Raw genomic sequence first — 72,089 nt, forward strand, 5'->3', positions numbered from 1 at the left:
TGACGTCCAGCAATTTACAAGTGGCTCTCCAGAAACGGGAAGTGAACTGTACTCCTCGATCCGACACGATGTGACGAGGCAGGCCATGAAGACGGAAGATGTGGCGGATAAAGTCTTTAGCCAGCTCGGGTGCAGACGGAAGACCTGGCAGAGGAATGAAGTGAGCCATCTTGGAAAAGCGGTCAGCGACCACCCAAATGACCGTACAACCGGCAGAGACGGGCAGATCGGTTATGAAGTCCATTGCTATATGCTGCCAGGGGGCAGCAGGTACTGGCAGAGGTAGGAGGCGGCCGGCTGGCAGGTGTCTCGGAACTTTGTTGCGGGCGCAGGACGCACAGGCAGAAACAAAGTCTATTACATCCTTGTGCAGGTTAGGCCACCAGTAGTGCCGGGTAATAAGCTGGAGGGTCTTTTTCTGACCGGCGTGGCCAGCTAGTTTAGACGAATGACCCCAGTGTAGGATCTTCTCCCGATCAGGTACTGGTACGAACGTCTTACCAGGAGGAAGACGATTTAGACTCACGGGAGCCACCTGCATTACTCTGGCGGGATCGATGATGTGTTTCGGGTCCTCCTCGAGATCAGACACCAGAAAGGAACGAGACAAGGCGTCCGCCTTGACGTTTTTGTCAGCCGGGCGAAAATGAAGGACAAAATCAAAACGAGCAAAAAACAAGGACCACCGGGCTTGGCGCGGGTTAAGTCTCTGGGCATGCTGGAGGTAAGCCAAGTTCTTGTGGTCAGTGTAAATTATTACCGGGTGAAGAGCCCCCTCGAGCAGGTAACGCCACTCCTCCAATGCCAGTTTGATGGCCAATAACTCTCGGTCTCCTATGGAATAGTTGCGCTCAGAGGAGGAGAAGAGTTTTGAGAAGAAGCCACACGTTACCATCCTCCCGTAAGATGATTTTTGAGTAAGTACCGCTCCGGCTCCAGAGGAGGAGGCGTCAACTTCCAGGAAGAACTGCTTGTTGCCATCTGGGCGATGCAGCACCGGGGCGGAAGAGAAGGCCTGTTTAAGGGAAAGAAAGGCCTCCTCAGCTTCGGGTGGCCACTCTTTGGGATTAGTACCTTTACGGGTGAGCGCAGAAATTGGGGCCGTCCGGGAAGAGAAGTGCGGTATGAAGAGGCGGTAGTAGTTGGCGAAGCCCAGGAATCGCTGAATGGCCTTCAACCCCTCCGGTCGGGGCCATTTCTCGATGGCAGACAGTTTCTCAGGATCCATTTGTAGGCCGGTCTGAGAGATAATGTAGCCCAGAAACGGAAGCGAGGTCTGCTCAAAGAGGCACTTCTCAAATTTAGCGTAGAGATGGTTCTGCCTGAGCCTGAGCAGGACCTGACGAACGTCCCTCCGGTGAGTCTGGAGATCCGGAGAGAAGACCAAGATGTCGTCCAGGTACACCACTACGCAGGAGTAGAGAAGGTCCCGGAAGATGTCATTGACCAACTCTTGAAAGACGGCAGGAGCGTTACTGAGACCAAAGGGCATAACCAGGTATTCATAGTGGCCGTCCCGGGTGTTGAATGCCGTCTTCCATTCATCCCCCTGACGAATACGAACCAGGTTGTACGCCCCACGAAGGTCCAGTTTGGTGAAGATCCTAGCCCCCCTCAGACGATCAAATAATTCTGGAATGAGCGGAAGGGGGTACTTATTCTTCACCGTGATCTGGTTTAGGCCTCTATAGTCTATACAGGGACGGAGAGAGCCGTCCTTCTTTTTGACGAAAAAGAAGCCTGCTCCCGCCGGGGAGGTAGATTTCCGGATGAATCCTCTGGCCAGATTCTCCTCAATATATTCGGACATAGACCGGGTCTCAGCAGCGGATAAAGGATAAATACGCCCACGGGGAGGAGTAGTACCGGGTAGCAGATCGATGGGACAGTCGTATGGTCTATGTGGTGGTAATGTCTCTGCCTCCTTTTTGTTAAAGACATCTGCATAAGACCAGTAAGGAATCGGAAGTCCAGGTAGATTAGCTGGGGTAGGAGAGGGACGGACGGGATGGACGGGAACCAGGCAGGTTTTATGACAGTCTTGTCCCCAGCGAAGGACCTCTCCGGTTTGCCAGTCTAGCACGGGTGCATGTCTCTGGAGCCAGGGCAGACCTAGCAAGAGGGCGTGAGAGAGTCCAGGCAGAACATGAAAGGAGATACTTTCAGAATGCAGCATTCCCACCTGCAGGGTAATGGATTCGGTGATGAGTTGAATGGGGCGAGGTAAGAGGCCCCCATCCACGGCAGCGACAGACAAGGGTACAGCCAGAGGTTTGGTGGGGATGCGGTATTTCTCAACCAGGGACTGCGAAATAAGGTTCCCGGCTGCTCCAGAGTCAAGTTGGGCTAGTTCGAAATAACGGTTCTCTCCGTAGATGATCGAAACAGACAACAGCAGGGATGGAGAGGATTTATTCTTGTCTAGGTGTACCTCTCTGAGCGAACCTAGACACAGGCGTTTCCCGACCTCTCCGGACAGGCACGGATCCGATGCTCCTTACTGCCACAGTAGAAGCAGCTCCCCTCGGCACGGCGTGAGTCCTGACGGGTTTTGACCATCTTGGTCTGGTCGACCTGCATAGGCTCAGGAGAGTGTACCTGGGGAGAGACGGAGGGAATGACGGGTTTCTGGAAAGTAGGAGCTAAATGTGGAATCCTTCTCTCACGGATGACCTCTTTGGCACGCTCCTGGAACCGTAGGTCAATCCGGGTGGCAAGGGTTATTAGATCATCGAGAGAGGTAGGAATGTCCCGACCAGCAAGTTCATCTTTAATACGACCGGACAGACCCTCCCAGAAGACGGATACCAGAGCGTCGTTATCCCAGGCCAGCTCCGAGGCAAGGGTGCGGAACCGTATGGCATATTGGCCCACGGTGAGACCCTCCTGACGGAGGCGTAGCAGAGAGGATGCGGATGAGGTCTTCCGTCCGGGTTCGTCGAAGACTTTCCGGAAAGCCGAGAGAAAAGCAGGCAAGTTGGACACCAGGGGGTCTCCTCTCTCCCATAGAGGATTTAGCCAGGCCAGGGCCTCCCCGGTGAGATGGGACATGATAAAGGCAATTTTGGCCCGGTCGGAATTAAACTGATGGGACAAAAGTTCAAAGTGCAGGGTGCACTGATTTATGAAGCCCCGAGCCTGGGCGGAGTCGCCTCCGAAGCGAGGAGGTGCAGACAGCCGGGGACCGGGATAGGTTACCATGGTATTAGTGGGTAGCGGAGCTGCCGGGTTGCGAGTCATGGTACTGGCAGTGGTTGCAGGTGGTGCAGTCAGAGTGTCCAGGCGAGTATTGACATTCCGCAGGTGACCCAGGATGGACTCCTGTTGGGACCTTTGACGGGACAGTTCATGACACAGGTCCGTGAGCGAGGGAGCTTGGGTGCCACCGGGTTCCATGGCCCGAGCAAACTGTAACGGGTCCGGGAGGCGGAACCTCTGAGCTACTATACAAGGGGGCGGCCCTTGTAAGGGAGCGGGTGGCAGTCTCTGAATGAGCGGACAGGGAGATACGGCAAGTGATCAGGGCAGTCTCTGGGTAAGGGGTAGGTACGACCTGTGATGGCAGAGCCTCCGGGTAGGCTAGCAGGCAGATGGTAGATGAGTGCTCCCAGGTGAGCAAGCGAGAGTCTCTGGAATAGCAGGTGGTCACGGCACGTGACGGCGGAGCCTCCGGGCTGGCAGGCAGGCAGGTAACGGAGAAGCGCTCCCAGGTGAGCGGGCAAGAGTCTCTGGAATAGCTGGTGGTCACAGCACGTGACAACGGAGCCTCCGGGCTGGCAAGCAGGCAGGTAACGGAGATGCGCTCCCAGGTGAGCGGGCAAGAGTCTCTGAGATAGCTGGTAGTCACAGCACGTGACAACGGAGCCTCCGGGCTGGCAAGCAGGCAGGTAACGGAGAAGCGCTCCCAGGTGAGCGGGCAAGCTGGTCCTTAGACAGACTGACCGGAGTAGTAAGGCAGACCGTCGGACCTCAGGCAAGCAGGCAGGTAGCTGGTATGCGCTCCCAGGTGAGCGGGCAGGCTGGTCCTTAGACAGACTGACAGGAGTAGTAAGGCAGACCGTCGGACCTCAGACTGGCAGACAGGTAACAAGTATTCAGGCAGGAATCAGGCAGGTAACTGGCAGGAATCAGGCAGGTAACTGGCAGGTAACTGGCAGGTAACTGGCAAAAGGGACCTGAGGGCTGAAGCACAGGTGAGACACAGGTGCAAACAACATTGCTCGGGCACCTCCATTTTGGAGGAGGTGCCTTTTATATGATGAAGTCCACCGGCCATTGGCCGGGGACTCTTTAGGGCGGCGCGCGCGGCCCCTTTAAGAGGAGGGGAGCGCGCGCGCGCCCTAAGCACAAGGGCCGGGAAGGAGCGCGCGCTGACAGGAGAGCGGGGAGAGGACGCCGGGCACGGAGCAGAGCGGTGAGGGGAGCAGCGTCCCTGCCTAGCAGAGGGCAGGGACGCCAGCACTACACCCAGGAACATACTTCATCTACTTCTGATAGGAATATGGGTATAACTATTGTTCTGTATGGGGATTATGGGTGAAATATCACAAATACACATGCCCAGGAACATACTTCATCTACTTCTGATAGGAATATGGGTATAACTATTGTTATGTATGGGGATTATGGCTAAAATATCACAAATACACATGCCCAGAAACATACTTCATCTACTTCTGATAGGAATATGTCTAGAACTATTGTTCTGTATGGGGATTATGGGTGAAATATCAAAAATACTCATGCCCAGGAACATACTTCATCTACTTCTGATAGGAATATGTGTATAACTATTGTTCTGTATGGGGATTATGGGTGAAATATCACAAATACACATGCCCAGGAACATACTTCATCTACTTCTGATAGGAATATGGGTATAACTATTGTTATGTATGGGGATTATGGCTAAAATATCACAAATACACATGCCCAGGAACATACTTCATCTACTTCTGATAGGAATATGTCTAGAACTATTGTTCTGTATGGGGACTATGGGTGAAATATCACAAATACTCATGCCCAGGAACATACTTCATCTACTTCTGATAGGAATATGTGTATAACTATTGTTCTGTATGGGGATTATGGGTGAAATATCACAAATACACATGCCCAGGAACATACTTCATCTACTTCTGATAGGAATATGGGTATAACTATTGTTATGTATGGGGATTATGGCTAAAATATCACAAATACACATGCCCAGGAACATACTTCATCTACTTCTGATAGGAACATGGGTGTAATTATTGTTCTGTATGGGGATTATGGCTAAAATATCACAAATACACATGCCCAGGAACATACTTCATCTACTTCTGATAGGAATATGTCTATAACTATTGTTCTGTATGGGGATTATGGGTGAAATATCACAAATACACATGCCCAGGAATATACTTCATCTACTTCTGATAGGAATATGTGTATAACTATAGTTCTGTATGGGGATTATGGGTGAAATATCACAAATACAAATGCCCAGGAACATACTTCATCTACTTCTGATAGGAATATGGGTATAACTATTGTTCTGTATGGGGATTATGGGTGAAATATCACAAATACACATGCCAAGGAACATACTTCATCTACTTCTCATAGGAATATGGGTATAACTATTGTTATGTATGGGGATTATGGCTAAAATATCACAAATACACATGCCCAGGAACATACTTCATCTACTTCTGATAGGAATATGTCTATAACTATTGTTCTGTTTGGGGATTATGGGTGTAATATCACAAATACACATGCCCAGGAACATACTTCATCTACTTCTGATAGGAATATGTCTATAACTATTGTTCTGTATGGGGATTATGGCTAAAATATCACAAATACACATACCCAGGAACATACTTAATCTACTTCTCATAGGAATATGTGTATAACTATTGTTCTGTATGGGGATTATGGGTGAAATATCACAAATACACATGCCCAGGAACATACTTCATCTACTTCTGATAGGAATATGGGTATAACTATTGTTCTGTATGGGGATTATGGGTGAAATATCACAAATACAAATGCCCAGGAACATACTTCATCTACTTCTGATAGGAATATGTCTAGAACTATTGTTCTGTATGGGGATTATGGGTGAAATATCACAAATACAAATGCCCAGGAACATACTTCATCTACTTCTGATAGAAATATGGGTATAACTATTGTTCTGTATGGGGATTATGGGTGAAATATCACAAATACACATGCCAAGGAACATACTTCATCTACTTCTCATAGGAATATGGGTATAACTATTGTTCTGTATGGGATTATGGCTAAAATATCACAAATACACATGCCCAGGAACATGCTTCATCTACTTCTGATAGGAATATGGGTATAACTATTGTTCTGTATGGGGATTATGGGTGAAATATCACAAATACTCATGCCCAGGAACATACTTCATCTACTTCTGATAGGAATATGTGTATAACTATTGTTCTGTATGGGGATTATGGGTGAAATATCACAAATACACATGCCCAGGAACATACTTCATCTACTTCTGATAGGAATATGGGTATAACTATTGTTATGTATGGGGATTATGGCTAAAATATCACAAATACACATGCCCAGGAACATACTTCATCTACTTCTGATAGGAATATGTCTAGAACTATTGTTCTGTATGGGGACTATGGGTGAAATATCACAAATACTCATGCCCAGGAACATACTTCATCTACTTCTGATAGGAATATGTGTATAACTATTGTTCTGTATGGGGATTATGGGTGAAATATCACAAATACACATGCCCAGGAACATACTTCATCTACTTCTGATAGGAATATGGGTATAACTATTGTTATGTATGGGGATTATGGCTAAAATATCACAAATACACATGCCCAGGAACATACTTCATCTACTTCTGATAGGAACATGGGTGTAATTATTGTTCTGTATGGGGATTATGGCTAAAATATCACAAATACACATGCCCAGGAACATACTTCATCTACTTCTGATAGGAATATGTCTATAACTATTGTTCTGTATGGGGATTATGGGTGAAATATCACAAATACACATGCCCAGGAATATACTTCATCTACTTCTGATAGGAATATGTGTATAACTATAGTTCTGTATGGGGATTATGGGTGAAATATCACAAATACAAATGCCCAGGAACATACTTCATCTACTTCTGATAGGAATATGGGTATAACTATTGTTCTGTATGGGGATTATGGGTGAAATATCACAAATACACATGCCAAGGAACATACTTCATCTACTTCTCATAGGAATATGGGTATAACTATTGTTATGTATGGGGATTATGGCTAAAATATCACAAATACACATGCCCAGGAACATACTTCATCTACTTCTGATAGGAATATGTCTATAACTATTGTTCTGTTTGGGGATTATGGGTGTAATATCACAAATACACATGCCCAGGAACATACTTCATCTACTTCTGATAGGAATATGTCTATAACTATTGTTCTGTATGGGGATTATGGCTAAAATATCACAAATACACATACCCAGGAACATACTTAATCTACTTCTCATAGGAATATGTGTATAACTATTGTTCTGTATGGGGATTATGGGTGAAATATCACAAATACACATGCCCAGGAACATACTTCATCTACTTCTGATAGGAATATGGGTATAACTATTGTTCTGTATGGGGATTATGGGTGAAATATCACAAATACAAATGCCCAGGAACATACTTCATCTACTTCTGATAGGAATATGTCTAGAACTATTGTTCTGTATGGGGATTATGGGTGAAATATCACAAATACAAATGCCCAGGAACATACTTCATCTACTTCTGATAGAAATATGGGTATAACTATTGTTCTGTATGGGGATTATGGGTGAAATATCACAAATACACATGCCAAGGAACATACTTCATCTACTTCTCATAGGAATATGGGTATAACTATTGTTCTGTATGGGATTATGGCTAAAATATCACAAATACACATGCCCAGGAACATGCTTCATCTACTTCTGATAGGAATATGGGTATAACTATTGTTCTGTATGGGGATTATGGGTGAAATACCACAAATACACATGCCCAGGAACATACTTCATCTACTTCTGATAGGAATATGGGTATAACTATTGTTCTGTATGGGGATTATGGCTAAAATATCACAAATACACATGCCCAGGAACATACTTCATCTACTTCTGATAGGAATATGTCTAGAACTATTGTTCTGTATGGGGATTATGGGTGAAATATCACAAATACTCATGCCCAGGAACATACTTCATCTACTTCTGATAGGAATATGTGTATAACTATTGTTCTGTATGGGGATTATGGGTGAAATATCACAAATACACATGCCCAGGAACATACTTCATCTACTTCTGATAGGAATATGGGTATAACTATTGTTATGTATGGGGATTATGGCTAAAATATCACAAATACACATGCCCAGGAACATACTTCATCTACTTCTCATAGGAATATGGGTATAACTATTGTTATGTATGGGGATTATGGCTAAAATATCACAAATACACATGCCCAGGAACATGCTTCATCTACTTCTGATAGGAATATGGGTATAACTATTGTTCTGTATGGGATTATGGCTAAAATATCACAAATACACATGCCCAGGAACATACTTCATCTACTTCTCATAGGAATATGGGTATAACTATTGTTCTGTATGGGGATTATGGGTGAAATATCACAAATACACATGCCCAGGAACATACTTCATCTACTTCTGATAGGAATATGGGTATAATTATTGTTCTGTATGGGGATTATGGCTAAAATATAACAAATACACATGCCCAGGAACATATTTCATCTACTTCTCATAGGAATATGGGTATAACTATTGTTCTGTATGGGGATTATGGCTACAATATCACAAATACACATGTCCAGGAACATACTTCATCTACTTCTGATAGGAATATGGGTATAACTATTGTTCTGTATGGGGATTATGGGTGAAATATCACAAATACACATGCCCAGGAACATACTTCATCTACTTCTGATAGGAATATGGGTATAACTATTGTTCTGTATGGGGATTATGGCTAAAATATCACAAATACACATGCCCAGGAAAATACTTCATCTACTTCTCATAGGAATATGGGTATAACTATTGTTCTGTATTGGGGATTATGGGTGAAATATCACAAATACACATGCCCAGGAACATACTTCATCTACTTCTGATAGGAATATGGGTATAACTATTGTTCTGTATGGGGATTATGGGTGAAATATCACAAATACACATGCCCAGGAACATACTTCATCTACTTCTGATAGGAAGATGGGTATAACTATTGTTCTGTATGGGGATTATGGGTGAAATATCACAAATACACATGCCCAGGAACATACTTCATCTACTTCTGATAGGAATATGGGTATAATTATTGTTCTGTATGGGGATTATGGCTAAAATATAACAAATACACATGCCCAGGAACATATTTCATCTACTTCTCATAGGAATATGGGTATAACTATTCTGTATGGGGATTATGGGTGAAATATCACAAATACACATGCCCAGGAACATACTTCATCTACTTCTGATAGGAATATGTGTATAACTAGTGTTCTGTATGGGGATTATGGCTAAAATATCACAAATACACATGCCCAGGAACATACTTCATCTACTTCTGATAGGAATATGGGTATAACTATTGTTCTGTATGGGGATTATGGCTAAAATATCACAAATACACATGCCCAGGAACATACTTCATCTACTTCTGATAGGAATATGGGTATAACTATTGTTCTGTATGGGGATTATGGGTGAAATATCACAAATACACATGCCCAGGAACATACTTCATCTACTTCTGATAGGAATATGGGTATAACTATTGTTCTGTATGGGGATTATGGGTGAAATATCACAAATACACATGCCCAGGAACATACTTCATCTACTTCTCATAGGAATATGTGTATAACTATTGTTCTGTATGGGGATTATGGCTAAAATATTCCAAATACACATGCCCAGGAACATACTTCATCTACTTCTGATATGAATATGGGTATAACTATTGTTCTGTATGGGGATTATGGCTAAAATATCACAAATACACATGCCCAGGAACATACTTCATCTACTTCTGATAGGAATATGGGTATAACTATTGTTCTGTATGGGGATTATGGGTGAAATATCACAAATACACATGCCCAGGAACATACTACATCTACTTCTGATAGGAATATGGGTATAACTATTGTTCTGTATGGGGATTATGGGTGAAATATCACAAATACACATGCCCAGGAATATACTTCATCTACTTCTGATAGGAATATGGGTATAACTATTGTTCTGTATGGGGATTATGGGTGAAATATCACAAATACACATGCCCAGGAACATACTACATCTACTTCTGATAGGAATATGGGTATAACTATTGTTCTGTATGGGGATTATGGCTAAAATATCACAAATACACATGCCCAGGAACATACTTCATCTACTTCTGATAGGAATATGTCTATTACTATTGTTCTGTATGGGGATTATGGGTGAAATATCACAAATACACATGCCCAGGAGCATACTTCATCTACTTCTGATAGGAATATGTTTATAACTATTGTTCTGTATGGGGATTATGGGTGAAATATCACAAATACACATGCCCAGGAACATACTTCATCTATTTCTTATAGGAATATGGGTATAACTATTGTTCTGTATGGGGATTATGGCTACAATATCACAAATACACATGCCCAGGAACATACTTCATCTACTTCTGATAGGAATATGGGTATAACTATTGTTCTGTATGGGGATTATGGGTGAAATATCACAAATACAAATGCCCAGGAACATACTTCATCTACTTCTCATAGGAATATGGGTATAATTATTGTTCTGTATGGGGATTATGGCAAAAATATCACAAATACACATGCCCAGGAACATGCTTCATCTACTTCTGATAGGAATATGGGTATAAGTATTGTTCTGTATGGGGATTATGGGTGAAATATCACAAATACACATGCCCAGGAACATACTTCATCTACTTCTGATAGGAATATGGGTATAACTATTGTTCTGTATGGGGATTATGGGTGAAATATCACAAATACACATGCCCAGGAACATACTTCATCTACTTCTGATAGGAATATGGGTATAACTATTGTTCTGTATGGGGATTATGGCTAAAATATCACAAATACACATGCCCAGGAAAATACTTCATCTACTTCTCATAGGAATATGGGTATAACTATTGTTCTGTATGGGGATTATGGGTGAAATATCACAAATAAACATGCCCAGGAACATACTTCATCTACTTCTGATAGGAATATGGGTATAACTATTGTTCTGTATGGGGATTATGGGTGAAATATCACAAATACACATGCCCAGGAACATACTTCATCTACTTCTGATAGGAATATGGGTATAACTATTGTTCTGTATGGGGATTATGGGTGAAATATCACAAATACACATGCCCAGGAACATACTTCATCTACTTCTGATAGGAATATGGGTATAATTATTGTTCTGTATGGGGATTATGGCTAAAATATAACAAATACACATGCCCAGGAACATATTTCATCTACTTCTCATAGGAATATGGGTATAACTATTGTTCTGTATGGGGATTATGGGTGAAATATCACAAATACACATGCCCAGGAACATACTTCATCTACTTCTGATAGGAATATGTGTATAACTATTGTTCTGTATGGGGATTATGGCTAAAATATCACAAATACACATGCCCAGGAACATACTTCATCTACTTCTGATAGGAATATGGGTATAACTATTGTTCTGTATGGGGATTATGGGTGAAATATCACAAATACACATGCCCAGGAACATACTTCATCTACTTCTGATAGGAATATGGGTTTAACTATTGTTCTGTATGGGGATTATGGGTGAAATATCACAAATACACATGCCCAGGAACATACTTCATCTACTTCTGATAGGAATATGGGTATAACTATTGTTCTGTATGGGGATTATGGCTAAAATATCACAAATACACATGCCCAGGAACATACTTCATCTACTTCTGATAGGAATATGGGTATAACTATTGTTCTGTATGGGGATTATGGGTGAAATATCACAAATACACATGCCTAGGAACATACTTCATCTACTTCTCATAGGAATATGTGTATAACTATTGTTCTGTATGGGGATTATGGCTAAAATATTCCAAATACACATGCCCAGGAACATACTTCATCTACTTCTGATAGGAATATGGGTATAACTATTGTTCTGTATGGGGATTATGGCTAAAATATCACAAATACACATGCCCAGGAACATACTTCATCTACTTCTGATAGGAATATGGGTATAACTATTGTTCTGTATGGGGATTATGGGTGAAATATCACAAATACACATGCCCAGGAACATACTACATCTACTTCTGATAGGAATATGGGTATAACTATTGTTCTGTATGGGGATTATGGGTGAAATATCACAAATACACATGCCCAGGAATATACTTCATCTACTTCTGATAGGAATATGGGTATAACTATTGTTCTGTATGGGGATTATGGGTGAAATATCACAAATACACATGCCCAGGAACATACTACATCTACTTCTGATAGGAATATGGGTATAACTATTGTTCTGTATGGGGATTATGGCTAAAATATCACAAATACACATGCCCAGGAACATACTTCATCTACTTCTGATAGGAATATGTCTATTACTATTGTTCTGTATGGGGATTATGGGTGAAATATCACAAATACACATGCCCAGGAGCATACTTCATCTACTTCTGATAGGAATATGTTTATAACTATTGTTCTGTATGGGGATTATGGGTGAAATATCACAAATACACATGCCCAGGAACATACTTCATCTATTTCTTATAGGAATATGGGTATAACTATTGTTCTGTATGGGGATTATGGCTACAATATCACAAATACACATGCCCAGGAACATACTTCATCTACTTCTGATAGCAATATGGTTATAACTATTGTTCTGTATGGGGATTATGGGTGAAATATCACAAATACAAATGCCCAGGAACATACTTCATCTACTTCTCATAGGAATATGGGTATAATTATTGTTCTGTATGGGGATTATGGCAAAAATATCACAAATACACATGCCCAGGAACATGCTTCATCTACTTCTGATAGGAATATGGGTATAAGTATTGTTCTGTATGGGGATTATGGGTGAAATATCACAAATACACATGCCCAGGAACATACTTCATCTACTTCTGATAGGAATATGGGTATAACTATTGTTCTGTATGGGGATTATGGGTGAAATATCACAAATACACATGCCCAGGAACATACTTCATCTACTTCTGATAGGAATATGGGTATAACTATTGTTCTGTATGGGATTATGGGTGAAATATCACAAATACACATGCCCAGGAACATACTTCTTCTACTTCTGATAGGAATATGGGTATAACTATTGTTCTGTATTGGGATTATGGGTGAAATATCACAAATACAAATGCCCAGGAACATACTTCATCTACTTCTCATAGGAATATGGGTGTAACTATTGTTCTGTATGGGGATTATGGCTAAAATATCACAAATACACATGCCCAGGAACATACTTCATCTACTTCTGATAGGAATATGGGTATAACTATTGTTCTGTATGGGGATTATGGGTGAAATATCACAAATACACATGCCCAGGAACATACTTCATCTACTTCTGATAGGAATATGGGTATAACTATTGTTCTGTATGGGGATTATGGGTGAAATATCACAAATACACATGCCCAGGAACATACTTCATCTACTTCTGATAGGAATATGGGTATAACTATTGTTCTGTATGGGGATTATTACTAAAATATCACAAATACACATGCCCAGGAACATACTTCATCTACTTCTGATAGGAGTATGTGTATAACTATTGTTCTGTATGGGGATTATGGGTGAAATATCACAAATACACATGCCCAGGAATATACTTCATCTACTTCCGATATGAATATGTGTATAACTATTGTTCTGTATGGGGATTATGGGTGAAATATCACAAATACACATGCCCAGGAACATACTTCATCTACTTCTGATAGGAATATGTGTATAACTATTGTACTGTATGGAGATTATGGGTGAAATATCACAAATACACATGCCCAGGAACATAGTTCATCTACTTCTGATAGGAATATGGGTATAACTATTGTTATGTATGGGGATTATGGCTAAAATATCACAAATACACATGCCCAGGAACATACTTCATCTACTTCTGATAGGAATATGGGTATAACTATTGTTCTGTATGGGGATTATGGGTGAAATATCACAAATACACATGCCCAGGAACATACTTCATCTACTTCTGATAGGAATATGTGTATAACTATTGTTCTGTATGGGGATTATTACTAAAACATCACAAATACACATGCCCAGGAACATACTTCATCTACTTCTGATAGGAATATGTGTATAACTATTGTTCTGTATGGGGATTATGGGTGAAATATCACAAATACACATTCCCAGGAATATACTTCATCTACTTCCGATATGAATATGTGTATAACTATTGTTCTGTATGGGGATTATGGGTGAAATATCACAAATACACATGCCCAGGAACATACTTCATCTACTTCTGATAGGAATATGGGTATAACTATTGTTCTGTATGGGGATTATGGCTAAAATATTCCAAATACACATGCCCAGGAACATACTTCATCTACTTCTGATAGGAATATGGGTATAACTATTGTTCTGTATGGGGATTATGGCTAAAATATCACAAATACACATGCCCAGGAACATACTTCATCTACTTCTGATAGGAATATGGGTATAACTATTGTTCTGTATGGGGATTATGGGTGAAATATCACAAATACACATGCCCAGGAACATACTACATCTACTTCTGATAGGAATATGGGTATAACTATTGTTCTGTATGGGGATTATGGGTGAAATATCACAAATACACATGCCCAGGAATATACTTCATCTACTTCTGATAGGAATATGGGTATAACTATTGTTCTGTATGGGGATTATGGGTGAAATATCACAAATACACATGCCCAGGAACATACTACATCTACTTCTGATAGGAATATGGGTATAACTATTGTTCTGTATGGGGATTATGGCTAAAATATCACAAATACACATGCCCAGGAACATACTTCATCTACTTCTGATAGGAATATGTCTATTACTATTGTTCTGTATGGGGATTATGGGTGAAATATCACAAATACACATGCCCAGGAGCATACTTCATCTACTTCTGATAGGAATATGTTTATAACTATTGTTCTGTATGGGGATTATGGGTGAAATATCACAAATACACATGCCCAGGAACATACTTCATCTATTTCTTATAGGAATATGGGTATAACTATTGTTCTGTATGGGGATTATGGCTACAATATCACAAATACACATGCCCAGGAACATACTTCATCTACTTCTGATAGCAATATGGTTATAACTATTGTTCTGTATGGGGATTATGGGTGAAATATCACAAATACAAATGCCCAGGAACATACTTCATCTACTTCTCATAGGAATATGGGTATAATTATTGTTCTGTATGGGGATTATGGCAAAAATATCACAAATACACATGCCCAGGAACATGCTTCATCTACTTCTGATAGGAATATGGGTATAAGTATTGTTCTGTATGGGGATTATGGGTGAAATATCACAAATACACATGCCCAGGAACATACTTCATCTACTTCTGATAGGAATATGGGTATAACTATTGTTCTGTATGGGGATTATGGGTGAAATATCACAAATACACATGCCCAGGAACATACTTCATCTACTTCTGATAGGAATATGGGTATAACTATTGTTCTGTATGGGATTATGGGTGAAATATCACAAATACACATGCCCAGGAACATACTTCTTCTACTTCTGATAGGAATATGGGTATAACTATTGTTCTGTATTGGGATTATGGGTGAAATATCACAAATACAAATGCCCAGGAACATACTTCATCTACTTCTCATAGGAATATGGGTGTAACTATTGTTCTGTATGGGGATTATGGCTAAAATATCACAAATACACATGCCCAGGAACATACTTCATCTACTTCGGATAGGAATATGGGTATAACTATTGTTCTGTATGGGGATTATGGGTGAAATATCACAAATACACATGCCCAGGAACATACTTCATCTACTTCTGATAGGAATATGGGTATAACTATTGTTCTGTATGGGGATTATGGGTGAAATATCACAAATACACATGCCCAGGAACATACTTCATCTACTTCTGATAGGAATATGGGTATAACTATTGTTCTGTATGGGGATTATTACTAAAATATCACAAATACACATGCCCAGGAACATACTTCATCTACTTCTGATAGGAATATGTGTATAACTATTGTTCTGTATGGGGATTATGGGTGAAATATCACAAATACACATGCCCAGGAACATACTTCATCTACTTCTGATAGGAATATGTGTATAACTATTGTACTGTATGGAGATTATGGGTGAAATATCACAAATACACATGCCCAGGAACATAGTTCATCTACTTCTGATAGGAATATGGGTATAACTATTGTTATGTATGGGGATTATGGCTAAAATATCACAAATACACATGCCCAGGAACATACTTCATCTACTTCTGATAGGAATATGGGTATAACTATTGTTCTGTATGGGGATTATGGGTGAAATATCACAAATACACATGCCCAGGAACATAGTTCATCTACTTCTGATAGGAATATGTGTATAACTATTGTTCTGTATGGGGATTATGGGTGAAATATCACAAATACACATGCCCAGGAATATACTTCATCTACTTCCGATATGAATATGTGTATAACTATTGTTCTGTATGGGGATTATGGGTGAAATATCACAAATACACATGCCCAGGAACATACTTCATCTACTTCTGATAGGAATATGTGTATAACTATTGTACTGTATGGAGATTATGGGTGAAATATCACAAATACACATGCCCAGGAACATACTTCATCTACTTCTGATAGGAATATGGGTATAACTATTGTTCTGTATGGGGATTATGGGTGAAATATCACAAATACACATGCCCAGGAACATACTTCATCTACTTCTGATAGGAATATGGGTATAACTATTGTTCTGTATGGGAATTATGGGTGAAATATCACAAATACACATGCCCAGGAATATACTTCATCTACTTCTGATAGGAATATGGGTATAACTATTGTTCTGTATGGGGATTATGGCTAAAATATCACAAATACACATGCCCAGGAACATACTTCATCTACTTCTGATAGGAATATGGGTATAACTATTGTTCTGTATGGGGATTATGTCTAAAATTTCACAAATACACATGCCCAGGAACATACTTCATCTACTTCTGATAGGAATATGGGTATAACTATTGTTCTGTATGGGGATTATGGTTGAAATATCACAAATACAAATGCCCAGGAACATACTTCATCTACTTCTGATAGGAATATTGGTATAACTATTGTTATGTATGGGGATTATGGCTAAAATATCACATATACACATGCCCAGGAACATACTTCATCTACTTCTGATAGGAATATGTCTATAACTATTGTTCTGTATTGGGATTATGGGTGAAATATCACAAATACACATGCCCAGGAACATACTTCATCTATTTCTGATAGGAATATGTGTATAACTATTGTTATGTATGGGGATTATGGGTGAAATATCACAAATACACATGCCCAGGAATATACTTCATCTACTTCTGATAGGAATATGTGTATAACTATAGTTCTGTATTGGGATTATGGGTGAAATATCACAAATACACATGCCAAGGAACATACTTCATCTACTTCTCATAGGAATATGGGTATAACTATTGTTATGTATGGGAATTATGGCTAAAATATCACAAATACACAAGCCCAGGAACATGATTCATCTACTTCTGATAGGAATATGGGTATAACTATTGTTCTGTATGGGGATTATGGCTAAAATATCACAAATACACATGCCCAGGAACATACTTCATCTACTTCTGATAGGAATATGGGTATAACTATTGTTCTGTATGGGGATTATGGCTACAATATCACAAATACACATGCCCAGGAACATACTTCATCTACTTCTGATAGGAATATGGGTATAACTATTGTTCTGTATGGAGATTATGGCTAAAATATCACAAATACACATGCCCAGGAACATACTTCATCTACTTCTGATAGGAATATGGGTATAACTATTGTTCTGTATGGGGATTATGGCTAAAATATCACAAATACACATGCCCAGGAACATACATCATCTACTTCTGATAGGAATATGGGTATAACTATTGTTCTGTATGGGGATTATGGGTGAAATATCACAAATACACATGCCCAGGAACATACTTCATCTACTTCTGATAGGAATATGGGTATAACTATTGTTCTGTATGGGGATTATGGGTGAAATATCACAAATACACATGCCCAGGAACATACTTCATCTACTTCTGATAGGAATATGGGTTTAACTATTGTTCTGTATGGGGACTTTGGGTGAAATATCACAAATACACATGCCCAGGAACATACTTCATCTACTTCTGATAGGAATATGTGTATAACTATTGTTCTGTATGGGGATTATGGGTGAAATATCACAAATACACATGCCCAGGAACATACTTCATCTACTTCTGATAGGAATATGTGTATAACTATTGTTCTGTATGGGGATTATGGGTGAAATATCACAAATACACATGCCCAGGAACATACTTCATCTACTTCTGATAGGAATATGGGTATAACTATTGTTATGTATGGGGATTATGGCTAAAATCACAAATACACATGCCCAGGAACATACTTCATCTACTTCTGATAGGAATATGGGTGTAACTATTGTTCTGTATGGGGATTATGGCTAAAATATCACAAATACACATGCCCAGGAACATACTTCATCTACTTCTGATAAGAATATGTCTATAACTATTGTTCTGTATGATTATTATGTGTGAAATATCACAAATACACATGCCCAGGAACATACTTCATCTATTTCTGATAGGAATATGTGTATAACTATTGTTCTGTATGGGAATTATGGCTAAAATATCACAAATACACATGCCCAGGAACATACTTCATCTACTTCTGATAGGAATATGTCTATAACTATTGTTCTGTATGGGGATTATGAGTGAAATATCACAAATACACATGCCCAGGAACATGATTCATCTACTTCTGATAGGAATATGTGTATAACTATTGTTCTGTATGGGGATTATGGGTGAAATATCACAAACACACATGCCCAGGAACATACTTCATCTACTTGTGATAGGAATATCGGTATAACTATTGTTCTGTATGGGGATTATGGGTGAAATATCACAAATACACATGCCAAGGAACATACTTCATCTACTTCTCATAGGAATATGGGTATAACTATTGTTATGTATGGAGATTATGGCTAAAATATCACAAATACACATGCCCAGGAACATGATTCATCTACTTCTGATAGGAATATGGGTATAACTATTGTTCTGTATGGGGATTATGGCTAAAATATCAAAAATACACATTCCCAGCAACATACTTCATCTACTTCTGATAGGAATATGTGTATAACTATTGTTCTGTATGGGGATTATGGCTAAAATATCACAAATACACATGCCCAGGAACATACTTTATCTACTTCTGATAGGAATATGTGTATAACTATTGTTCTGTATGGGGATTATGGGTGAAATATCACAAATACACATGCCCAGGAACATACTTCATCTACTTCTGATACGAATATGGGTATAACTATTGTTCTGTATGGGGATTATGGGTGAAATATCACAAATACACATGCCCAGGAACATACTTCATCTACTTCTGATAGGAATATGGGTATAACTATTGTTCTGTATGGGGACTTTGGGTGAAATATCACAAATACACATGCCCAAGAACATACTTCATCTACTTCTGATAGGAATATGTCTATAACTATTGTTCTGTATGGGGATTATGGGTGAAATATCACAAATACACATGCCCAGGAACATACTTCATCTACTTCTCATAGGAATATGGGTATAACTATTGTTCTGTATGGGGATTATGGCTAAAATATCACAAATACACATGCCCAGGAACATACTTCATCTACTTCTGATAGGAATATGGGTATAACTATTGTTCTGTATGGGGATTATGGCTAAAATATCACAAATACACATGCCCAGGAACATACTTCATCTATTTCTGATAGGAATATGGGTATAATTATTGTTCTGTATGGAGATTATGGGTGAAATATCACAAATACACATGCCCAAGAACATACTTAATCTACTTCTGATAGGAATATGGGTATAACTATTGTTATGTATGGGGATTATGGCTAAAATATCACAAATACACATGCCCAGGAACATACTTCATCTACTTCTGATAGGAATATGTCTATAACTATTGTTCTGTATGGGGATTATGGGTGAAATATCACAAATACACATGCCCAGGAATATACTTCATCTACTTCTGATATGAATATGTGTATAACTACTGTTCTGTATGGGGATTATGGGTGAAATATCACAAATACACATGCCCAGGAACATATTTCATCTACTTCTGATAGAAATATGGGTATAACTATTGTTATGTATGGGGATTATGGGTGAAATATCACAAATACACATGCCCAGGAACATACTTCATCTACTTCTGATAGGAATATGGGTATAATTATTTTTCTGTATGGGGATTATGGCAAAAATATAACAAATGCACATGCCCAGGAACATATTTCATCTACTTCTCATAGGAATATGGGTATAACTATTGTTCTGTATGGGAATTATGGCTACAATATCACAAATACACATGCCCAGGAACATACTTCATCTACTTCTGATAGGAATATGGGTATAACTATTGTTCTGTATGGGGATTATGGCTAAAATATAACAAATACACATGCCCAGGAACATACTTAATCTACTTCTGATAGGAATATGTGTATAACTATTGTTCTGTATGGGTATTATGGCTAAAATATCACAAATACACATGCCCAGGAACATACTTCATCTACTTCTGATAGGAATATGTGTATAACTATTGTACTGTATGGAGATTATGGGTGAAATATCACAAATACACATGCCCAGGAACATAGTTCATCTACTTCTGATAGGAATATGGGTATAACTATTGTTATGTATGGGGATTATGGCTAAAATATCACAAATACACATGCCCAGGAACATACTTCATCTACTTCTGATAGGAATATGGGTATAACTATTGTTCTGTATGGGGATTATGGGTGAAATATCACAAATACACATGCCCAGGAACATACTTCATCTACTTCTGATAGGAATATGTGTATAACTATTGTTCTGTATGGGGATTATTACTAAAATATCACAAATACACATGCCCAGGAACATACTTCATCTACTTCTGATAGGAATATGTGTATAACTATTGTTCTGTATGGGGATTATGGGTGAAATATCACAAATACACATGCCCAGGAATATACTTCATCTACTTCCGATATGAATATGTGTATAACTATTGTTCTGTATGGGGATTATGGGTGAAATATCACAAATACACATGCCCAGGAACATACTTCATCTACTTCTGATAGGAATATGTGTATAACTATTGTACTGTATGGAGATTATGGGTGAAATATCACAAATACACATGCCCAGGAACATACTTCATCTACTTCTGATAGGAATATGGGTATAACTATTGTTCTGTATGGGGATTATGGGTGAAATATCACAAATACACATGCCCAGGAACATACTTCATCTACTTCTGATAGGAATATGGGTATAACTATTGTTCTGTATGGGGATTATGGGTGAAATATCACAAATACACATGCCCAGGAATATACTTCATCTACTTCTGATAGGAATATGGGTATAACTATTGTTCTGTATGGGGATTATGGCTAAAATATCACAAATACACATGCCCAGGAACATACTTCATCTACTTCTGATAGGAATATGGGTATAACTATTGTTCTGTATGGGGATTATGTCTAAAATTTCACAAATACACATGCCCAGGAACATACTTCATCTACTTCTGATAGGAATATGGGTATAACTATTGTTCTGTATGGGGATTATGGCTAAAATATCACAAATACACATGCCCAGGAACATACTTCATCTACTTCTGATAGGAATATGGGTATAACTATTGTTCTGTATGGGGATTATGGCTAAAATATCACAAATACACATGCCCAGGAACATACTTCATCTACTTCTGATAGGAATATGTCTATAACTATTGTTCTGTATGGGGATTATGAGTGAAATATCACAAATACACATGCCCAGGAACATGATTCATCTACTTCTGATAGGAATATGTGTATAACTATTGTTCTGTATGGGGATTATGGGTGAAATATCACAAATACACATGCCCAGGAACATACTTCATCTACTTCTGATAGGAATATCGGTATAACTATTGTTCTGTATGGGGATTATGGGTGAAATATCACAAATACACATGCCAAGGAACATACTTCATCTACTTCTCATAGGAATATGGGTATAACTATTGTTATGTATGGAGATTATGGCTAAAATATCACAAATACACAAGCCCAGGAACATGATTCATCTACTTCTGATAGGAATATGGGTATAACTATTGTTCTGTATGGGGATTATGGCTAAAATATCACAAATACACATGCCCAGGAACATACTTCATCTACTTCTGATAGGAATATGGGTATAACTATTGTTCTGTATGGGGATTATGGGTGAAATATAACAAATACACTTGCCCAGGAACATACTTCATCTACTTCTGATAGGAATATGGGTACAACTATTGTTCTGTATGGGGATTATGGGTGAAATATCACAAATACACATGCCCAGGAACATACTTCATCTACTTCTCATACGAATATGGGTATAACTATTGTTCTTTATGGGGATTATGGCTAAAATATCACAAATACACATGCCCAGGAACATACTTCATCTACTTCTGATAGGAATATGGGTATAACTATTGTTCTGTATGGGGATTATGTCTAAAATTTCACAAATACACATGCCCAGGAACATACTTCATCTACTTCTGATAGGAATATGGGTATAACTATTGTTCTGTATGGGGATTATGGCTAAAATATCACAAATACACATGCCCAGGAACATACTTAATCTACTTCTGATAGGAATATGGGTATAACTATTGTTCTCTATGGGGATTATGGCTAAAATATCACAAATACACATGCCCAGGAACATACTTCATCTACTTCTGATAGGAATATGGGTATAACTATTGTTCTGTATGGGGATTATGGGTGAAATATCACAAATACACATGCCCAGGAACATACTTCATCTACTTCTGATAGGAATATGGGTATAACTATTGTTCTGTATGGGGATTATGGGTGAAATATCACAAATACACATGCCCAGGAACATACTTCATCTACTTCTGATAGGAATATGGGTTTAACTATTGTTCTGTATGGGGACTTTGGGTGAAATATCACAAATACACAAGCCCAGGAACATACTTCATCTACTTCTGATAGGAATATGTGTATAACTATTGTTCTGTATGGGGATTATGGGTGAAATATCACAAATACACATGCACAGGAACATACTTCATCTACTTCTGATAGGAATATGTGTATAACTATTGTTCTGTATGGGGATTATGGGTGAAATATCACAAATACACATGCCCAGGAACATACTTCATCTACTTCTGATAGGAATATGGATATAACTATTGTTCTGTATGGGGATTATGGGTGAAATATCACAAATACACATGCCCAGGAACATACTTCATCTACTTCTGATAGGAATATGGGTATAACTATTGTTATGTATGGGGATTATGGCTAAAATCACAAATACACATGCCCAGGAACATACTTCCTCTACTTCTGATAGGAATATGGGTGTAACTATTGTTCTGTATGGGGATTATGGCTAAAATATCACAAATACACATGCCCAGGAACATACTTCATCTACTTCTGATAGGAATATGTCTATAACTATTGTTCTGTATGATTATTATGTGTGAAATATCACAAATACACATGCCCAGGAACATACTTCATCTATTTCTGATAGGAATATGTGTATAACTATTGTTCTGTATGGGAATTATGGCTAAAATATCACAAATGCACATGCCCAGGAACATACTTCATCTACTTCTGATAGGAATATGTCTATAACTATTGTTCTGTATGGGGATTATGAGTGAAATATCACAAATACACATGCCCAGGAACATGATTCATCTACTTCTGATAGGAATATGTGTATAACTATTGTTCTGTATGGGGATTATGGGTGAAATATCACAAATACACATGCCCAGGAACATACTTCATCTACTTCTGATAGGAATATCGGTATAACTATTGTTCTGTATGGGGATTATGGGTGAAATATCACAAATACATATGCCAAGGAACATACTTCATCTACTTCTCATAGGAATATGGGTATAACTATTGTTATGTATGGAGATTATGGCTAAAATATCACAAATACACAAGCCCAGGAACATGATTCATCTACTTCTGATAGGAATATGGGTATAACTATTGTTCTGTATGGGGATTATGGCTAAAATATCACAAATACACATGCCCAGGAACATACTTCATCTACTTCTGATAGGAATATGTGTATAACTATTGTTCTGTATGGGGATTATGGCTAAAATATCACAAATACACATGCCCAGGAACATACTTCATCTACTTCTGATAGGAATATGTGTATAACTATTGTTCTGTATGGGGATTATGGGTGAAATATCACAAATACACATGCCCAGGAACATACTTCATCTACTTCTGATAGGAATATGGGTATAACTATTGTTCTGTATGGGGATTATGGGTGAAATATCACAAATACACATGCCCAGGAACATACTTCATCTACTTCTGATAGGAATATGGGTATAACTATTGTTCTGTATGGGGACTTTGGGTGAAATATCACAAATACACATGCCCAAGAACATACTTCATCTACTTCTGATAGGAATATGTCTATAACTATTGTTCTGTATGGGGATTATGGGTGAAATATCACAAATACACATGCCCAGGAACATACTTCATCTACTTCTCATAGGAATATGGGTATAACTATTGTTCTGTATGGGGATTATGGCTAAAATATCACAAATACACATGCCCAGGAACATACTTCACCTACTTCTGATAGGAATATGGGTATAACTATTGTTCTGTATGGGGATTATGGCTAAAATATCACAAATACACATGCCCAGGAACATACTTCATCTATTTCTGATAGGAATATGGGTATAATTATTGTTCTGTATGGAGATTATGGGTGAAATATCACAAATACACATGCCCAGGAACATACTTAATCTACTTCTGATAGGAATATGGGTATAACTATTGTTATGTATGGGGATTATGGCTAAAATATCACAAATACACATGCCCAGGAACATACTTCATCTACTTCTGATAGGAATATGTCTATAACTATTGTTCTGTATGGGGATTAGGGGTGAAATATCACAAATACACATGCCCAGGAATATACTTCATCTACTTCTGATATGAATATGTGTATAACTATTGTTCTGTATGGGGATTATGGGTGAAATATCACAAATACACATGCCCAGGAACATATTTCATCTACTTCTGATAGGAATATGGGTATAACTATAGTTATGTATGGGGATTATGGGTGAAATATCACAAATACACATGCCCAGGAACATACTTCATCTACTTCTGATAGGAATATGGGTATAATTATTGTTCTGTATGGGGATTATGGCAAAAATATAACAAATGCACATGCCCAGGAACATATTTCATCTACTTCTCATAGGAATATGGGTATAACTATTGTTCTGTATGGGGATTATGGCAAAAATATAACAAATGCACATGCCCAGGAACATATTTCATCTACTTCTCATAGGAATATGGGTATAACTATTGTTCTGTATGGGGATTATGGCTACAATATCACAAATACACATGCCCAGGAACATACTTAATCTACTTCTGATAGGAATATGTGTATAACTATTGTTCTGTATGGGTATTATGGCTAAAATATCACAAATACACATGCCCAGGAACATACTTCATCTACTTCTGATAGGAATATGGGTATAACTATTGTTCTGTATGGGGATTATGGGTGAAATATCACAAATACAAATGCCCAGGAACATACTTCATCTACTTCTGATAGGAATATGTGTATAACTATGGTTCTGTATGGGGATTATGGGTGAAATATCACAAATACACATGCCCAGGAATATACTTCATCTACTTCTGATAGGAATATGGGTATAACTATTGTTCTATATGGGAATTATGGCTAAAATATCACAAATACACATGCCCAGGAACATACTTCATCTACTTCTGATAGGAATATGGGTATAACTATGGTTCTGTATGGGGATTATGTCTAAAATATCACAAATACACATGCCCAGGAATATACTTCATCTACTTCTGATAGGAATATGGGTATAACTATTGTTCTGTATGGGGATTATGGGTGAAATATCACAAATACACATGCCCAGGAACATACTTCATCTACTTCTGATAGGAATATGGGTATAACTATTGTTCTGTATGGGGATTATGGCTAAAATATCACAAATACACATGCCCAGGAACATACTTAATCTACTTCTGATAGGAATATGGGTATAACTATTGTTCTGTATGGGGATTATGGCTAAAATATCACAAATACACATGCCCAGGAACATACTTCATCTACTTCTGATAGGAATATGGGTATAACTATTGTTCTGTATGGGGATTATGGGTGAAATATCACAAATACACATGCCCAGGAACATACTTCATCTACTTCTGATAGGAATATGGGTATAACTATTGTTCTGTATGGGGATTATGGGTGAAATATCACAAATACACATGCCCAGGAACATACTTCATCTACTTCTGATAGGAATATGGGTTTAACTATTGTTCTGTATGGGGACTTTGGGTGAAATATCACAAATACACATGCCCAGGAACATACTTCATCTACTTCTGATAGGAATATGTGTATAACTATTGTTCTGTATGGGGATTATGGGTGAAATATCACAAATACACATGCCCAGGAACATACTTCATCTACTTCTGATAGGAATATGTGTATAACTTTTGTTCTGTATGGGGATTATGGGTGAAATATCACAAATACACATGCCCAGGAACATACTTCATCTACTTCTGATAGGAATATGGATATAACTATTGTTCTGTATGGGGATTATGGGTGAAATATCACAAATACACATGCCCAGGAACATACTTCATCTACTTCTGATAGGAATATGGGTATAACTATTGTTATGTATGGGGATTATGGCTAAAATCACAAATACACATGCCCAGGAACATACTTCATCTACTTCTGATAGGAATATGGGTGTAACTATTGTTCTGTATGGGGATTATGGCTAAAATATCACAAATACACATGCCCAGGAACATACTTCATCTACTTCTGATAGGAATATGTCTATAACTATTGTTCTGTATGATTATTATGTGTGAAATATCACAAATACACATGCCCAGGAACATACTTCATCTATTTCTGATAGGAATATGTGTATAACTATTGTTCTGTATGGGAATTATGGCTAAAATATCACAAATGCACATGCCCAGGAACATACTTCATCTACTTCTGATAGGAATATGTCTATAACTATTGTTCTGTATGGGGATTATGAGTGAAATATCACAAATACACATGCCCAGGAACATGATTCATCTACTTCTGATAGGAATATGTGTATAACTATTGTTCTGTATGGGGATTATGGGTGAAATATCACAAATACACATGCCCAGGAACATACTTCATCTACTTCTGATAGGAATATCGGTATAACTATTGTTCTGTATGGGGATTATGGGTGAAATATCACAAATACATATGCCAAGGAACATACTTCATCTACTTCTCATAGGAATATGGGTATAACTATTGTTATGTATGGAGATTATGGCTAAAATATCACAAATACACAAGCCCAGGAACATGATTCATCTACTTCTGATAGGAATATGGGTATAACTATTGTTCTGTATGGGGATTATGGCTAAAATATCACAAATACACATGCCCAGGAACATACTTCATCTACTTCTGATAGGAATATGTGTATAACTATTGTTCTGTATGGGGATTATGGCTAAAATATCACAAATACACATGCCCAGGAACATACTTTATCTACTTCTGATAGGAATATGTGTATAACTATTGTTCTGTATGGGGATTATGGGTGAAATATCACAAATACACATGCCCAGGAACATACTTCATCTACTTCTGATAGGAATATGGGTATAACTATTGTTCTGTATGGGGATTATGGGTGAAATATCACAAATACACATGCCCAGGAACATACTTCATCTACTTCTGATAGGAATATGGGTATAACTATTGTTCTGTATGGGGACTTTGGGTGAAATATCACAAATACACATGCCCAAGAACATACTTCATCTACTTCTGATAGGAATATGTCTATAACTATTGTTCTGTATGGGGATTATGGGTGAAATATCACAAATACACATGCCCAGGAACATACTTCATCTACTTCTCATAGGAATATGGGTATAACTATTGTTCTGTATGGGGATTATGGCTAAAATATCACAAATACACATGCCCAGGAACATACTTCATCTACTTCTGATAGGAATATGGGTATAACTATTGTTCTGTATGGGGATTATGGCTAAAATATCACAAATACACATGCCCAGGAACATACTTCATCTATTTCTGATAGGAATATGGGTATAATTATTGTTCTGTATGGAGATAATGGGTGAAATATCACAAATACACATGCCCAGGAACATACTTAATCTACTTCTGATAGGAATATGGGTATAACTATTGTTATGTATGGGGATTATGGCTAAAATATCATAAATACACATGCCCAGGAACATACTTCATCTACTTCTGATAGGAATATGTCTATAACTATTGTTCTGTATGGGGATTAGGGGTGAAATATCACAAATACACATGCCCAGGAATATACTTCATCTACTTCTGATATGAATATGTGTATAACTATTGTTCTGTATGGGGATTATGGGTGAAATATCACAAATACACATGCCCAGGAACATATTTCATCTACTTCTGATAGGAATATGGGTATAACTATTGTTATGTATGGGGATTATGGGTGAAATATCACAAATACACATGCCCAGGAACATACTTCATCTACTTCTGATAGGAATATGGGTATAATTATTGTTCTGTATGGGGATTATGGCAAAAATATAACAAATGCACATGCCCAGGAACATATTTCATCTACTTCTCATAGGAATATGGGTATAACTATTGTTCTGTATGGGGATTATGGCTACAATATCACAAATACACATGCCCAGGAACATACTTCATCTACTTCTGATAGGAATATGGGTATAACTATTGTTCTGTATGGGGATTATGGCTAAAATATAACAAATACACATGCCCAGGAACATACTTAATCTACTTCTGATAGGAATATGTGTATAACTATTGTTCTGTATGGGTATTATGGCTAAAATATCACAAATACACATGCCCAGGAACATACTTAATCTACTTCTGATAGGAATATGGGTATAACTATTGTTCTCTATGGGGATTATGGCTAAAATATCACAAATACACATGCCCAGGAACATACTTCATCTACTTCTGATAGGAATATGGGTATAACTATTGTTCTGTATGGGGATTATGGGTGAAATATCACAAATACACATGCCCAGGAACATACTTCATCTACTTCTGATAGGAATATGGGTATAACTATTGTTCTGTATGGGGATTATGGGTGAAATATCACAAATACACATGCCCAGGAACATACTTCATCTACTTCTGATAGGAATATGGGTTTAACTATTGTTCTGTATGGGGACTTTGGGTGAAATATCACAAATACACAAGCCCAGGAACATACTTCATCTACTTCTGATAGGAATATGTGTATAACTATTGTTCTGTATGGGGATTATGGGTGAAATATCACAAATACACATGCACAGGAACATACTTCATCTACTTCTGATAGGAATATGTGTATAACTATTGTTCTGTATGGGGATTATGGGTGAAATATCACAAATACACATGCCCAGGAACATACTTCATCTACTTCTGATAGGAATATGGATATAACTATTGTTCTGTATGGGGATTATGGGTGAAATATCACAAATACACATGCCCAGGAACATACTTCATCTACTTCTGATAGGAATATGGGTATAACTATTGTTATGTATGGGGATTATGGCTAAAATCACAAATACACATGCCCAGGAACATACTTCCTCTACTTCTGATAGGAATATGGGTGTAACTATTGTTCTGTATGGGGATTATGGCTAAAATATCACAAATACACATGCCCAGGAACATACTTCATCTACTTCTGATAGGAATATGTCTATAACTATTGTTCTGTATGATTATTATGTGTGAAATATCACAAATACACATGCCCAGGAACATACTTCATCTATTTCTGATAGGAATATGTGTATAACTATTGTTCTGTATGGGAATTATGGCTAAAATATCACAAATGCACATGCCCAGGAACATACTTCATCTACTTCTGATAGGAATATGTCTATAACTATTGTTCTGTATGGGGATTATGAGTGAAATATCACAAATACACATGCCCAGGAACATGATTCATCTACTTCTGATAGGAATATGTGTATAACTATTGTTCTGTATGGGGATTATGGGTGAAATATCACAAATACACATGCCCAGGAACATACTTCATCTACTTCTGATAGGAATATCGGTATAACTATTGTTCTGTATGGGGATTATGGGTGAAATATCACAAATACATATGCCAAGGAACATACTTCATCTACTTCTCATAGGAATATGGGTATAACTATTGTTATGTATGGAGATTATGGCTAAAATATCACAAATACACAAGCCCAGGAACATGATTCATCTACTTCTGATAGGAATATGGGTATAACTATTGTTCTGTATGGGGATTATGGCTAAAATATCACAAATACACATGCCCAGGAACATACTTCATCTACTTCTGATAGGAATATGTGTATAACTATTGTTCTGTATGGGGATTTTGGCTAAAATATCACAAATACACATGCCCAGGAACATACTTTATCTACTTCTGATAGGAATATGTGTATAACTATTGTTCTGTATGGGGATTATGGGTGAAATATCACAAATACACATGCCCAGGAACATACTTCATCTACTTCTGATAGGAATATGGGTATAACTATTGTTCTGTATGGGGATTATGGGTGAAATATCACAAATACACATGCCCAGGAACATACTTCATCTACTTCTGATAGGAATATGGGTATAACTATTGTTCTGTATGGGGACTTTGGGTGAAATATCACAAATACACATGCCCAAGAACATACTTCATCTACTTCTGATAGGAATATGTCTATAACTATTGTTCTGTATGGGGATTATGGGTGAAATATCACAAATACACATGCCCAGGAACATACTTCATCTACTTCTCATAGGAATATGGGTATAACTATTGTTCTGTATGGGGATTATGGCTAAAATATCACAAATACACATGCCCAGGAACATACTTCACCTACTTCTGATAGGAATATGGGTATAACTATTGTTCTGTATGGGGATTATGGCTAAAATATCACAAATACACATGCCCAGGAACATACTTCATCTATTTCTGATAGGAATATGGGTATAATTATTGTTCTGTATGGAGATTATGGGTGAAATATCACAAATACACATGCCCAGGAACATACTTAATCTACTTCTGATAGGAATATGGGTATAACTATTGTTATGTATGGGGATTATGGCTAAAATATCACAAATACACATGCCCAGGAACATACTTCATCTACTTCTGATAGGAATATGTCTATAACTATTGTTCTGTATGGGGATTAGGGGTGAAATATCACAAATACACATGCCCAGGAATATACTTCATCTACTTCTGATATGAATATGTGTATAACTATTGTTCTGTATGGGGATTATGGGTGAAATATCACAAATACACATGCCCAGGAACATATTTCATCTACTTCTGATAGGAATATGGGTATAACTATAGTTATGTATGGGGATTATGGGTGAAATATCACAAATACACATGCCCAGGAACATACTTCATCTACTTCTGATAGGAATATGGGTATAATTATTGTTCTGTATGGGGATTATGGCAAAAATATAACAAATGCACATGCCCAGGAACATATTTCATCTACTTCTCATAGGAATATGGGTATAACTATTGTTCTGTATGGGGATTATGGCAAAAATATAACAAATGCACATGCCCAGGAACATATTTCATCTACTTCTCATAGGAATATGGGTATAACTATTGTTCTGTATGGGGATTATGGCTACAATATCACAAATACACATGCCCAGGAACATACTTAATCTACTTCTGATAGGAATATGTGTATAACTATTGTTCTGTATGGGTATTATGGCTAAAATATCACAAATACACATGCCCAGGAACATACTTCATCTACTTCTGATAGGAATATGGGTATAACTATTGTTCTGTATGGGGATTATGGGTGAAATATCACAAATACAAATGCCCAGGAACATACTTCATCTACTTCTGATAGGAATATGTGTATAACTATGGTTCTGTATGGGGATTATGGGTGAAATATCACAAATACACATGCCCAGGAATATACTTCATCTACTTCTGATAGGAATATGGGTATAACTATTGTTCTATATGGGAATTATGGCTAAAATATCACAAATACACATGCCCAGGAACATACTTCATCTACTTCTGATAGGAATATGGGTATAACTATGGTTCTGTATGGGGATTATGTCTAAAATATCACAAATACACATGCCCAGGAATATACTTCATCTACTTCTGATAGGAATATGGGTATAACTATTGTTCTGTATGGGGATTATGGGTGAAATATCACAAATACACATGCCCAGGAACATACTTCATCTACTTCTGATAGGAATATGGGTATAACTATTGTTCTGTATGGGGATTATGGCTAAAATATCACAAATACACATGCCCAGGAACATACTTAATCTACTTCTGATAGGAATATGGGTATAACTATTGTTCTGTATGGGGATTATGGCTAAAATATCACAAATACACATGCCCAGGAACATACTTCATCTACTTCTGATAGGAATATGGGTATAACTATTGTTCTGTATGGGGATTATGGGTGAAATATCACAAATACACATGCCCAGGAACATACTTCATCTACTTCTGATAGGAATATGGGTATAACTATTGTTCTGTATGGGGATTATGGGTGAAATATCACAAATACACATGCCCAGGAACATACTTCATCTACTTCTGATAGGAATATGGGTTTAACTATTGTTCTGTATGGGGACTTTGGGTGAAATATCACAAGTACACATGCCCAGGAACATACTTCATCTACTTCTGATAGGAATATGTGTATAACTATTGTTCTGTATGGGGATTATGGGTGAAATATCACAAATACACATGCCCAGGAACATACTTCATCTACTTCTGATAGGAATATGTGTATAACTTTTGTTCTGTATGGGGATTATGGGTGAAATATCACAAATACACATGCCCAGGAACATACTTCATCTACTTCTGATAGGAATATGGATATAACTATTGTTCTGTATGGGGATTATGGGTGAAATATCACAAATACACATGCCCAGGAACATACTTCATCTACTTCTGATAGGAATATGGGTATAACTATTGTTATGTATGGGGATTATGGCTAAAATCACAAATACACATGCCCAGGAACATACTTCATCTACTTCTGATAGGAATATGGGTGTAACTATTGTTCTGTATGGGGATTATGGCTAAAATATCACAAATACACATGCCCAGGAACATACTTCATCTACTTCTGATAGGAATATGTCTATAACTATTGTTCTGTATGATTATTATGTGTGAAATATCACAAATACACATGCCCAGGAACATACTTCATCTATTTCTGATAGGAATATGTGTATAACTATTGTTCTGTATGGGAATTATGGCTAAAATATCACAAATGCACATGCCCAGGAACATACTTCATCTACTTCTGATAGGAATATGTCTATAACTATTGTTCTGTATGGGGATTATGAGTGAAATATCACAAATACACATGCCCAGGAACATGATTCATCTACTTCTGATAGGAATATGTGTATAACTATTGTTCTGTATGGGGATTATGGGTGAAATATCACAAATACACATGCCCAGGAACATACTTCATCTACTTCTGATAGGAATATCGGTATAACTATTGTTCTGTATGGGGATTATGGGTGAAATATCACAAATACATATGCCAAGGAACATACTTCATCTACTTCTCATAGGAATATGGGTATAACTATTGTTATGTATGGAGATTATGGCTAAAATATCACAAATACACAAGCCCAGGAACATGATTCATCTACTTCTGATAGGAATATGGGTATAACTATTGTTCTGTATGGGGATTATGGCTAAAATATCACAAATACACATGCCCAGGAACATACTTCATCTACTTCTGATAGGAATATGTGTATAACTATTGTTCTGTATGGGGATTATGGCTAAAATATCACAAATACACATGCCCAGGAACATACTTTATCTACTTCTGATAGGAATATGTGTATAACTATTGTTCTGTATGGGGATTATGGGTGAAATATCACAAATACACATGCCCAGGAACATACTTCATCTACTTCTGATAGGAATATGGGTATAACTATTGTTCTGTATGGGGATTATGGGTGAAATATCACAAATACACATGCCCAGGAACATACTTCATCTACTTCTGATAGGAATATGGGTATAACTATTGTTCTGTATGGGGACTTTGGGTGAAATATCACAAATACACATGCCCAAGAACATACTTCATCTACTTCTGATAGGAATATGTCTATAACTATTGTTCTGTATGGGGATTATGGGTGAAATATCACAAATACACATGCCCAGGAACATACTTCATCTACTTCTCATAGGAATATGGGTATAACTATTGTTCTGTATGGGGATTATGGCTAAAATATCACAAATACACATGCCCAGGAACATACTTCATCTACTTCTGATAGGAATATGGGTATAACTATTGTTCTGTATGGGGATTATGGCTAAAATATCACAAATACACATGCCCAGGAACATACTTCATCTATTTCTGATAGGAATATGGGTATAATTATTGTTCTGTATGGAGATAATGGGTGAAATATCACAAATACACATGCCCAGGAACATACTTAATCTACTTCTGATAGGAATATGGGTATAACTATTGTTATGTATGGGGATTATGGCTAAAATATCATAAATACACATGCCCAGGAACATACTTCATCTACTTCTGATAGGAATATGTCTATAACTATTGTTCTGTATGGGGATTAGGGGTGAAATATCACAAATACACATGCCCAGGAATATACTTCATCTACTTCTGATATGAATATGTGTATAACTATTGTTCTGTATGGGGATTATGGGTGAAATATCACAAATACACATGCCCAGGAACATATTTCATCTACTTCTGATAGGAATATGGGTATAACTATTGTTATGTATGGGGATTATGGGTGAAATATCACAAATACACATGCCCAGGAACATACTTCATCTACTTCTGATAGGAATATGGGTATAATTATTGTTCTGTATGGGGATTATGGCAAAAATATAACAAATGCACATGCCCAGGAACATATTTCATCTACTTCTCATAGGAATATGGGTATAACTATTGTTCTGTATGGGGATTATGGCTACAATATCACAAATACACATGCCCAGGAACATACTTCATCTACTTCTGATAGGAATATGGGTATAACTATTGTTCTGTATGGGGATTATGGCTAAAATATAACAAATACACATGCCCAGGAACATACTTAATCTACTTCTGATAGGAATATGTGTATAACTATTGTTCTGTATGGGTATTATGGCTAAAATATCACAAATACACATGCCCAGGAACATACTTCATCTACTTCTGATAGGAATATGGGTATAACTATTGTTCTCTATGGGGATTATGGGTGAAATATCACAAATACAAATGCCCAGGAACATACTTCATCTACTTCTGATAGGAATATGTGTATAACTATGGTTCTGTATGGGGATTATGGGTGAAATATCACAAATACACATGCCCAGGAATATACTTCATCTACTTCTGATAGGAATATGGGTATAACTATTGTTCTCTATGGGAATTATGGCTAAAATATCACAAATACACATGCCCAGGAACATACTTCATCTACTTCTGATAGGAATATGGGTATAACTATGGTTCTGTATGGGGATTATGTCTAAAATATCACAAATACACATGCCCAGGAATATACTTCATCTACTTCTGATAGGAATATGGGTATAACTATTGTTCTGTATGGGGATTATGGGTGAAATATCACAAATACACATGCCCAGGAACATACTTCATCTACTTCTGATAGGAATATGGGTATAACTATTGTTCTGTATGGGGATTATGGGTGAAATATCACAAATACAAATGCCCAGGAACATACTTCATCTACTTCTCATAGAAATATGGGTATAATTATTGTTCTGTATGGGGTTTATGGCTAAAATATCACAAATACACATGCCCAGGAACATACTTCATCTACTTCTGATCGGAATATGAGTATAACTATTGTTCTGTATGGGGATTATGGGTGAAATATCACAAATACACACGCCCAGGAACATACTTCATCTACTTCTGATAGGAATATGTGTATAACTATTGTTATGTTTGGGGATTATGGGTGAAATATCACAAATACACATGCCCAGGAACATACTTCATCTACTTCTGATAGGAATATGGGTATAACTATTGTTATGTATGGGGATTATGGCTAAAATATCACAAATACACGTGCCCAGAAACATACTTCATCTACTTCTGATAGGAATATGGGTGTAACTATTGTTCTGTATGGGGATTATGGCTAAAATATCACAAATACACATGCCCAGGAACATACTTCATCTACTTCTCATAGGAATATGCGTATAACAATTGTTCTGTATGGGGATTATGGGTGAAATATCACAAATACATATGCCCAGGAACATACTTCATCTACTTCTTTTAGGAATATGGGTAAAACTATTGTTCTGTATGGGGATTATGGGTGAAATATCACAAATACACATGCCCAAGAACATACTTCATCTACTTCTGATAGGAATATGGGTATAACGATTGTACTGTATGGGGATTATGGCTAAAATATCACAAATACACATGCCCAGGAACATACTTCATCTACTTCTGATAGGAATATGGGTGTAACTATTGTTCTGTATGGGGATTATGGCTAAAATATCACAAATACACATGCCCAGGAACATACTTCATCTACTTCTGATAGGAATATGTCTATAACTATTGTTCTGTATGATTATTATGTGTGAAATATCACAAATACACATGCCCAGGAACATACTTCATCTATTTCTGATAGGAATATGTGTATAACTATTGTTCTGTATGGGAATTATGGCTAAAATATCACAAATCCACATGCCCAGGAACATACTTCATCTTCTTCTGATAGGAATATGGGTATAACTATTGTTCTTTATGGGGATTATGGCTAAAATATCACAAATACACATGTCCAGGAATATACTTCATCTACTTCTGATAGGAATATGTGTATAACTATTGTTCTTTATGGGGATTATGGCTAAAATATCACAAATGCACATGCCCAGGAACATACTTCATCTACTTCTGATAGGAATATGTCTATAACTATTGTTCTGTATGAGGATTATGGGTGAAATATCAAAAATACATATGCCCAGGAACATACTTCATCTACTTCTGATAGGAATATGTCTATAACTATTGTTCTGTATGGGGATTATGAGTGAAATATCACAAATACACATGCCCAGGAACATGATTCATCTACTTCTGATAGGAATATGTGTATAACTATTGTTCTGTATGGGGATTATGGGTGAAATATCACAAATACACATGCCCAGGAACATACTTCATCTACTTCTGATAGGAATATCGGTATAACTATTGTTCTGTATGGGGATTATGGGTGAAATATCACAAATACATATGCCAAGGAACATACTTCATCTACTTCTCATAGGAATATGGGTATAACTATTGTTATGTATGGAGATTATGGCTAAAATATCACAAATACACAAGCCCAGGAACATGATTCATCTACTTCTGATAGGAATATGGGTATAACTATTGTTCTGTATGGGGATTATGGCTAAAATATCACAAATACACATGCCCAGGAACATACTTCATCTACTTCTGATAGGAATATGTGTATAACTATTGTTCTGTATGGGGATTATGGCTAAAATATCACAAATACACATGCCCAGGAACATACTTTATCTACTTCTGATAGGAATATGTGTATAACTATTGTTCTGTATGGGGATTATGGGTGAAATATCACAAATACACATGCCCAGGAACATACTTCATCTACTTCTGATAGGAATATGGGTATAACTATTGTTCTGTATGGGGATTATGGGTGAAATATCACAAATACACATGCCCAGGAACATACTTCATCTACTTCTGATAGGAATATGGGTATAACTATTGTTCTGTATGGGGACTTTGGGTGAAATATCACAAATACACATGCCCAAGAACATACTTCATCTACTTCTGATAGGAATATGTCTATAACTATTGTTCTGTATGGGGATTATGGGTGAAATATCACAAATACACATGCCCAGGAACATACTTCATCTACTTCTCATAGGAATATGGGTATAACTATTGTTCTGTATGGGGATTATGGCTAAAATATCACAAATACACATGCCCAGGAACATACTTCATCTACTTCTGATAGGAATATGGGTATAACTATTGTTCTGTATGGGGATTATGGCTAAAATATCACAAATACACATGCCCAGGAACATACTTCATCTATTTCTGATAGGAATATGGGTATAATTATTGTTCTGTATGGAGATTATGGGTGAAATATCACAAATACACATGCCCAGGAACATACTTAATCTACTTCTGATAGGAATATGGGTATAACTATTGTTATGTATGGGGATTATGGCTAAAATATCACAAATACACATGCCCAGGAACATACTTCATCTACTTCTGATAGGAATATGTCTATAACTATTGTTCTGTATGGGGATTAGGGGTGAAATATCACAAATACACATGCCCAGGAATATACTTCATCTACTTCTGATATGAATATGTGTATAACTATTGTTCTGTATGGGGATTATGGGTGAAATATCACAAATACACATGCCCAGGAACATATTTCATCTACTTCTGATAGGAATATGGGTATAACTATTGTTATGTATGGGGATTATGGGTGAAATATCACAAATACACATGCCCAGGAACATACTTCATCTACTTCTGATAGGAATATGGGTATAATTATTGTTCTGTATGGGGATTATGGCAAAAATATAACAAATGCACATGCCCAGGAACATATTTCATCTACTTCTCATAGGAATATGGGTATAACTATTGTTCTGTATGGGGATTATGGCTACAATATCACAAATACACATGCCCAGGAACATACTTCATCTACTTCTGATAGGAATATGGGTATAACTATTGTTCTGTATGGGGATTATGGCTAAAATATAACAAATACACATGCCCAGGAACATACTTAATCTACTTCTGATAGGAATATGTGTATAACTATTGTTCTGTATGGGTATTATGGCTAAAATATCACAAATACACATGCCCAGGAACATACTTCATCTACTTCTGATAGGAATATGGGTATAACTATTGTTCTGTATGGGGATTATGGGTGAAATATCACAAATACAAATGCCCAGGAAAATACTTCATCTACTTCTGATAGGAATATGTGTATAACTATGGTTCTGTATGGGGATTATGGGTGAAATATCACAAATACACATGCCCAGGAATATACTTCATCTACTTCTGATAGGAATATGGGTATAACTATTGTTCTATATGGGAATTATGGCTAAAATATCACAAATACACATGCCCAGGAACATACTTCATCTACTTCTGATAGGAATATGGGTATAACTATGGTTCTGTATGGGGATTATGTCTAAAATATCACAAATACACATGCCCAGGAATATACTTCATCTACTTCTGATAGGAATATGGGTATAACTATTGTTCTGTATGGGGATTATGGGTGAAATATCACAAATACACATGCCCAGGAACATACTTCATCTACTTCTGATAGGAATATGGGTATAACTATTGTTCTGTATGGGGATTATGGGTGAAATATCACAAATACAAATGCCCAGGAACATACTTCATCTACTTCTCATAGAAATATGGGTATAATTATTGTTCTGTATGGGGTTTATGGCTAAAATATCACAAATACACATGCCCAGGAACATACTTCATCTACTTCTGATCGGAATATGAGTATAACTATTGTTCTGTATGGGGATTATGGGTGAAATATCACAAATACACGCGCCCAGGAACATACTTCATCTACTTCTGATAGGAATATGTGTATAACTTTTGTTATGTTTGGGGATTATGGGTGAAATATCACAAATACACATGCCCAGGAACATACTTCATCTACTTCTGATAGGAATATGGGTATAACTATTGTTATGTATGGGGATTATGGCTAAAATATCACAAATACACGTGCCCAGAAACATACTTCATCTACTTCTGATAGGAATATGGGTGTAACTATTGTTCTGTATGGGGATTATGGCTAAAATATCACAAATACACATGCCCAGGAACATACTTCATCTACTTCTCATAGGAATATGTGTATAACAATTGTTCTGTATGGGGATTATGGGTGAAATATCACAAATACATATGCCCAGGAACATACTTCATCTACTTCTTTTAGGAATATGGGTAAAACTATTGTTCTGTATGGGGATTATGGGTGAAATATCACAAATACACATGCCCAAGAACATACTTCATCTACTTCTGATAGGAATATGGGTATAACGATTGTACTGTATGGGGATTATGGCTAAAATATCACAAATACACATGCCCAGGAACATACTTCATCTACTTCTGATAGGAATATGGGTATAACTATTGTTATGTATTGGGATTATGGCTACAATATCACAAATACACATGCCCAGGAACATACTTCATCTACTTCTGATAGGAATATGGGTATAACTATTGTTCTGTATGGGATTATGGGTGAAATATCACAAATACACATGCCCAGGAACATACTTCATCTACTTCTGATAGGAATATGGGTATAACTATTGTTCTGTATGGGGATTATGGGTGAAATATCCCAAATACAAATGCCCAGGAACATAATTCATCTACTTCTCATAGGAATATGGGTAGAACTATTGTTCTGTATGGGGATTATGGGTGAAATATCAAAAATACACATGCCCAGGAACATGCTTCATCTACTTCTGATAGGAATATGGGTATAACTATTGTTCTGTATAGGGATTATGGGTGAAATATCACAAATACACATGCCCAGGAACATACTTCATCTACTTCTGATAGGAATATGTGTATAACTATTGTTCTGTATGGAGATTATGGGTGAAATATCACAAATACACATGCCCAGGAATATACTTCATCTACTTCTGATATGAATATGGGTATAACTATTGTTCTGTATGGGGATTATGAGTGAAATATCACAAATACACATGCCCAGGAACATGCTTCATCTACTTCTGATAGGAATATGGGTATAACTATTGTTCTGTATGGGGATTATGGCTAAAATATCACAAATACACATGCCCAGGAACATACTTCATCTAGTTCTCATAGGAATATGGGTATAACTATTGTTCTGTATGGGGATTATGGCTACAATATCACAAATACACATGCCCAGGAACATACTTCATCTACTTCTGATAGGAATGTGGGTATAACTATTGTTCTGTATGGGGATTATGGCTAAAATATAACAAATACACATGCCCAGGAACATACTTCATCTACTTCTGATAGGAATATGGGTATAACTATTGTTCTGTATGGGGATTATGGCTAAAATATCACAAATACACATGCCCAGGAACATACTTCATCTACTTCTGATAGGAATATGGGTATAACTATTGTTCTGTATGGGGATTATGGGTGAAATATCACAAATACACATGCCCAGGAACATACTTCATCTACTTCTGATAGGAATATGGTATAACTATTGTTCTGTATGGGGATTATGGGTGAAATATCACAAATACAAATGCCCAGGAACATAGTTCATCTACTTCTGATAGGAATATGTGTATAACTATTGTTCTGTATGGGGATTATGGGTGAAATATCACAAATACACATGCCCAGGAATATACTTCATCTACTTCTGATAGGAATATGGGTATAACTATTGTTCTGTATGGGGATTATGGCTAAAATATCACAAATACACATGCCCAGGAACATACTTCATCTACTTCTGATAGGAATATGGGTATAACTATTGTTCTGTATGGGGATTATGTCTAAAATATCACAAATACACATGCCCAGAAACATACTTCATCTACTTCTGATAGGAATATGGGTATAACTATTGTTCTGTATGGGGATTATGGGTGAAATATCACAAATACAAATGCCCAGGAACATACTTCATCTACTTCTCATAGGAATATGGGGATAATTATTGTTCTGTATGGGGTTTATGGCTAAAATATCACAAATACACATGCCCAGGAACATACTAAATCTACTTCTGATCGGAATATGAGTATAACTATTGTTCTGTATGGGGATTATGGGTGAAATATCACAAATACACATGCCCAGTAATATACTTCATCTACTTCTTTTAGGAATATGGGTATAACTATTGTTCTGTATGGGGATTATGGGTGAAATATCACAAATACACATGCCCAGGAACATGCTTCATCTACTTCTGATAGGAATATGGGTATAACTATTGTTCTGTATGGGGATTATGGGTGAAATATCACAAATACACATGCCCAGGAACATACTTCATCTACTTCTGATAGGAATATGGGTATAACTATTGTTCTGTATGGGGATTATGGTTGAAATATCACAAATACACATGCCCAGGAACATACTTCATCTACTTCTGATAGGAATATGGGTATAACTATTGTTAGGTATGGGGATTATGGCTAAAATATCACAAATACACATGCCCAGGAACATACTTCATCTACTTCTGATAGGAATATGTCTATAAATATTGTTCTGTATGGGGATTATGGGTGAAATATCACAAATACTCATGCCCAGGAACATACTTCATCTACTTCTGGTAGGAATATGTGTATAACTATTGTTCTGTATGGGGATTATGGCTAAAATATCACAAATACACATGCCCAGGAACATACTTCATCTACTTTTGATAGGAATATGTCTATAACTATTGTTCTGTATGGGGATTATGGGTGAAATATCACAAATACACGTGCCCAGGAACATACTTCATCTATTTCTGATAGGAATATGTGTATAACTATTGTTCTGTATGGGAATTATGGCTAAAATATCACAAATACACATGCCCAGGAACATACTTCATCTACTTCTGATAGGAATATGTCTATAACTATAGTTCTGTATGGGGATTATGGGTGAAATATCACAAATACACATGCCAAGGAACATACTTCATCTACTTCTCATAGGAATATGGGTATAACTATTGTTATGTATGGGGATTATGGCTAAAATATCACAAATACACAAGCCCAGGAACATGATTCATCTACTTCTGATAGGAATATGGGTATAACTATTGTTCTGTATGGGGATTATGGCTAAAATATCACAAATACACATGCCCAGGAACATACTTCATCTACTTCTGATAGGAATATGGGTATAACTATTGTTCTGTATGGGGATTATGGCTAAAATATCACAAATACACATGCCAGGAACATACTTCATCTACTTCTGATAGGAATATGTGTATAACTATTGTACTGTAAGGAGATTAAGGGTGAAATATCACAAATACACATGCCCAGGAACATACTTCATCTACTTCTGATAGGAATATGGGTATAACTATTGTTCTGTATGGGGATTATGGCTAAAATATCACAAATACACATGCCCAGGAACATACTTCATCTACTTCTCATAGGAATATGGGTATAACTATTGTTCTGTATGGGGATTATGGGTGAAATATCACAAATACACATGCCCAGGAACATACTTCATCTACTTCTGATAGGAATATGGGTATAATTATTGTTCTGTATGGGGATTATGGCTAAAATATAACAAATACACATGCCCAGGAACATATTTCATCTACTTCTCATAGGAATATGGGTATAACTATTGTTCTGTATGGGGTTTATGGCTACAATATCACAAATACACATGCCCAGGAACATACGTCATCTACTTCTGATAGGAATATGGGTATAACTATTGTTCTGTATGGGGATTATGGGTGAAATATCACAAATACACATGCCCAGGAACATACTTCATCTACTTCTCATAGGAATGTGTGTATAACTATTGTTCTGTATGGGGATTATGGCTAAAATATCACAAATACACATGCCCAGGAACATACTCCATCTACTTCTGATAGGAATATGGGTATAACTATTGTTCTGTATGGGGATTATGGCTAAAATATCACAAATACACATGCCCAGGAACATACTTCATCTACTTTTGATAGAAATATGGGTATAACTATTGTTCTGTATAGGGATTATGGGTGAAATATCACAAATACACATTCCCAGGAACATACTTCATCTACTTCTGATAGGAATATGGGTATAACTATTGTTCTGTATGGGGATTATGGGTGAAATATCACAAATACACATGCCCAGGAATATTCTTCATCTACTTCTGATAGGAATATGGGTATAACTATTGTTCTGTATGGGGATTATGGCTAAAATATCACAAATACACATGCCCAGGAACATACTTCATCTACTTCTGATAGGAATATGTCTATAACTATTGTTCTGTATGGGGATTATGGCTAAAATATATCACAGATACACATGCCCAGGAACATACTTCATCTACTTCTGATAGGAATATGTCTATAACTATTGTTCTGTATGGGGATTATGGGTGAAATATCACAAATACACATGCCCAGGAACATACTTCATCTTCTTCTGATAGGAATATGGGTATAACTGTTGTTCTGTATTGGGATTATGGGTGAAATATCACAAATACACATGCCCAGGAACATACTACATCTACTTCTGATAGTAATATGGGTATAACTATTGTTCTGTATGGGGATTATGGCTGCAATATCACAAATACACATGCCCAGGAACATACTTCATCTACTTCTGATAGGAATATGGGTATAACTATTGTTCTGTATGGGGATTATGGGTGAAATATCACAAATACAAATGCCAAGGAACATACTTCATCTACTTCTCATAGGAATATGGGTATAATTATTGTTCTGTATGGGGATTATGGCAAAAATATCACAAATACACATGCCCAGGAACATGCTTCATCTACTTCTGATAGGAATATGGGTATAACTATTGTTCTGTATGGGGATTATGGCTTAAATATAACAAATACACATGCCCATTAACATATTTCATCTACTTCTCATAGGAATATGGGTATAACTATTGTTCTGTATGGGGTTTATGGCTACAATATCACAAATACACATGCCCAGGAACATACTTCATCTACTTCTGATAGGAATATGGGTATAACTATTGTTCTGTATGGGGATTATGGGTGAAATATCACAAATACACATTCCCAGGAACATACTTCATCTACTTCTCATAGGAATATGTGTATAACTATTGTTCGGTATGGGAATTATGGCTAAAATATAACAAATACACATGCCCAGGAACATACTTCATCTACTTCTGATAGGAATATGTCTATAACTATTGTTCTGTATGGGGATTATGGGTGAAATATCACAAATACACATGCCCAGGAACATACTTCATCTACTTCTGATAGGAATATGGGTATAACTATTGATCTGTATGGGGATTATGAGTGAAATATCACAAATACACATGCCCAGGAACATACTTCATCTAGTTCTCATAGGAATATGGGTATAACTATTGTTCTGTATGGGGATTATGGGTGAAATATCACAAATACACATGCCCAGGAACATACTTCATCTACTTCTGATAGGAATATGGGTATAATTATTGTTCTGTATGGGGATTATGGCAAAAATATAACAAATACACATGCCCAGGAACATATTTCATCTACTTCTCATAGGAATATGGGTATAACTATTGTTCTGTATGGGGATTATGGCTACAATATCACAAATACACATGCCCAGGAACATACTTCATCTACTTCTGATAGGAATATGGGTATAACTATTGTTCTGTATGGGGATTATGGGTGAAATATCACAAATACACATGCCCAGGAACATACTTCATCTACTTCTGATAGGAGTATGGGTATAATTATTGTTCTGTATGGGGATTATGGCTAAAATATATCAAATACACATGCCCAGGAACATATTTCATCTACTTCTCATAGGAATATGGGTTTAACTCTTGTTCTGTATGGGGATTATGGCTACAATATCACAAATACACATGCCCAGGAACATACTTCATCTACTTCTGATAGGGATATGGGTATAACTATTGTTCTGTATGGGGATTATGGGTGAAATATCACAAATACACATGCCCAGGAACATACTTCATCTACTTCTGATAGGAATATGTGTATAACTATTGTTCTATATGGGGATTATGGCTAAAATATCACAAATACACATGCCCAGGATCATACTTCATCTACTTCTGATAGGAATATGTGTATAACTATTGTTCTGTATGGGGATTATGGGTGAAATATCACAAATACACATGCCCAGGAACATACTTCATCTACTTCTGATAGGAATATGGGTATAACTATTGTTCTGTAAGGGGATTATGGCTAAAATATCACAAATACACATGCCCAGGAACATACTTCATCTACTTCTGATAGGAATATGGGTATAACTATTGTTCTGTATGCGGATTATGGGTGAAATATCACAAATATACATGCCCAGGAACATAATTCATCTACTTCTCATAGGAATATGTGTATAACTATTGTTCTGTATGGGGATTATGGGTGAAATATCACAAATACACATGCCCAGGAACATACTTCATCTACTTCTGATAGGAATATGTGTATAACTATTGTTCTGTATGGGTGAAATATCACAAATACACGTGCCCAGGAACATATTTCTTCTACTTCTGATAGTAATATGGGTATAACTATTGTTCTGTATGGGGATTATGGGTGAAATATCACAAATACACATGCCCAGGAACATACTTCATCTACTTCTGATAGGAATATGGGTATAACTATTGTTCTGTATGGGGATTATGGGTGAAATATCACAAGTGCACATGCCCAGGAACATACTTCATCTACTTCTGATAGGAATATGGGTATAACTATTGTTTTGTATGGGGATTATGGGTGAAATATCACAAATACACATGCCCAGGAACATACTTAATCTACTTCTGACAGGAATATGTGTATAACTATTGTTCTGTATGGGGATTATGGGTGAAATATCACAAATACACATGCCCAGGAATATACTTCATCTACTTCTGATAGGAATATGGGTATAACTATTGTTATGTATGGGGATTATGGCTAAAATATCACAAATACATTTGCCCAGGAACACACTTCATCTACTTCTGATTGGAATATGGGTATAACTATTGTTCTGTATGCGGATTATGTCTAAAATATCACAAATACACATGCCCAGGAACATACTTCATCTACTTCTGAGAGGAATATGGGTATAACTATTGTTCTGTATGGGGATTATGGGTGAAATATCACAAATACACATGCCCAGGAACATACTTCATCTACTTCTGATAGGAATATGGGTATAACTATTGTTCTGTATGGGGATTATGGGTGAAATATCACAAATACACATGCCCAGGAACATACTTCATCTACTTCTGATAGGAATATGGGTATAACTATTGTTCTGTATGAGGATTATGGGTGAAATATCACAAATACACATGCCCAGGAACATACTTCATCTACTTCTGATAGGAATATGAGTATAACTATTGTTCTGTATGGGGATTATGGCTAAAATATCACAAATACACATGCCCAAGAACATGCTTCATCTACTTCTGATAGGAATATGGGTATAACTATTGTTCTTTATGGGGATTATGGGTGAAATATCACAAATACACATGCCCAGTAACATGCTTCATCTACTTCTCATAGGAATATGGGTATAACTATTGTTCTGTATGGGGATTATCGGTGAAATATCACAAATACACATGCCCAGGAACATACTTCATCTACTTCTAATAGGAATATGTGTATAACTATTGTTCTGTATGGGGATTATGGGTGAAATATCTCAAATACACATGCCCAGGAACATACTCCATCTGCTTCTCATAGGAATATGGGTATAACTATTGTTCTGTATGGGGATTATGGGTGAAATATCACAAATACACATGACCAGGAACATACTTCATCTACTTCTCATAGGAATATGGGTATAACTATTGTTCTGTATGAGGATTATGGGTGAAATATCACAAATACACATGCCCAGGAACATACTTCATCTACTTCTGATAGGAATATGAGTATAACTATTGTTCTGTATGGGGATTATGGCTAAAATATCACAAATACACATGCCCAGTAACATGCTTCATCTACTTCTGATAGGAATATGGGTATAACTATTGTTCTTTATGGGGATTATGGGTGAAATATCACAAATACACATGCCCAGGAACATACTAAATCTACTTCTGATCGGAATATGAGTATAACTATTGTTCTGTATGGGGATTATGGGTGAAATATCACAAATACACATGCCCAGTAATATACTTCATCTACTTCTTTTAGGAATATGGGTATAACTATTGTTCTGTATGGGGATTATGGGTGAAATATCACAAATACACATGCCCAGGAACATGCTTCATCTACTTCTGATAGGAATATGGGTATAACTATTGTTCTGTATGGGGATTATGGGTGAAATATCACAAATACACTTGCCCAGGAACATACTTCATCTACTTCTGATAGGAATATGGGTATAACTATTGTTCTGTATGGGGATTATGGGTGAAATATCACAAATACACATGCCCAGGAACATACTTCATCTACTTCTGATAGGAATATGGGTATAACTATTGTTCTGTATGGGGATTATGGTTGAAATATCACAAATACACATGCCCAGGAACATACTTCATCTACTTCTGATAGGAATATGGGTATAACTATTGTTAGGTATGGGGATTATGGCTAAAATATCACAAATACACATGCCCAGGAACATACTTCATCTACTTCTGATAGGAATATGTCTATAAATATTGTTCTGTATGGGGATTATGGGTGAAATATCACAAATACTCATGCCCAGGAACATACTTCATCTACTTCTGGTAGGAATATGTGTATAACTATTGTTCTGTATGGGGATTATGGCTAAAATATCACAAATACACATGCCCAGGAACATACTTCATCTACTTTTGATAGGAATATGTCTATAACTATTGTTCTGTATGGGGATTATGGGTGAAATATCACAAATACACGTGCCCAGGAACATACTTCATCTATTTCTGATAGGAATATGTGTATAACTATTGTTCTGTATGGGAATTATGGCTAAAATATCACAAATACACATGCCCAGGAACATACTTCATCTACTTCTGATAGGAATATGTCTATAACTATAGTTCTGTATGGGGATTATGGGTGAAATATCACAAATACACATGCCAAGGAACATACTTCATCTACTTCTCATAGGAATATGGGTATAACTATTGTTATGTATGGGGATTATGGCTAAAATATCACAAATACACAAGCCCAGGAACATGATTCATCTACTTCTGATAGGAATATGGGTATAACTATTGTTCTGTATGGGGATTATGGCTAAAATATCACAAATACACATGCCCAGGAACATACTTCATCTACTTCTGATAGGAATATGGGTATAACTATTGTTCTGTATGGGGATTATGGCTAAAATATCACAAATACACATGCCAGGAACATACTTCATCTACTTCTGATAGGAATATGTGTATAACTATTGTACTGTAAGGAGATTAAGGGTGAAATATCACAAATACACATGCCCAGGAACATACTTCATCTACTTCTGATAGGAATATGGGTATAACTATTGTTCTGTATGGGGATTATGGCTAAAATATCACAAATACACATGCCCAGGAACATACTTCATCTACTTCTCATAGGAATATGGGTATAACTATTGTTCTGTATGGGGATTATGGGTGAAATATCACAAATACACATGCCCAGGAACATACTTCATCTACTTCTGATAGGAATATGGGTATAATTATTGTTCTGTATGGGGATTATGGCTAAAATATAACAAATACACATGCCCAGGAACATATTTCATCTACTTCTCATAGGAATATGGGTATAACTATTGTTCTGTATGGGGTTTATGGCTACAATATCACAAATACACATGCCCAGGAACATACGTCATCTACTTCTGATAGGAATATGGGTATAACTATTGTTCTGTATGGGGATTATGGGTGAAATATCACAAATACACATGCCCAGGAACATACTTCATCTACTTCTCATAGGAATGTGTGTATAACTATTGTTCTGTATGGGGATTATGGCTAAAATATCACAAATACACATGCCCAGGAACATACTCCATCTACTTCTGATAGGAATATGGGTATAACTATTGTTCTGTATAGGGATTATGGGTGAAATATCACAAATACACATTCCCAGGAACATACTTCATCTACTTCTGATAGGAATATGGGTATAACTATTGTTCTGTATGGGGATTATGGGTGAAATATCACAAATACACATGCCCAGGAATATTCTTCATCTACTTCTGATAGGAATATGGGTATAACTATTGTTCTGTATGGGGATTATGGCTAAAATATCACAAATACACATGCCCAGGAACATACTTCATCTACTTCTGATAGGAATATGTCTATAACTATTGTTCTGTATGGGGATTATGGCTAAAATATATCACAGATACACATGCCCAGGAACATACTTCATCTACTTCTGATAGGAATATGTCTATAACTATTGTTCTGTATGGGGATTATGGGTGAAATATCACAAATACACATGCCCAGGAACATACTTCATCTTCTTCTGATAGGAATATGGGTATAACTGTTGTTCTGTATTGGGATTATGGGTGAAATATCACAAATACACATGCCCAGGAACATACTACATCTACTTCTGATAGTAATATGGGTATAACTATTGTTCTGTATGGGGATTATGGCTGCAATATCACAAATACACATGCCCAGGAACATACTTCATCTACTTCTGATAGGAATATGGGTATAACTATTGTTCTGTATGGGGATTATGGGTGAAATATCACAAATACAAATGCCAAGGAACATACTTCATCTACTTCTCATAGGAATATGGGTATAATTATTGTTCTGTATGGGGATTATGGCAAAAATATCACAAATACACATGCCCAGGAACATGCTTCATCTACTTCTGATAGGAATATGGGTATAACTATTGTTCTGTATGGGGATTATGGCTTAAATATAACAAATACACATGCCCATTAACATATTTCATCTACTTCTCATAGGAATATGGGTATAACTATTGTTCTGTATGGGGTTTATGGCTACAATATCACAAATACACATGCCCAGGAACATACTTCATCTACTTCTGATAGGAATATGGGTATAACTATTGTTCTGTATGGGGATTATGGGTGAAATATCACAAATACACATTCCCAGGAACATACTTCATCTACTTCTCATAGGAATATGTGTATAACTATTGTTCGGTATGGGAATTATGGCTAAAATATAACAAATACACATGCCCAGGAACATACTTCATCTACTTCTGATAGGAATATGGGTATAACTATTGTTCTGTATGGGGATTATGGCTAAAATATAACAAATACACATGCCCAGGAACATACTTCATCTACTTTTGATAGGAATATGGGTATAACTATTGTTCTGTATGGGGATTATGGCTAAAATATCACAAATACACATGCCCAGGAACATACTTCATCTACTTCTGATAGGAATATGGGTATAACTATTGTACTGTATGGGGATTATGGGTGAAATATCACAAATACACATGCCCAGGAACATACTTCATCTACTTCTGATAGGAATATGTTTATAACTATTGTTCTGTATGGGGATTATGGGTGAAATATCACAAATACACATGCCCAGGAACATACTTCATCTACTTCTGATAGGAATATGTGTATAACTATTGTTCTGTATGGGGATTATGGGTGAAATATCACAAATACACATGCCCAGGAACATACTTCATCTACTTCTGATAGGATTATGGATATAACTATTGTTCTGTATGGGGATTATGGGTGAAATATCACAAATACACATGCCCAGGAACATACTTCATCTACTTCTGATAGGAATATGGGTATAACTATTGTTCTGTATGGGGATTATGGGTGAAATATCACAAATACACATGCCCAGGAACATACTTCATCTACTTCTGATAGGAATATGTCTATAACTATTGTTCTGTATGAGGATTATGGGTGAAATATCACAAATACACATGCCCAGGAACATACTTCATCTACTTCTGATAGGAATATGGGTATAACTATTGTTATGTATGGGGATTATGGCTAAAATATCACAAACACACATGCCCAGGAACATACTTCATCTACTTCTGATAGGAATATGGGTATAACTATTGTTCTGTATGGGGATTATGGGTGAAATATCACAAATACACATGCCCAGGAACATACTTCATCTATTTCTGATAGGAATATGTCTATAACTATTGTTCTGTATGGGGATTATGGGTGAAATATCACAAATACACATGCCCAGGAACATACTTCATCTACTTCTGATAGGAATATGTGTATAACTATTGTTCTGTATGGGGATTATGGCTAAAATATCACAAATACACATGCCCAGGAACATACTTCATCTACTTCTGATAGGAATATGGGTATAACTATTGTTCTGTATGGGGATTATGGGTGAAATATCACAAATACACATGCCCAGGAACATACTTCATCTACTTCTGATAGGAATATGTCTATAACTATTGTTCTGTATGGGGATTATGGGTGAAATATCACAAATACACATGCCCAGGAACATACTTCATCTACTTCTGATAGGAATATGGGTATAACTATTGATCTGTATGGGGATTATGAGTGAAATATCACAAATACACATGCCCAGGAACATACTTCATCTAGTTCTCATAGGAATATGGGTATAACTATTGTTCTGTATGGGGATTATGGGTGAAATATCACAAATACACATGCCCAGGAACATACTTCATCTACTTCTGATAGGAATATGGGTATAATTATTGTTCTGTATGGGGATTATGGCAAAAATATAACAAATACACATGCCCAGGAACATATTTCATCTACTTCTCATAGGAATATGGGTATAACTATTGTTCTGTATGGGGATTATGGCTACAATATCACAAATACACATGCCCAGGAACATACTTCATCTACTTCTGATAGGAATATGGGTATAACTATTGTTCTGTATGGGGATTATGGGTGAAATATCACAAATACACATGCCCAGGAACATACTTCATCTACTTCTGATAGGAGTATGGGTATAATTATTGTTCTGTATGGGGATTATGGCTAAAATATATCAAATACACATGCCCAGGAACATATTTCATCTACTTCTCATAGGAATATGGGTTTAACTCTTGTTCTGTATGGGGATTATGGCTACAATATCACAAATACACATGCCCAGGAACATACTTCATCTACTTCTGATAGGGATATGGGTATAACTATTGTTCTGTATGGGGATTATGGGTGAAATATCACAAATACACATGCCCAGGAACATACTTCATCTACTTCTGATAGGAATATGTGTATAACTATTGTTCTATATGGGGATTATGGCTAAAATATCACAAATACACATGCCCAGGATCATACTTCATCTACTTCTGATAGGAATATGTGTATAACTATTGTTCTGTATGGGGATTATGGGTGAAATATCACAAATACACATGCCCAGGAACATACTTCATCTACTTCTGATAGGAATATGGGTATAACTATTGTTCTGTAAGGGGATTATGGCTAAAATATCACAAATACACATGCCCAGGAACATACTTCATCTACTTCTGATAGGAATATGGGTATAACTATTGTTCTGTATGCGGATTATGGGTGAAATATCACAAATATACATGCCCAGGAACATAATTCATCTACTTCTCATAGGAATATGTGTATAACTATTGTTCTGTATGGGGATTATGGGTGAAATATCACAAATACACATGCCCAGGAACATACTTCATCTACTTCTGATAGGAATATGTGTATAACTATTGTTCTGTATGGGTGAAATATCACAAATACACGTGCCCAGGAACATATTTCTTCTACTTCTGATAGTAATATGGGTATAACTATTGTTCTGTATGGGGATTATGGGTGAAATATCACAAATACACATGCCCAGGAACATACTTCATCTACTTCTGATAGGAATATGGGTATAACTATTGTTCTGTATGGGGATTATGGGTGAAATATCACAAGTGCACATGCCCAGGAACATACTTCATCTACTTCTGATAGGAATATGGGTATAACTATTGTTTTGTATGGGGATTATGGGTGAAATATCACAAATACACATGCCCAGGAACATACTTAATCTACTTCTGACAGGAATATGTGTATAACTATTGTTCTGTATGGGGATTATGGGTGAAATATCACAAATACACATGCCCAGGAATATACTTCATCTACTTCTGATAGGAATATGGGTATAACTATTGTTATGTATGGGGATTATGGCTAAAATATCACAAATACATTTGCCCAGGAACACACTTCATCTACTTCTGATTGGAATATGGGTATAACTATTGTTCTGTATGCGGATTATGTCTAAAATATCACAAATACACATGCCCAGGAACATACTTCATCTACTTCTGAGAGGAATATGGGTATAACTATTGTTCTGTATGGGGATTATGGGTGAAATATCACAAATACACATGCCCAGGAACATACTTCATCTACTTCTGATAGGAATATGGGTATAACTATTGTTCTGTATTGGGATTATGGGTGAAATATCACAAATACACATGCCCAGGAACATACTTCATCTACTTCTGATAGGAATATGGGTATAACTATTGTTCTGTATGAGGATTATGGGTGAAATATCACAAATACACATGCCCAGGAACATACTTCATCTACTTCTGATAGGAATATGAGTATAACTATTGTTCTGTATGGGGATTATGGCTAAAATATCACAAATACACATGCCCAAGAACATGCTTCATCTACTTCTGATAGGAATATGGGTATAACTATTGTTCTTTATGGGGATTATGGGTGAAATATCACAAATACACATGCCCAGTAACATGCTTCATCTACTTCTCATAGGAATATGGGTATAACTATTGTTCTGTATGGGGATTATCGGTGAAATATCACAAATACACATGCCCAGGAACATACTTCATCTACTTCTAATAGGAATATGTGTATAACTATTGTTCTGTATGGGGATTATGGGTGAAATATCTCAAATACACATGCCCAGGAACATACTCCATCTGCTTCTCATAGGAATATGGGTATAACTATTGTTCTGTATGGGGATTATGGGTGAAATATCACAAATACACATGACCAGGAACATACTTCATCTACTTCTCATAGGAATATGGGTATAACTATTGTTCTGTATGAGGATTATGGGTGAAATATCACAAATACACATGCCCAGGAACATACTTCATCTACTTCTGATAGGAATATGAGTATAACTATTGTTCTGTATGGGGATTATGGCTAAAATATCACAAATACACATGCCCAGTAACATGCTTCATCTACTTCTGATAGGAATATGGGTATAACTATTGTTCTTTATGGGGATTATGGGTGAAATATCACAAATACACATGCCCAGTAACATGCTTCATCTACTTCTCATAGGAATATGGGTATAACTATTGTTCTGTATGGGGATTATCGGTGAAATATCACAAATACACATGCCCAGGAACATACTTCATCTACTTCTGATAGGAATATGGGTATAACTATTGTTCTGTTTGGGGATTATGGGTGAAATATCACAAATACACATGCCCAGGAACATACTTCATCTACTTCTGATAGGAATATGGGTATAACTATTGTTATGTATGGGGATTATGGCTAAAATATCACAAATACACATGCCCAGTAATATACTTCATCTACTTCTGATAGGAATATGGGTGTAACTATTGTTCTGTATGGGGATTATGGCTAAAATATCACAAATACACATGCCCAGGAACATACTTCATCTACTTCTCATAGGAATATGTGTATAACTATTGTTCTGTATGGGGATTATGGGTGAAATATCACAAATACACATGCCCAGGAACATACTTCATCTACTTCTGATAGGAATCTGGGTATAACTATTGTTATGTATGGGGATTATGGCTAAAATATCACAAATACACATGCCCAGGAACATACTTCATCTACTTCTGATAGGAATATGGGTATAACTATTGTTCTGTATGGGGATTATGGGTGAAATATCACAAATACACATGCCCAGGAACATACTTCATCTACTTCTGATAAAAATATGGGTATAACTATTGTTCTGTATGGGGATTATGGGTGAAATATCACAAATACACATGCCCAGGAACATGCTTCATCTACTTCTGATAGGAATATGGGTATAACTATTGTTCTGTATGGGGATTATGGCTAAAATATCACAAATACAAATGCCCAGGAACATACTTCATCTACTTCTGATAGGAATATGGGTATAACTATTGTTCTGTATGGGGATTATGGGTGAAATATCACAAATACACATGCCGAGGAACATACTTCATCTACTTCTGATAGGAATATGGGTATAACTATTGTCCTGTATGGGGATTATGGGTGAAATATCACAAATACAAATGCCCAGGAACATACTTCATCTACTTCTGATAGGAATATGGGTATAACTATTGTTCTGTATGGGGATTATGGGTGAAATATCACAAATACACATGCCCAGGAACATACTTCATCTATTTCTGATATGAATATGTGTATAACTATTGTTCTGTATGGGAATTATGGCTAAAATATTACAAATACACATGCCCAGGAACATACTTCATCTACTTCTGATAGGAATATGGGTATAACTGTTGTTCTGAAAAGGGATTATGGGTGAAATATCACAAATACACATGCCAAGGAACATACTTCATCTACTTCTCATAGGAATATGGGTATAACTATTGTTATGTATGGGGATTATGGCTAAAATATCACAAATACACATGCCCAGGAACATGCTTCATCTACTTCTGATAGGAATATGGGTATAACTATTGTTCTGTATGGGGATTATGGGTGAAATATCACAAATACACATGCCCAGGAACATACTTCATCTACTTCTGATAGGAATATGGGTATAACTATTGTTCTGTACAGGGATTATGTCTAAAATATCACAAATATACATGCCCAGGAACATACTTCATCTACTTCTGATAGGAATATGGTTATAACTATTGTTCTGTATGGGGATTATGGGTGAAATATCACAAATACACATGCCCAGGAACATACTTCAACTACTTCTGATAGGAATATGGGTATAACTATTGTTCTGTATGGGAATTATGAGTGAAATATCACAAATACACATGCCCATGAACATACTTCATCTACTTCTGATAGGAATATGGGTATAACTATTGTTCTGTATGGGGATTATGGCTAAAATATCAAAAATGCACATGCCCAGGAACATACTTCATCTACTTCTGATAGGAATATGTCTATAACTATTGTTCTGTATGAGGATTAAGGATGAAATATCACAAATACACATGCCCAGGAACATATTTCATCTCCTTCTTTTAGGAATATGGGTATAACTATTGTTCTGTATGGGGATTATGGCTAAAATATCACAAATACACATGACCAGGAACATACTTCATCTACTTCTGATAGGAATATGTCTATAACTATTGTTCTGTATGGGGATTATGGGTGAAATATCACAAATACACATGCCCAGTAACATACTTCATCTACTTCTGATAGGAATATGGGTATAACTATTGTTCTGTATGGGGATTATGGCTAAAATATCACAAATACACATGCCCAGGAACATACTTCATCTACTTCTGATAGGAATATGTCTATAACTATTGTTCTGTATGGGGATTATGGGTGAAATATCATAAATACAAATGCCCTGGAACATACTTCATCTACTTCTGATAGGAATATGTGTATAACTATTGTTCTGTATGGGGATTATGGGTGAAATATCACAAATACACATGCCCAGGAACATACTTCATCTGCTTCTCATATAATATGGGTATAACTATTGTTCTGTATGGGGATTATGGCTACAATATCACAAATACACATGCCCAGGAACATACTTCATCTACTTCTGATAGGAATATGGGTATAACTATTGTTCTGCATGGGGATTATGGGTGAAATATCACAAATACACATGCCCAGGAACATACTTCATCTACTTCTCGTAGGAACATGTGTATAACTATTGTTCTGTATGGGGATTATGGGTGAAATATCACAAATACACATGCCCAGGAACATACTTCATCTACTTCTGATAGGAATATGGGTATAACTATCGTTCTGTATGGGGATTATGGGTGAAATATCACAAATACACATGCCCAGGAACATACTTCATCTACTTCTGATAGGAATATGGGTATAACTATTCTTCTGTATGGGGATTATGGGTGAAATATCACAAATACACATGCCCAGGAACATACTTCATCTACTTCTCATAGGAATATGGGTATAACTATTGTTATGTATGGGGATTATGGCTAAAATATCACAAATACACATGCCCAGGAACATACTTCATCTACTTCTGATAGGAATATGTCTAGAACTATTGTTCTGTATGGGGATTATGGGTGAAATATCACAAATACACATGCCCAGGAACATACTTAATCTACTTCTGATAGGAATATGTGTATAACTATTGTTCTGCATGGGGATTATGGCTAAAATATCACAAATACACATGCCCAGGAACATACTTCATCTACTTCTGATAGGAATATGTCTAGAACTATTGTTCTGTATGGGGATTATGGGTGAAATATCACAAATACACATGCCCAGGAACATACTTCATCTACTTCTGATAGGAATATGGGTATAACTATTGTTCTGCATGGGGATTATGGGTGAAATATCACAAATACACATGCCCAGGAACATACTTCATCTACTTCTGATAGGAATATGGGTACAACTATTGTTATGTATGGGGATTATGGCTAAAATATCACAAATACACATGCCCAGTAATATACTTCATCTACTTCTGATAGGAATATGGGTGTAACTATTGTTCTGTATGGGGATTATGGCTAAAATATCACAAATACACATGCCCAGGAACATACTTCATCTACTTCTCATAGGAATATGTGTATAACTATTGTTCTGTATGGGGATTATGGGTGAAATATCACAAATACACATGCCCAGGAACATACTTCATCTACTTCTGATAGTAATATGGGTATAACTATTGTTATGTATGGGGATTATGGCTAAAATATCACAAATACACATGCCCAGGAACATACTTCATCTACTTCTGATAGGAATATGGGTATAACTATTGTTCTGTATGGGGATTATGGGTGAAATATCACAAATACACATGCCCAGGAACATACTTCATCTACTTCTGATAGGAATCTGTCTATAACTATTGTTCTGTATGGGGATTATGGGTGAAATATCATAAATACAAATGCCCTGGAACATACTTCATCTACTTCTGATAGGAATATGTGTATAACTATTGTTCTGTATGGGGATTATGGGTGAAATATCACAAATACACATGCCCAGGAACATACTTCATCTGCTTCTCATATAATATGGGTATAACTATTGTTCTGTATGGGGATTATGGCTACAATATCACAAATAAACATGCCCAGGAACATACTTCATCTACTTCTGATAGGATTATGGGTATAACTATTGTTCTGTATGGGGATTATGGCTAAAATATCACAAATACACATGCCCAGGAAGATACTTCATCTACTTCTGATAGGAATATGGGTATAACTATTGTTCTGTATGGGGATTATGGCTAAAATATCACAAATACACATGCCCAGGAACATACTTCATCTACTTCTGATAGGATTATGGGTATAACTATTGTTCTGTATGGGGATTATGGCTAAAATATCACAAATACACATGCCCAGGAAGATACTTCATCTACTTCTGATAGGAATATGGGTATAACTATTGTTCTGTATGGGGATTATGGGTGAAATATCACAAATACATATGCCCAGGAACATACTTTATCTACTTCTGATAGGAATATGGGTATAACTATTGTTCTGTATGGGGATTATGGGTGAAATATCACAAATACACATGCCCAGGAACATACTTCATCTACTTCTGATAGGAATATGGGTATAACTATTGTTCTGTATGGGGATTATGGCTAAAATATCACAAATACACATGCCCAGGAACATGCTTCATCTACTTCTGATAGGAATTTCTCTATAACTATTGTTCTGTATGGGGATTATGGGTGAAATATCATAAATACAAATGCCCTGGAACATACTTCATCTACTTCTGATAGGAATATGTGTATAACTATTGTTCTGTATGGGGATTATGGGTGAAATATCACAAATACACATGCCCAGGAATATACTTCATCTGCTTCTCATATAATATGGGTATAACTATTGTTCTGTTTGGGGATTATGGCTACAATATCACAAATACACATGCCCAGGAACATACTTCATCTACTTCTGATAGGAATATGGGTATAACTATTGTTCTGCATGGGGATTATGGGTGAAATATCACAAATACACATGCCCAGGAACATACTTCATCTACTTCTCGTAGGAATATGTGTATAACTATTGTTCTGTATGGGGATTATGGCTAAAATGTCACAAATACACATGCCCAGGAACATACTTCATCTAGTTCTGATAGGAATATGGGTATAACTATTGTTCTGTATGGGGATTATGGCTAAAATATCACAAATACACATGCCCAGGAACATACTTCATCTACTTCTGATAGGATTATGGGTATAACTATTGTTCTGTATGGGGATTATGGCTAAAATATCACAAATACACATGCCCAGGAAGATACTTCATCTACTTCTGATAGGAATATGGGTATAACTATTGTTCTGTATGGGGATTATGGGTGAAATATCACAAATACATATGCCCAGGAACATACTTCATCTACTTCTGATAGGAATATGGGTATAACTATTGTTCTGTATGGGGATTATGGGTGAAATATCACAAATACACATGCCCAGGAACATACTTCATCTACTTCTGATAGGAATATGGGTATAACTATTGTTCTGTATGGGGATTATGGCTAAAATATCACAAATACACATGCCCAGGAACATGCTTCATCTAATTCTGATAGGAATATGTCTATAACTATTGTTCTGTATGGGGATTATGGGTGAAATATCACAAATACACTTGCCCAGGAACATACTTCATCTACTTCTGATAGTAATATGGGTATAACTATTGTTATGTATGGGGATTATGGCTAAAATATCACAAATACACATGCCCAGGAACATACTTCATCTACTTCTGATAGGAATATGGGTATAACTATTGTTATGTATGGGGATTATGGCTAAAATATCACAAATACACATGCCCAGGAACATACTTCATCTACTTCTGATAGGAATATGGATATAACTATTGTTCTGTATGGGGATTATGGGTGAAATATCACAAATACACATGCCCTGGAACATACTTAATCTACTTCTGATAGGAATATGTGTATAACTATTGTTCTGTATGGGGATTATGGCTAAAATATCACAAATACACATGCCCAGGAACATACTTCATCTACTTCTGATAGGAATATGTGTATAATTATTGTTCTGTATGGGGATTATGGGTGAAATATTACAAATACACATGCCCAGGAACATACTTCATCTACTTCTGATAGGAATATGGATATAACTATTGTTCTGTATGGGGATTATGGCTAAAATATCACAAATACACATGCCCAGGAACATACTTCATCTACTTCTGATAGTAATATGGGTATAACTGTTGTTCTGTATGGGGATTATGGGTGAAATATCACAAATACACATGCCCAGGAACATACTTCATCTACTTCTGATAGGAATATGGTTATAACTATTGTTCTATATGGGAATTATGGGTGAAATATCACAAATACACATGCCCAGGAACATACTTCATCTACTTCTGATAGGAATATGGGTATAACTATTGTTCTGCATGGAGATTATGGGTGAAATATCACAAATACACATGCCCAGGAATATACTTAATCTACTTATGATAGGAATATGTCTATAACTATTGTTCTGTATGGGGATTATGGGTGAAATATCATAAATACAAATGCCCAGGAACATACTTCATCTACTTCTGATAGGAATATGTGTATAACTATTGTTCTGTATGGGGATTATGGGTGAAATATCACAAATACACATGCCCAGGAACATACTTCATCTACTTCTCATATAATATGGGTATAACTGTTGTTCTGTATGGTGATTATGGCTACAATATCACAAATACACATGCCCAGGAACATACTTCATCTACTTCTGATAGGAATATGGGTATAACTATTGTTCTGTATGGGGATTATGGGTGAAATAACACAAATACACATGCCCAGGAACATACTTCATCTACTTCTGATAGGAATATGTGTATAACTATTGTTCTGTATGGGGATTATGGGTGAAATATCGCAAATACACATGCCCAGGAACATACTTCATCTACTTCTGATAGGAATATGTGTATAACTATTGTTCTGTATGGGGATTATGGGTGAAATATCGCAAATACACATGCCCAGGAACATACTTCATCTACTTCTGATAGGAATATGGGTATAACTATTGTTCTGTATGGGGATTATGTCTAAAATATCACAAATACTCATGCCCAGGAACATACTTCATCTACTTCTGATAGGAATATGGGTATAACTATTGTTCTGTATGGGGATTATGGGTGAAATATCACAAATACACATGCCCAGGAACATACTTCATCTACTTCTGATAGGAATATGGGTATAACTATTGTTCTGTATGGGGATTATGGGTGAAATATCACAAATACACATGACCAGGAACATACTTCATCTACTTCTGATAGGAATATGGGTATAACTATTGTTCTGTATGGGGATTATGGGTGAAATATCACAAATACACATGACCAGGAACATACTTCATCTACTTCTGATAGGAATATGTCTATAACTATTGTTCTGTATGGGGATTATGGGTGAAATATCACAAATACACATGCCCAGGAACATACTTCATCTACTTCTGATAGGAATATTTGTATAACTATTGTTCTGTATGGGGATTATGGGTGAAATATCACAAATACACATGCCCAGGTACATACTTAATCTACTTCTGATAGGAATATGTGTATGACTATTGTTCTGTATGGGGATTATGGGTGAAATATCACAAATACACATGCCCAGGAACATACTTCATCTACTTCTGATAGGAATATGGGTATAACTATTGTTATGTATGGGGATTATGGCTAAAATATCTCAAATACACATGCCCAGGAACATACTAAATCTACTTCTGATAGTAATATGGGTATAACTATTGTTCTGTATGGGGATTATGGCTAAAATATCACAAATACACATGCCCAGGAACATACTTCATCTACTTCTGATAGGAATATGGGTATAACTATTGTTCTGTATGGGGATTATGGGTGAAATATCACAAATACAAATGCCCAGGAACATACTTCATCTACTTCTCATAGGAATATGGGTATAATTATTGTTCTGTATGGGGATTATGGCTAAAATATCACAAATACACATGCCCAGGAACATACTTCATCTACTGCTGATAGGAATATGGGTATAACTATTCTTCTGTATGGGGATTATGGGTGAAATATCACAAATACACATGCCCAGGAACATACTTCATCTACTTCTCATAGGAATATGTGTATAATATTGTTCTGTATGGGGATTATGGGTGAAATATCACAAATACACATGCCCAGGAACATATTTCATCTACTTCTGATAGGAATATGGCTATAACTATTGTTCTGTATGGGGATTATGGGTGAAATATCACAAATACACATGCCCAGTAACATGCTTCATCTACTTCTGATAGGAATATGGGTATAACTATTGTTCTGTATGGGGATTATGGGTGAAATATCACAAATACACATGCCCAGGAACATACTTAATCTACTTTTCATAGGAATATGGATATATCTATTGTTCTGTATGGGGATTATGGGTGAAATATCACAAATACACATGCCCAGGAACATACTTCATCTACTTCTCATGAAATATGGGTATAACTATTGTTCTGTATGGGGATTATTGGTGAAATATCACAAATACACATGCCCAGGAACATACTTCATCTACTTCTGATAGGAATATGGTTATAACTATTGTCCTGTATGGGGATTATGGGTGAAATATCACAAATACACATGCCCAGGAACATACTTCTTCTACTTCTGATAGGAATATGGGTATAATTATTGTTCTCTATGGGGATTATGGGTGAAATATCACAAATACACATGCCCAGGAACATACTTCATCTACTTCTGATAGGAATATGTGTATAACTATTGTTTTGTATGGGGATTATGGCAAAAATATCACAAATACACATGCCCAGGAACGTACTTCATCTACTTCTGATAGGAGTAAGGGTAAAACTATTGCTCTGTATAGGGATTATGGGTGAAATATCACAAATACACATGCCCAGGAACATACTTCATCTACTTCTGATTGGAATATGGGTATAACTATTGCTCTGTATGGGGATTATGGGTGAAATATCACAAATACACATGCCCAGGAACATACTTCATCTACTTCTGATAGGAATATGGGTATAACTATTGCTCTGTATGGGGATTATGGGTGAAATATCACAAATACACATGCCCAGGAACATACTTCATCTACTTCTGATAGGAATATGGGTATAACTATTACTCTGTATGGGGATTATGGGTGAAATATCACAAATACACATGCCCAGGAACATACTTCATCTACTTCTGATAGGAATATGGGTATAACTATTGTTATGTATGGGGATTATGGCTAAAATATCACAAATACACATGCCCAGGAACATACTTCATCTACTTCTCATGAAATATGGGTATAACTATTGTTCTGTATGGGGATTATGGGTGAAATATCACAAATACACATGCCCAGGAACATACTTCATCTACTTCTCATAGGAATATGGGTATAACTATTGTTCTGTATGGGGATTATGGGTGAATTATCACAAATACACATGCCCAGGAACATGCTTCATCTACTTCTGATAGGAATATGGGTATAACTATTGTTCTGTATGGGGATTATGGGTGAAATATCACAAATACACATGCCCAGGAACATACTTCATCTACTTCTTATAGGAATATGTGTATAACTATTATTCTGTAGGGGGATTATGGCTAAAATATCACAAATACACATGCCCAGGAACATACTTCATCTACCTCTGATAGGAATATGGGTATAACTATTGTTCTGTATGGGGATTATGGGTGAAATATCACAAATACACATGCCCAGGAACATACTTCATCTACTTCTGATAGGAATATGTCTATAACTATTTTTCTGTATGGGGATTATGGGTGAAATATCACAAATACACATGCCCAGGAACGTACTTCATCTACTTCTGATAGGAATATGGGTATAACTATTGTTCTGTATGGGGATTATGGGTGAAATATCACAAATACACATGCCCAGGAACATACTTCATCTACTTCTGATAGGAATATGGGTATAACTATTTTTCTGTATGGGGATTATGGCTAAAATATCATAAATACACATGCCCAGGAACATACTTCATCTACTTCTGATAGGAATATGTCTATAACTATTGTTCTGTATGGGGATTATGGGTGAAATATCACAAATACACATGCCCAGGAACATGCTTCATCTACTTCTGATAGGAATATGGGTATAACTATTGTTCTGTATGGGGATTATGGCTAAAATATCACAAATACACATGCCCAGGAACATACTTCATCTACTTCTGATAGGAATATGTCTATAACTATTGTTCTGTATGGGGATTATGGGTAAAATATCACAAATACACATGCCCAGAAACATACTTCATCTACTTCTCGTAGGAATATGTGTATAACTATTGTTCTGTATGGGGATTATGGCTAAAATATCACAAATACACATGCCCAGGAACATACTTCATCTACTTCTGATAGGAATATTGGTATAACTATTGTTCTGTATGGGGATTATGGCTAAAGTATCACAAATACACATGCCCAGGAACATACTTCATCTACCTCTGATAGGAATATGGGTATAACTATTGTTCTGTATGGGGATTATGGGTGAAATATCACAAATACACATGCCCAGGAACATACTTCATCTACTTCTGATAGGAATATGTCTATAACTATTGTTCTGTATGGGGATTATGGGTGAAATATCACAAATACACATGCCCAGGAACGTACTTCATCTACTTCTGATAGGAATATGGGTATAACTATTGTTCTGTATGGGGATTATGGGTGAAATATCACAAATACACATGCCCAGGAACATACTTCATCTACTTCTGATAGGAATATGGGTATAACTATTTTTCTGTATGGGGATTATGGCTAAAATATCATAAATACACATGCCCAGGAACATACTTCATCTACTTCTGATAGGAATATGTCTATAACTATTGTTCTGTATGGGGATTATGGGTGAAATATCACAAATACACATGCCCAGGAACATGCTTCATCTACTTCTGATAGGAATATGGGTATAACTATTGTTCTGTATGGGGATTATGGCTAAAATATCACAAATACACATGCCCAGGAACATACTTCATCTACTTCTGATAGGAATATGTCTATAACTATTGTTCTGTACGGGGATTATGGGTAAAATATCACAAATACACATGCCCAGAAACATACTTCATCTACTTCTCGTAGGAATATGTGTATAACTATTGTTCTGTATGGGGATTATGGCTAAAATATCACAAATACACATGCCCAGGAACATACTTCATCTACTTCTGATAGGAATATTGGTATAACTATTGTTCTGTATGGGGATTATGGCTAAAGTATCACAAATACACATGCCCAGGAACATACTTCATCTACTTCTGATAGGAATATGGGTATAACTATTGTTCTGTATGGGTATTATTGGTGAAATATCACAAATACACATGCCCTGGAACATACTTCATCTACTTCTGATAGGAATATGGGTATAACTATTGTTGTGTATGGGGATTATGGGTGAAATATCACAAATACACATGCCCAGGAACATACTTCATCTACTTCTGATAGGAATATGGGTATAACTATTGTTCTGTATGGGGATTATGGCTAAAATATCACAAATACACTTGCCCAGGAACATACTTCATCTACTTCTGATAGGAATATGGGTATAACTATTGTTCTGTATGGGGATTATGTCTAAAATATCACAAATACTCATGCCCAGGAACATACTTCATCTACTTCTGATAGGAATATGAGTATAACTATTGTTCTGTATGGGTATTATGGCTAAAATATCACAAATACACATGCCCAGGAATATACTTCATCTACTTCTGATAGGAATATGTGTATAACTATTGTTATGTATGGGGATTATGGCTAAAATATCACAAATACACATGCCCAGGAACTTACTTCATCTACTTCTGATAGGAATATGGGTATAACTATTGTTCTGTATGGGGATTATGGGTGAAATAACACAAATACACATGCCCAGGAACATACTTCATCTACTTCTGATAGGAATATGTGTATAACTATTGTTCTGTATGGGGATTATGGGTGAAATATCGCAAATACACATGCCCAGGAACATACTTCATCTACTTCTGATAGGAATATGGGTATAACTATTGTTCTGTATGGGGATTATGTCTAAAATATCACAAATACTCATGCCCAGGAACATACTTCATCTACTTCTGATAGGAATATGGGTATAACTATTCTTCTGTATGGGGATTATGGGTGAAATATCACAAATACACATGCCCAGGTACATACTTAATCTACTTCTGATAGGAATATGTGTATAACTATTGTTCTGTATGGGGATTATGGGTGAAATATCACAAATACACATGCCCAGGAACATACTTCATCTACTTCTGATTGGAATATGGGTATAACTATTGTTATGTATGGGGATTATGGCTAAAATTTCTCAAATACACATGCCTAGGAACATACTAAATCTACTTCTGATAGGAATATGGGTATAACTATTGTTCTGTATGGGGATTATGGCTAAAATATCACAAATACACATGCCCAGGAACATACTTCATCTACTTCTGATAGGAATATGGGTATAACTATTGTTCTGTATGGGGATTATGGGTGAAATATCACAAATACAAATGCCCAGGAACATACTTCATCTACTTCTCATAGGAATATGGGTATAATTATTGTTCTGTATGGGGATTATGGCTAAAATATCACAAATACACATGCCCAGGAACATACTTCATCTACTTCTGATAGGAATATGGGTATAACTATTCTTCTGTATGGGGATTATGGGTGAAATATCACAAATACACATGCCCAGGAACATACTTCATCTACTTCTCATAGGAATATGTGTATAATATTGTTCTGTATGGGGATTATGGGTGAAATATCACAAATACACATGCCCAGGAACATATTTCATCTACTTCTGATAGGAATATGGCTATAACTATTGTTCTGTATGGGGATTATGGGTGAAATATCACAAATACACATGCCCAGTAACATACTTCATCTACTTCTGATAGGAATATGGGTATAACTATTGTTCTGTATGGGGATTATGGGTGAAATATCACAAATACACATGCCCAGGAACATACTTAATCTACTTTTCATAGGAATATGGATATAACTATTGTTCTGTATGGGGATTATGGGTGAAATATCACAAATACACATGCCCAGGAACATACTTCATCTACTTCTGATAGGAATATGGGTATAACTATTGTTCTGTATGGGGATTATGGCTAAAATATCACAAATACAGATGCCCAGGAACATACTTCATCTACTTCTGATAGGAATATGTCTATAACTATTGTAATGTATGGGGATTATGGGTGAAATATCACAAATACACATGCCCAGGAACATACTTCATCTACTTCTGATAGGAATATGGTTATAACTATTGTTCTGTATGGGGATTATGGGTGAAATATCACAAATACACATGACCAGGAACATACTTCATCTACTTCTGATAGGAATATTTGTATAACTATTGTTCTGTATGGGGATTATGGGTGAAATATCACAAATACACATGCCCAGGAACATACTTCATCTACTTCTGATTGGAATATGGGTATAACTATTGTTATGTATGGGGATTATGGCTAAAATATCTCAAATACACATGCCTAGGAACATACTAAATCTACTTCTGATAGGAATATGGGTATAACTATTGTTCTGTATGGGGATTATGGCTAAAATATCACAAATACACATGCCCAGGAACTTACTTCATCTACTTCTGATAGGAATATGGGTATAACTATTGTTCTGTATGGGGATTATGGGTGAAATATCACAAATACACATGCCCAGGAACATACTTCATCTACTTCTGATAGGAATATGGGTATAACTATTGTTCTGTATGGGGATTATGGGTGAAATATCACAAATACACATGCCCAGGAACATAGTTCATCTACTTCTGATAGGAATATGGGTATAACTATTGTTATGTATGGGGATTATGGCTAAAATATCACAAATACACATGCCCAGGAACATACTTCATCTACTTCTGATAGGAATATGGGTATAACTATTGTTCTGTATGGGGATTATGGGTGAAATATCACAAATACAAATGCCCAGGAACATACTTCATCTACTTCTCATAGGAATATGGGTATAATTATTGTTCTGTATGGGGATTATGGCTAAAATATCACAAATACACATGCCCAGGAACATACTTCATCTACTTCTGATAGGAATATGGGTATAACTATTCTTCTGTATGGGGATTATGGGTGAAATATCACAAATACACATGCCCAGGAACATACTTCATCTACTTCTCATAGGAATATGTGTATAATATTGTTCTGTATGGGGATTATGGGTGAAATATCACAAATACACATGCCCAGGAACATATTTCATCTACTTCTGATAGGAATATGGCTATAACTATTGTTCTGTATGGGGATTATGGGTGAAATATCACAAATACACATGCCCAGTAACATACTTCATCTACTTCTGATAGGAATATGGGTATAACTATTGTTCTGTATGGGGATTATGGGTGAAATATCACAAATACGCATGCCCAGGAACATACTTAATCTACTTTTCATAGGAATATGGATATAACTATTGTTCTGTATGGGGATTATGGGTGAAATATCACAAATACACATGCCCAGGAACATACTTCATCTACTTCTGATAGGAATATGGGTATAACTATTGTTCTGTATGGGGATTATGGCTAAAATATCACAAATACACATGCCCAGGAACATACTTCATCTACTTCTGATAGGAATATGTCTATAACTATTGTAATGTATGGGGATTATGGGTGAAATATCACAAATACACATGCCCAGGAACATACTTCATCTACTTCTGATAGGAATATGGTTATAACTATTGTTCTGTATGGGGATTATGGGTGAAATATCACAAATACACATGCCCAGGAACATAGTTCATCTACTTCTGATAGGAATATGGGTATAACTATTGTTATGTATGGGGATTATGGCTAAAATATCACAAATACACATGCCCAGGAACATACTTCATCTACTTCTGATAGGAATATGTCTATAACTATTGTTCTGTATGGGGATTATGGGTAAAATATCACAAATACACATGCCCAGAAACATACTTCATCTACTTCTCGTAGGAATATGTGTATAACTATTGTTCTGTATGGGGATTATGGCTAAAATATCACAAATACACATGCCCAGGAACATACTTCATCTACTTCTGATAGGAATATTGGTATAACTATTGTTCTGTATGGGGATTATGGCTAAAGTATCACAAATACACATGCCCAGGAACATACTTCATCTACTTCTGATAGGAATATGGGTATAACTATTGTTCTG

Source organism: Phyllobates terribilis, unplaced genomic scaffold (assembly GCF_046119375.1).
Source record: "Phyllobates terribilis strain yellow unplaced genomic scaffold, ASM4611937v1 Scaffold_3__8_contigs__length_932513732, whole genome shotgun sequence".
In the NCBI taxonomy this organism is placed as follows: domain Eukaryota; kingdom Metazoa; phylum Chordata; class Amphibia; order Anura; family Dendrobatidae; genus Phyllobates; species Phyllobates terribilis.